Genomic DNA, 72,089 nt, shown 5'->3' with positions numbered 1-72,089 from the left:
ATGATTATAGAAAGGCATGAAGGAAATGCAAAATGCTATCTGCTAGCATCTCAAATTATGTTCTTGCTTGCTCTTCTCCAATTAACTGGACTCCTCACAGTTCTTTGAATATCTCAGGCTATATACAGCAGGGCTTTAAGCACTTGTTTTTCTCCTGCTTCAAATAAAAACTCCTCCAGATATTTACTCCAGAGTCATTTTCTCAATGTTGCAATTTTTGGTCACGCTACCTAAGATTGCAACCCATGTGTGTGACACCCTACCCTCCCTCATACATATTCCCTGTCCACATTTCATATTTCAATTTCACTTTCAGCATTCGTTATTCTTTCATATACTAAATATTCTATTTATTCATCTTCACTCTCCCCAGTTGGAATGTAAGCATCATGAAAGTAGTAAATTTTGTGTGCTTATTGATGATCACATCCCACTGTCTACAGCAGTGCCATTTAGGTGGTAAAATCTGGGTATTTTATTCAGAAATGAATGAATGTTATAAGGGTGGTAAATTTTCCTGTTATTAGAAGTGGGGAAAAAATAAATTCAAATATGTAAAATACGGATCTACTCCTTTTTGTTTTCATATGTTTATAAGGAAAAAGTGGAGGACATTAATTAAGGAAGGAAAGCAGAGATAATTTTAGTAGCCAAGTGAGAATGACAATTTTTATTTTTGTCATGCTGTCCTCACTATTGGTGGCAGCTTCCTAGAGCACTCAACTGAAGAAATTCATCATGCTGGTTCAGACAAAATGACTTTATTCAATTAAAATACCTGCCTTAGGTCTGGGGATCAAATAAGTGAGAACCTTGTGGCACACATTTGGCATTCCCACAGTAAAGAATTTCAGAAAATTTTAGCAGTAGACATTTGGCAGTATCTTGACAGTGATCACTCAATTTAACATAATCCATCCAGGTCATTCAAGAGCTAGTCTCTTAGGGTCTTTAACCCAGTGTCAATTCCAATACCCCTTTGGAGAAAGATCTCTACTAACCCACTGCTCATATCAAAGCCTTTTAGGGCCCCTACAGTTTCCACAGGACAAAGTGAAATAAATATTTAGTCAATAACACACTTAGTAAACAAAAAGTAGTTCATCCAATGGAGATTGTGTATTCTCAGAATGCACATAGAGTTTGGGAACACTTAAGGAGTTTATGCAGTTAGATGCTGTGAAATAGAGACAATACCCAGGGCAAGAATGAGCTTTCTATAGAGTTAGACATTTGTTTATGGAATTTTGTTTATTTTAAAAATGAAGGCTTGACAAACTGAGAGAAACTATTTGCAAAAGATATATCTGATAAAGGTCTGTTATCCAAAGTATACAAAAACTCTTAAAACTCAGTGAGAAGAAAGGAACAACCTGATATAAAAAAATGGACAAAAGATCTAAACAGGTATCTCACCAAAGAAAATACAAGTTGGCAAATAAACATACAAAATATGTTTCACATATACATCATTAGGGAAATGCAAATTAAAACAATCATAAGATATCACCACACACCTGTTATAATGACCCAAATTTCAAACTCTGACAACACCAAATGATGGCAAGTAGGTGAAATAATAGGAACTCTCATTCATCGCTGGTGGGAACAAAAAGTGGTACAGCCATTTTGGAAGACTTTCTGGTAATTTCTTGCAAAACTAAACATACTTTTACCATGCAATCCAGCAATCATGCTACTTGATATTTACTCGTATGACTTGAAATTGTATGTCCACACAAACACTGCACAATGGTGTTTATAGCAGCTTTTTCCAAATTGTCAAAACTTGTAAGCAACTAAGATGTCCTTCAAAGAGAGAATGGATAAATAAGCTGCAGTACATCCAGACAATTTAATATGCAGGGCTAAAAAGACATGATCTATGAAGCCATGAAAAGACATGGAGGAACCTTTGTAAAATGTGCTATACAAAATGGCGTTACTCAGGTTCCAATTTCTAAAGTAGATTTCAGAAGCCATTCTAAGAAGGATTACCTGCATAGCTTGTAACCTTGCAAAAAAGAAAAACAAAACAAACAAACAAACAAACAAACAAACAAAAAGCAGCAATTTGCCTTGAAACTTTGAACTGGGCCAAACTGCAATGACCATAGCATCCTGAAAAACAATTGAATTTTACCAACACTGGAACTCCTGAACAGCAACAATCAAGGAACTATGGACTTGTGTACTAAGCCAGGTTCTCCCACCAATGACAATTCTTTCAAAACAAGTTGTGTAATTACGCTCAGTGTGCTTTTAAAATTTCCTATTCCCCTCCGTCTCTTCAGAACACAATTTGATCTTTGGACAAATATGTGCCTCCAGAATTGCAATTTCAAAGACCCCAATAAATGCCTGCCTTACTGCATTGCAGTCTGGTTTTCCACCTCTTCTTAGGTGACACCTTAAATGCGTGTTAGTAATTGAAAACAGCCAATCTGAAATGGCTATACACTGCAGTATATCATCCAAAGAATACAACAATTAATAAAAGGCGAAACTACAGAGACAGTAAAAACACTCAGTGGTTGCCAGTGCTTATGGGGCAGAGATGGTTAAATCAGTGGAGCAGAGAGGATTTTCAGATCATTGAAACTACCCTATATGATGCTGTCTATAATGGTGAATACACGTCAATATACATTTGTCTAAGCCTATGGAATGTACAACACCATAAGTTAACCCTATTGTAAACTATGGACTTTGGGTGATAATGATTTGTCAATATAGGTTAATTTATTCCAACAAATATGCCACTTTGGTGCAGGATGTTGACAGTGGGGCAGACTGTGTGTATGTGGGAATAGGAGATGTATGGAAACTATACCCTCTGCCTCATTTGTCTGTGAACCTAAAACTGCTCTTAAAAATGAAGTCTGTTTTTAAAAAACCATCTATGCCCAGTTTTAAGTACCTTTGCCAGAGTTATTATGTCAAGAGGAAAAATTGGCCTAGCAACTGTTTTTCATCCAGTTTTAAATTCACAGAGAGGCTTGTATATTTCATTTAGACCTCACGACCTCATTAATTCAGATCTGCTCATTTCAAATGCATGGTATTCAAGCTAGACTAAAGAATACTTTTGTAGTCTTACCCATCCCCTGCCCAAAGTAAGGGTTTTCTAGGGAAGAAAAATTTGAATAGAGAACACTTATTATGCTCAAAATATTCATCTGTTTTCAATTATTTTAAGCACTTTAAGCAATTCATTTACACATGAATGGCTGAAATGGTAGAATACAAAACTCTTATCTATATAAAAATGTCAGGCTGCATTTTTTTATTTGAAATTTTTTTTTTGGTTGTCATAAAGCAATATACATGCTTGGCTTGTAAAAATCATCTCTAAATTCAACTAACTTCTTAAATGTTTCTGATTCCTCTCTCTTACAATTTTTCAAAATATATTTTGATATTGAGTTTATTTGTATAGAATGCTCATTGCGGAGATGATTACTTTTTATTTATAAAGTACTCCTAACTTTTGTCTTAATTAGTTTTGAATTATATATAGTCAACAAATAAGAAAAAAGTTTAATAAATTAGATTTTCAGATCTGTAAATGCATTCTATAATGCTAAAATTCAACTTTTGTTCATAAAAATCAGGGAGAAGGTAAAACCAAAATAGATATTTCTTAAACAATAAACAAGTCTAAGCATGATATGAATAATGTATCCTGTGTGTTTATTTTGGGTGGTTTCTTTGCGTGAAATATCTTAAAGTACAAATCCAGTGAGCTTGGAATTATAACTTTTATTTTTCTGTTTAGTTGTACCTTAAATAAGTATTTATGTTATTGACTGCATTGGATTCTTTTTAAAGACTTGTATAAAAACTCAAAAATTGTCTCATCTGAGCCAATATAAATTTTTGTTCAAAATTAACTGAAATATCTTTAAATGGTTAATACTGTAGGATAAACAGATTATTTCTCTTCAGTGAGTTTTTAATCCTTATTTCACCTAAGTCAAATATTTATTACAAATCTGCCTCTTCCAACTTTTCAGCTAACTTTTCTGAAAAACAGCTTAATATTTTCTCCATTGTAGTTTCTCTCTGTATATATATGTCAGTCCCTTTTTCTGGAACATATTGTTTTAGTTTCACTTATCTCATGTTACATTTTAATTAAAAGTTTTTATTTTTAGTAACAGGAATTTAATTGACCTCTACTGACTACATTTTATGTAGGTATCAGCTCATAATTAAAAGTTTGAATATATGAGTTTGGATATTTTTATCCAGATACAGTTAAAGTGACAAAAACGAAGTCAGTTAGCATTCATCAAAGTTCTAAGAAATAAATTAATTTGTTTTGTTAAATAAAATATTCTTTGTTAAGGCAATTGTTTTCACTTATGACATACATGATTACTAGCAAAGAAAATGATTATGTGGGTGCCCCTTGATGAAACATGATTAAGTCTATAGTCAGCAAACATTCAAATTTCAATTTTCCACATCCTAGTTGCCTGACATTGGCAGGATACTTAGCCTTTTTAAAAAATTTGTTTTAAAGGTTTAGAATATTGCGGATTGCATGTGATGATATGCATAGCTGCCTTTGCACACTATCTTTGCACACTATAAAATATATGCTCAATAAATTTTCTAAGATTCAAGTCAAGGCAAATGATACAGTAGATAAGCAAGAAATTCTTTTTACCAAATTTGTTCAGTTATTTTCAACCATCTGAAACACAGTTTGACCTGTGTTTAGACATAGTCTATATTCTAAAATATGTCATTACCTTTCTGGAACTCATTAATGTGGATATTGTATATTCTGACACTATCTAAAAATAAATAATAAAGGAAAAATATTACTAAACCCTGAAATACCCTTGATGAGAGTCCACATTGGACTTTAGGGATTTTATTCATGAAGGAATATTTTAAACTCACATAAGCTCCTGATTTTCCATTAGATACAATGACCGTAAGCATGTAAGAAGAGAATGCCTGTATATAAAGTGTTTTAGGAAATTGTTGTAAAAAAATAGAAGTAATATTAAAACAAAACAAAACAGAACAAGTGGAACATTAACTTATGAAAAACAAGCAATATTCTGTGACCAAGGTATGCAGGGAAAATTTAATGCAGGACTATTGAAAGTTTGTATAGAAGAATGGACTCTGACAGCACCACCAAATAATTACACAGCACCTCAAGTCATAAAAATAGAAGAACAACTACCTTACTTACAGACATAAGAACATTTATGAAACCATCCATTCAAATTGTAGTCAAAATTTTTAAGAAATACACTGTATGTGGTTGTTCATGTATTTTATCAGAGAGGTAACCTCTGTTAAGAAAATTTGAATGTGTAGAAATTCTCAATCTGTTTAGAGTATCAAATGTTTAATATTTTCGTGTGTTTACAAATGTGTTTACAAATATATTTTATATTTGTCTGATGTTTTAAATGATGTTTTTTGATAAAACTTCAGTGCTGCTATATGTGTGAAAATACGAAATTTCTCTCTCTCATCTGTAAGAGAAAAATGAATATGTGATCCTCCTTAGAACAGGATCCATAAAATGCCTGCTGGCAAAAGAAACTCAGAAAGATAAACATAAACCTTAACTTAAGACAAACAGTTGAAGGTCTCTCAGTCTGCTTTGTTTTGTCAGCAACTTCTAGCAGTCATGTTAAGAATTAAAAACATGCATGTTACTCAGCAAAATCCACATGAATATTAGATGTGTGTGTGTGTGTGTGTGTGTATGTATGTGAGTATGAGTAATGGAATTGTAAGAGTACAGCATTCTGGAAAGTATGTAGCAGATATAAACTGAGGCCAAATTATTTTATATATATATATATATATGGCATACATTGTGTATTAATCTGTTCTCATACTGCTATAAAGAACTGCCGAAGACTAGGTAAGTTAGAAAGGAAAGAGGTTTGACTCACAGTTCTGCATGACTAGGGAGGCCTCAGGAAACTTGCAATCATAGTAAAAGGCAAAGAGGAAGCAAGGAACCTTTGTCACAAGATGGCAGAAGGGAGAATTGCTAGGCAAAGGGGGAAGAGATCCCCCTTAAGCCATCAGATCTTCTGAGAACTCACTCACTACCTCGAGAACAGCATTTGGGAAACCGCCCCCATGATTCAATTACCTTCACCTTGTCTCCCCCTTGACACATGGAGATGATTATAGGGATTATGGGTATTACAATTCAAGATGAGATTTGGGTGGAGACACAAAGCCTAACCATATCACATTGGTACTCAATCTTTCAATTAATTAAAAAACCAAATAAAGCAAATTTAAAGTTATTACACGTATTTTTGATGTCTAAATACATAATATCAGATTTTTTGTTTTTATTCCTAAATGTGTAAGGATTTAAGAATCAAGCTGACTTAGTGAGATCATGCTAATTCTTTTAATGTTATTACACTAAGGTGGAATTTCAAAGTGATGCCTGTCCTGATTCTCCTAGGCAAACTCTTTAATTACTAATCTATGTAATTACAGCGGTCCTTATAATCTTTCATTATAGCATTTACCATGTTGCACTGCAGCTATTGACTAGTCTGTGCTTCCCCTCATTATTCGCATTATTATTATTTTGTCTGTGAGCAAGCGAACTCTGTCTCTTTGTTTGCATAGTTCTAGAGTGTAAAAAAAAATAATCATTAACAATTATTGAATATTTACATTGAGCCTACTAGTCTGTCCATTTATATGTATATAAATTAACAGTCTCTTCTTCTGGTCATTGCTAGATTACACAAATTCTGTCCATCTTCTCCATAATAAAAGGATTAACACCTTACAATTATCCCTTGGGACTCTCTAGTATAAACATTAAAAATAATTTAAAAAATAGAAATTTCCCTGATTCTTTTACCTCCAAGTATCTTTCTGTTAGTCTATGTATATAAATACATATAAATAATTCTCCGAATGCTTTTTCTTTTTCAGGAAACATTTCTGTTTAGATTCTCAGAGTGAATCATACTACCCTCTCAAAGATTTAAGTACAGGTTGAATATCCATCATCTGAAAATCCAAAATTGAAATGCTCCAAAATCCAAAACTTTTTAAGCACTGACATGATGCCACAGATGGACAATTGTGCATTTGATGTCATGGGAGGGGTTACAGTCAAATGCAGTTAAACTTTGTTTCATGATAAAATTATTTAAAATATCACATAAAATTACCTTTAGGCTATGTGTGTAAGGCATATATGAAACATAATTTCATGTTTAGATTTGGTGCCATCTCCAAGAGATCTCACTATGTGTCTGCAAATATTTCAAAATCTAAAAACTCCCAAAATCCAAAACACTTCTGTTCCCAAGCATTTTGGATTAGGTGTATTCAACCCATGTATGGAAAATTTAGGAAAAGAATCCTCAGATTGAAACATTGTTGCTGAAGTTGATTAAATCAAGTAACATGCTAATTATTTAAAAATTTCAATTCAGAGACAGAAAAGAAGGCCTAAAGTATCCTTTATATTGTTTCTGGCAATTTTTCAGAATGGTGTAAGGTCATGAAAGTTCAGGCTAGTTTCTTATAAACACAGAGACAGCTAACATTGCTGGGAGACATCACCATGGGTGGTAGATATTTCGTGAAAACAGTTTTATGTTAAATGAGTTGTGATGTTCAAATAAAGGTTCTGGCTTAATTTCATTCTTTCTCTCTCTCTCTCTTTAAAATATAAAAAGACAATACTTGTGTTGATTGCCTGCTCTTTCTAGTAATTACAAGCCAATTTCCTCTGAACAGTGTCTGTCTCTTAATCACAAGTAACAGCAGGTACTGAGAAATTGATATGCCACACATTTTACTTTGAACAACACCCACAAAAGGAGCTACATTAAGTAAAATACTAAAGAGTTCTGAATTAAATAATTCTGGATTTTCCACTGATTTAAAAATATAACAAAAGTGTTGAAAATGCATTCTAAACTTATATTTTCCCATAAATATAGGTTTTCCTTTAGTTGTGGGTTTTCCCTTGCTTTTGTTAATTATATTTTCAGAAATGTGGAATATGGGAGAAAAAATTCCTATTCATCATGAAGGGATGCTCTCCCTTTCCTAGGCTAAATGATAGCAAAAATTTAAGTGTTAATCAAGAAGCTATGACAAAAAAAAAATAACGGCTTGACTTAATGAAATTAAAAAATAAGACAAAGGAACAAAATACATGTATATATCAAGAGACATGGTGAATATTTTTGCAGTGTAAATGATAGACTTTTGTTTATTAACATGCAGAATAATTTTTAAAATTTGATAATAGAAATCCAATAAGAAATTGAGAGGGAAAAAAGATGCAGTTTAATGACAGAGCAGGAGAATCACCATCTTGAACAAGCCCCTCATTCTAAAAAGTTCACCTTAATAAAAAACCACCTAAATCCAAAGGGCATCAGCCTAATAGCTAAGGTCAGCATGACAATAAACCACAAATAACATCTCCAATCACAGACATTCCAAACTCCTCCCAGACCAGAGACATGCTAGCCCTGAGATAATCCCCTTCCAGCCAGGAGGATGCCAGACCCGAGATTACCCCACTCTTGCCAGAAAGATGTCAGCCCCAAGATAACCTCTCCTCTGCCCAGAGACCTTCCAACCCTGTCGTAAAATTCTCCCACACACATAAACATTCCACGCTTGTGATAAGCCCCTTCACCCTAAAACCAATATATACTCTTAGTCTGTAAGAGAAAGCACTCCTGACAGAAATCAGCCAGAAGCCCCTGTCAGGTTTTATCTAAAGTAAATCTGTCTTCAACTGTTGAGCTACATTTTGTGTTTCTTTCCTCTTTCTTTAACTCTTGCATTTAACTTAACTCATCATTATGAATATTCAAATGTAAGTTTGGATAATACTAGATAATATTTTTATTCAACTAAGGAGAAAATATTGAAAAGATTAATCTAATGTATCGGAGGTAATCACATTCAAGCATCTCAAGGGGATTTTTTGAAAATTGTAGAAAAAGTAATTTGTTAACATCAATTGCAATTTTGAAAGCACATACTTCTCGAATCAGCATTCCTAATTTCATCTCATAGAAAATAAATTTCCTGTCAGATTACATTTTCAAATATAGTTTCTAATATTATGTAGAAAAACAAAACAAATCAAACTGAAAACCAAACAAATACACGTAAAATTTGGCCACTGTGTTTCTAATAATAAGGTAATGGTTGAGTAAATTATAACCAAATGGCAGGGTGCAGTGGCTCATGCCTGTAATCTCAGCATTTGGGAGGCTGAGACAGGCAGATCCCCTGAGGTTGGAAGTTTGAGACCAGCCTGGCCAAAATGAAGAAACCCTGTCGCTACTAAAAATACAAAATTAGCCAGGTGTGGTGGCACATACCTGTAATCCCAGCTACTCGGACAGCTAAGGCAGGAGAATCACTTGAACTCAGGAGGCAGAGGTTGCGGTGAGCCAAGATAACACCATTGCACTCCAGCCTGGGCAACAAGAGTGAAACTCTGTCTCAAAAAAAAAAAAAAAAAAAAAAAAACATGTATACACCCAAACAGGCAAAGAAAAATCGCACAGGACAGAGTTAAACAGGAAAGGAAAACTTTATTCAGGACTATTGCAATAGATGTCAAAGCTATTGCAGTCAGGGAGAGAGATTCAACTCAACTCTACTGAAACAAAATGTGGGCAAGCATTTGATGCTGGTCTGACCTAGTGGAAAAGTACTGGGGACATTATAATTGGTCAGTGTGACTAGGCCAACTCTGTTTGCTAACTGCTATTTGTTAAAGTTAGACTTCCATCCTCCCACAGAGAATGGAAGATAGGGGCTCTATCTTTCCTAATGATAACATTTTAAAATGATGGCTCCCAGGTCCTTAAGAAAGACAGTCTTGAGTTGTAAAACTGCTAAGAGGATAACAGGAGAATCATACCTCAAAGGTACACATCAAAAATTTGTAATTGCAAATTTTCTAAAGTACTTAAATGATCTAAGAAAAGGGAGGTCAGTGGCCTAAGAAAAAGGAGCCTTCCCAGTCAGAAGGAAGCTTATTTACAGTTGAGTCAAGCTGAGAAGAACATTAAGACCATCTTGATCAACCACACAATAGAATATGGTAATTATTAAAACAAATGAGGAAATGGCAGAAGGCATAATTGTGATACCTTTTGAATCTGTCCTAATCTCCTCAGAGGTAAAGGAGAAACAAAGGTTGAAAAAGAAAAAAAAAAAAAAAGTGACCTTAATTAGGTGTGGTAATGTCACACACCTCAAAAACGAATGCAGGTGGGGTCTAGCCACCAATGGCAGGAAAGAAGTCCATATAAAAGTTAAAGGAATAGTAACTACAGGAGGGAAGACAAGAGAGGCTTCTGTTAGTCCTAAGAAACACACAGCTTAAAAATCACCAACTAGTTCATACACTGAAAGGAGGTTTGTCACATAGGAAAAAAAGCCTCAATTGCACTTCTGTAATCTGAAGATAAAACTGGAAAGGGTAATTGCAAGGAAACAATGGAATATTCTAAGGCTCTGTGAGGTTATTTAAACCCACAGACCTCTCAAAAAAATATGCAGGAAAAGAAAAAAACAAAAACAAAAAAACTAAGTCCCTTGATGAGGAAATATTCCAGGGAACAGAACGTAAATATATATAGGCAAACAATCTGTGGACAAAGGACATGAGGACTAAACCAATTTTTTTTTTTTATCTTGCCCAAATTCCTATCTAAGGATTCTGGGGAGTTAGGCCCTACAAACAATAAATTATCCTCAGATGAGTTTTATTTAACCCTGTATATTGTGACTTGCTTTCCAATCTGACTCTGGAAAGTTGAATTAATTCACTATCTAAGCAGGGATCAGTAAAGTAGGTCTTGTGACAAATATGGCCTATTACCTATCTTTGTAATCAAAGTTTTCTTTGAACAGAGTCATGTTCTTTCTTTTTCTTTTACACGTTATCTATAATTTCTTCAGTGCTACAAAGGCAGTTTTGAGCAAGTGTGGTTGATTGTACAGCCCACAAAGGCTAAAATGTTTATGGACCTTAAAAGAAAAATTCTAGAGGAATTGATTGAGAATAAGAAAATTACATACACATACACACTTACACAAACACACAAGTGACAATTTGGTGAGGCACTCAATGCCTTTTTAACAAATACTTTTTGTGATTATATACTCAGATTTATTTACTTTTGCTTGCAACTAGGTTCTCAAACTGGTAGATACCCTTCAAGGATCCCTTGTCTTATTTGTATCGATAGTACACCATAGTATAAACACCTTAGAAGAGTGATTATTCATCCACTTAAGGTCAAGGGTCTTTTACTCAGTCTGTTTCTGGCTAGGAAAAAGTCATAATAAACAGAGCAATGTCCACTGTCAAACAACCCACTTTGTTTTTTATTTGAGATTTCAATTTAAGTTTACACTGTACAGTTGAACAAAAATTGAGAAAAAAATCTACTAAATCCCAAAAGACAAGTTATTCATTAATTATGTAAGTAGAAATACAGAATAAATGACAAATAATTTAGCATCAGTCTTGAAACAGAGGATAAAATGGCTGATACTTTTTCCTTATAAAAATACTTTGATGAAGAAAATACTATAGTAGCAACTAACTGCAATGAGTATAAACAAGGAGATTTCAGAATGAAAACTAAATAATAGAACAAACTTATTTTTTTTTTCTGCAGTTGCAATATTTAATAGAGTGAAGACAGAGCTCCCATCCAAAGGGAGGTGACCCAAAGAGGGTAGCCGTTACTGGCTCAAATGCCTGGATTTATATCCCAATCATTGTTCTTCCCACTGTGTTCTCAGGCGATACATGATTGGCTATTTTTTTAACCTCCTGTTTTTGCCTAATTAGCATTTTAGTGAGCTCTCTTTACTCCCTGATTGGTCGGATGTGAGCTAAGTTGCAAGCCCCGTGTTTAAAGGTGGATGCAGTCACCTTCCCAGCTAGGCTTACGATTCTTAGTCGGCCTAGGAAATCCAACTAGTCCTGTCTCTCAGTACCCCCTCTCAACAGGAAAACCCAAGTGCTGTTGGGGAGGTTGGCTGATAACCGCTCTAACTGCTTCCTGCTGAATTGGGGCATAGTAGGCGTTGTGCAGTTGAGATTTCCTCAGGTGGGGCACCTTCAATGTCATTAACATCAGAGCATGGGCTAGCAGGCTGGTCCAGGGGTCCATGGTAGATCTTAGTCATGGACTGCATCTGGGGCTCCATTTGAAGAACCATTTGTAGTTTTACAGGTTTGATTCTGGAAGAGACAAACTTAACAAGGAGATTAAAGATACAGGGATTGAAATATATGGCCTGTAGTGTAGGGGATTATTTCTTTGGCACAGTTTACAGGCCCTGACTATCTGCTTGATAGTTGTGAAAAGGCCTGGTCCAGTAAATAATAATTTGGCCATCTGATGGGTGTTAACAATGCCTTAGTGAAAGATTTAGTGAAGGGTTTTAAGTAATTTCCATTGGTTAGCTGCAGGCAAAAGTATTTTTCCTTCTTCGGTGGCTAGCCATCCTGAGGGGAGGATACTATGTCCTCTTGAGGTTCCCCATTCTATTTCTTCTTCTGACTACAGGGGCTTGGTTTCCTGGAGGGGTTTACCCAAACTAGAGGTCCTTCTATAAGCATTTCTAATGGAAGGTCCTGCCTTGCGGCTCTTTTGGCTTCAATATCCGCTTGGCGGTTCCCTTCTATTTCCCTTTCCTTTCCTTTCTGATGACCCCAGCAGTGTGAGACTGCCACCTCTTTAGGTTTCTGTATAGCCAATAATAATCTCCTAATGGCTTCCTGATGTTTGATAGGTGTTCCCTCAGAAGTTAGGAATTTCCTTTCTCTCCATATTGCTGCGTGGGCATGGGGGACTACGTAAGCATACTTAGAATCAGTATATATATTTACCCTTTTTCCTTCTCCTAATTCTAGTGCCCGAGTGAGGGTTATTAGTTCCACCAGCTGAGCACTAGTTCTGGAGTGAGGGGGTTACTTTCCGGTATTCCATTATCACTGACCACTGCATACCCTGCTTTTCAAAGTCCTTATTCTACAAAGGAACTTCCATCAGTGTACAAGTTGAGGTTGGGATTAGTCAAGGGAACCTCTAAAAGGTCCCCTCGAGCAGCGCAGATTTGAACAATTACTTGTTGACAGTTATGTTCTATCTTTTCTTCATTGTCTGGAATAAATGTGGCTGGGTTAAGAGTTGCACAAATGAGCAGTCGCAGCACTGGCCCTTCAAGTAATAGAGCCCAATATTTAAGTAAATTGTTGTTTGACAGCCACAAGTCTCCTTTAGCAGTGAGTATGCTGTTCACATCATGAGATGTCCACACAGTAAGATCTCTTCCTTATATTATTATTATTATTATTATTATTATTATTATTATTATTATTATTATTATTGAGATGGAGTCTCGCTCTGTCACCCATGCTGGAGTGCAGTGGCGCTATCTCGGCTCACTGCAACCTCTGCCTCCCGGGTTCACACAATCCTCCTGCCTCAGCCTCCCAAGTAGCTGGGACTACAGGTGCCTGCCACCACACCTGGCTAATTTTTTTTTGTATTTTTAGTAGAGATGCGGTTTCACTATGTTAGCCAGGATGGTCTCGATCTCCTGACCTTGTGATCCGCCCGCCTCAGCCTCCCAAAGTGCTGGGATTACAGGCGTGAGCCACCACGCCCAATTCCTTATATTATTTTAACTGCTTCAGATACTAAGCCTGCTACTGCCACTACTGCCCGTAAACAATGAGACCAACCCTTTGCCACTACATCAATTTCCTTACTCAGGTATGCCACGGGTTGCAAATTCATCCCTTGGACCTGTGGAAGGACTCCTAGAGCTAGTCCTGTTTTTTCTGTGACATATAAAGAAAAGTCTTGCCCTGTCGGCAAGTTTAACACGGGGGCTTGAGTTAGGGCCTTCTTTAGGGCCTGGAAAGCCGTGTCTGCTTCAGGTGTCCATCTTACTAAAAGGGTATTGGCTTTCTGAGTTTCCTTATTTAGTGTATATAATGGTCTGGCTATTTCACCATACCGGGGAATTCATATTCAGCAGAAACTTGTAATGCCAAGGAGCCCACTTAGCTGTTTTAGGGTTTTGGGATGAGGATAAGCCAGTATAGGCTGGATACATTCCTTATTGAGGGCCCTGGTGCCTTTGGATAATCTTAGCCCTCAGTATTTAACCTGCTGTGAGCAGAGCTGAGCCTTTGGTTTGGAAACCTTGTAGCCACAGGTAGCGAGAAAATTTAAGAGCACTTGGGTGACTTGATGGCACAAGGTTTCTGAACGGGTGGCTAAAAGTAAATTATCCACATACCAAAGGACAAGAGTGTCCAGGTATGAGAACTGGCTCAAGTCTTGGGCTAATGCCTGACTAAATAGATATGGGCTATCCCTGAACCCTTGGGGTAAAACAGTGCAGGTGAGTTGAGACGTTGGGTTCGAAGGATCTTCAAAGGCAAGCAAGAATTGAGAGTCAGGATGTACAGGGCTGCAGAAAAAGGCACACCTTAAGGTCCAGGACTATAAGCCACTCTTCTTCCTCTGGTATTTGGGAAAGCAGAGTATAAGGGCTAGGTATAGCTGAGTATAGAGGGACGACGGCCTCATTGATAATCCTGAGCTCTTGCACTAACCTCCACTGTCCGTTGGGTTTCTGTACTTCTAAAATAGGAGTATTGCAGGGGCTACTGCATGGTTTTACTCAGACTTCGGTTTTTGGTCCTTAACAATCTTTTTGAGTCCTTGTTGGGCCTCAGGTCTAAGGGGGTACTGCCTTTGATAGGGAAAGGAGGCGGAATCATTTAGTTTATCTTGAACAGGATGGGCATTCTTTTCTCATCCATATTGTCCTTCTGTCACGCAGACTTCAGGATTAATTCCTTCCTCAAGCCGGGGACAACAAACGGGTGTTCCATCTCCCATGTTCAGGTGTATAATGGCCCCTACTTTTGCTAGAATGTCTCTCCCTAACAAGGGAGTGGGGCTTTCAGGCATAATTAGAAAAGTATGTGAAAAGAGTAAAGTTCCCCAGTTACAACTTAGTGGCTGGGAGAAGTATCTAGTGACTGGCTGTCCTAGGACCCCTCGGATAGTGACACGTCTGGAGGACAGTTGTCTGGGACAGGAGAGTAAGACTGATAAGGCCACACCAGTGCCCAGGAGACAGTTAACCTCCTGGCCCTCAATGGTCAAGCATACCTGAGGCTCTGTGAGGGTGATGGCATGGGCTGGCGCTTGCCCCGGGCACCCTCAGTCCTGCGACTGGATCATCTGGTTAGTTGTTTCTGACTCAGAGGACCTTCGTACCCTGGGGCAGTGGGCCTTCCAGTGTTTCCCTTAACATAAGGGGCATGGATGAGGGGGCGGCTTATTTCTACTTGGACAATCTTTTTTAAAGTGTCCTGGTAGATCGCACTGGAAGCAAGCCCTATCAGGCATTAAATATGCCCAGCTTTTCACTTTTCCAGAGACTCCAAAGTCCACTTGCCTGAGGGCCATGACTAAAGCAGTGGCCTTTTTATTTTTTTAATCCCGTTAGAACAAACTTAACCCTATAGACAATTTGTTATCTTAAATCAATGTCTCTAGAAACAGACTCTGAGAGGGATGTTTGTATGCAGGCAGTTCATTGGAGAGTGAAAGATGTAGGATTGCTCAGACAGTGGATTTGAACTGTAGTTCAGTGACCACGGAAGCTTCGTCAGTCAGTCCCACAACAGAAGCTTTATCAGTCAGTCCCACAGAGAGCTCTGGAATCGAGATGGCCCTTCAAAATGGCCCTGCCTGGAGGAAAAGTATCCAGCCTCTGAATTGGACTGTTTCAAAGAGATAAGGTAAACTTGAATAAGGAGACTATCTTTAGTCAAAGGTAATTCCTCAACATTATCTCAGCTGAGCCCTCAGCTGCCAAAACTCCCAGCAGCTGGAGGAAGTAGTGCCTAAGTCTTCAGGAAGGGACCTGAATAATAGGCCATGACTTGCACTATATAGTAGTTCATGCTTTGTACTGCTTTATTCTGTATTCTTTATGTGAGTACTTCTAGGAAGAGCTGCGGAATTGTTGCTCTCCTTTCCTGGGAAACATGTGAGGAAAGGTAGCGGAAACAAACTAGAGGCTGCCAATGATGCTCATTTTCTCTTTCTTCCATAAAGCATTCCAGACTTCTGCCACCATCTAAGGGGTTCGTCTGGTGGGGAGATTCAGACCATCAGCCTTGGTGGATCTGAATATCTGATCATCATGACTTTCTCCATCTATGAATGCTACCCACATCCATTTATTATCAAAACTGAACCAAGTAATACCAAGAGCACCTCTGTAAGTCATCTAAATGCCGAAGATATTCCTCTCTACCCTCACTGCTGTTTTCTATTTTACTCTTTGCCTATACTTTTTGTTGCAGTAATAATATTTTTCATAAGATCTGCCTTTTTACAAATTTGTATGTGTACAATTTGGTATTGTTATATATAGGCACAAGGTATAGCAAATATCTTAAACTTAATTATCTTGAACAACTGAAACTTTATACCTGTTGCATAGCAACTCCCTCCTTCCACCTCTCCTCAGTACCTGGCAACCACCATTCTATTCTCTGCTTCTGTATGTTTGGCTATTTTGGATATCTCCTGTTAGTGAAATCATGCAGGATTCATCCTTCTGTGACTGGCTTATTTCCCTCAGTATAACGAAGTTACTATGGAAAACAGTATGGTAGTTCCTCAAAAATTAAAAAAATAGAAATGTCATATGATCCCAAAATCACGCTTATGAGTATTTAACCAAAACAAAATCATAATCTCGGCCCAGTGTGGTGGCTCACACCTGTAATCCCAGCACTTTCGGAGGCCGAGGAGGACAGCTCACGAGGTCAGGAGATCGAGACCATCCTGGCCAATATAGTGAAACCCCATCTCAACTAAAAATACAAAAATTAGCCAGACATGGTGGCACATGCCTGTAATCCCAGCTACTCAAGAGGCAGCAGAATCCCTTGAACCAGGGAGTTGGAGGTTGCAGAGAGCGAAGATTGCTCCACAGCACTCTAGCCTGGCGACAGAGCAAGACTCCGAATCAAAAAAATAAATAAATCAAATCAAATCAAATCATAATCTCAGAGAGATATTTGCACATCTATGTTCATTAAAGCATCGATCACAATAGCAAGACATGGAAACAATTAAATGTTCATCAATGGCTACATGGATAAGAAAATATGGTATATACATATAATGGAACACTAGCCAGCTTTTACAAAGAAGGAAATCTTGACATGTAACAACATGGATTAACCTGGGAAACATGATGCTAAATAAAACAAATTTGCCCCCATTTTCAACACCCTGCACCCTTCAAATTAGCATGGTCGATTGCACTACCAGGATCATGACTCCTTTCCTTGCAAACTGATCTTTTCACCTAAGGAGCACAAAGTTATTCAATGGCACCCAGAGCTTGAGGTTTAATTTAATTTAATTTTATTTATTTATTTATTTTTGAGATGGAGTCTTGCTCTGTTGCCCAGGCTGGAGTGCAGTGGCCGGATCTCAGCTCACTGCAAGCTCCGCCTCCCGGGTTCACGCCATTCTCCTGCCTCAGCCTCCCGAGTAGCTGGGACTACAGGCTAATTTTATTTTTAATGTATCCTCTTACACAGAACATTTCTCTCTGGAAACCAAGACGTCAAACTTTTAAAGTCCAAACTTAAGAGAAAGGAAATCACAAATCACCTGAAGTCAAGTGGGAGACAGATAGTAGGCTACTCTTTCTACTTTTTGGTTCCCAGATTGACGCTTTTCATCTATTGAAGATGTAGTGCTATATAACCATATTTGACGTACAGCTTATAGTGCATTCTGAAGAATGGCACTACATCATTGGGAACTGTCTCCAAACTGGCACTAAATATGTAGCTTCAAAAGTCTACTTAATTACTCTTTCATGATGGCAGCTTCTGCAGGGGGCAATATGAGACAATATGGAAATGTCAGAAGAGAAAGCAAAGCCGTATTCCAATATGTGTCATTTTAAGTCAAGATATATCACTCTCCTTGCAGAATGCAAGAAGGACAACATAATCAATTGTGACCAAGTTGTTGCTATTAGATCTTTTCACGTGGTGATGCTGTACTAGGATATAGCATGGATCTCATTCTGGCAGGTTGTACTTCCAACAGCAGCAGTAACTGGGTCAGTCTATATGAGTAGAGTATGTGATGTTGGGCCAACTCACACCCCACATCCTCCACACCTGTATTATGGATACATTATAACTGCCCATCATACCAGCAGGGGGCTGGCCAACATTAGTTGGTGAAGTCATTCTGCCTACTTGTTTGTGTATTGCCTCTTTCCTAACGCATGGTTTTTCAAGTGGAGTTATCCAAACATTGTCATCCCAAGTCTCAGGATCCCACTTTTCTCCAATTAAAGCCTTATGTCTGTATAGGCTAGCTAAGGAAGAGAATCCAAACTTCTTTAGTACTCTACTACTCTTAAAATTAAGTGTTAGACTTTATCATCAGCACTTTCTGCTGCGGCAAATGAGTCTTTTTATATACTGCAAAAGAGACCCTCTGACTTTCACAGTTGGCTCTCATTTGATCAACTAATCGCCATCATCATTTTATTGCTTTTCTCCAAGGCATTCATGTTTATTGTCTTTGTCATTACCACTACACTTTAACCTCTCTAGGTTCAACCATCACCTATCTCCCATCACCCAGTAATACATTCTCTTTCATTGGTATCTCATCTAACTTCACCACTGGAGGGAGAGGTGGGGGGGAAGCAAAGCAAAAACAAAACAAAACAAAAAAAGCTTAACAAATTGTAGCACATGGTATGTCAAGGACAGTGGGACACCTGCCACCAATGATGGGATAATTAGCTTAGCTCTCCAGTAGATGACTCAGCACCAAAACTCTATTTTACAGTCTGTTTCCTTGGATGGTTTCATGCATCAACTCTCTTAGGCAGGGTTTTCTATGGCACAGACTCTGAGACTGATATTTGCCTGCAAGGTATAATTGGAGAGTGCTCTTGGAATCAACTATGATGAGAAAATAAAATGAAAAAAAAACATAATCAGAAGCACTGATTGCAGTGCCATCATAACGAAGGTCTTACTCAGTTCCACAAAATCTTGGAGCTGACATGACCTTGTAGAATTCTCTCAAATTAAGGCAAGGGACTAGGAATCTATGCATTTAATAATAATTAAACCAAACATTTCTCTAAATAAGCTGATTCAGAGAAAGATATAGAAGAATAGTGTCCGCAGCTGTTGTGAAATTGTTCTGCATATAGCTGAAATCATAATACAGATTGGTCATTTCTCTCTTCTCTATAAGCCCTTTCCCTAATATAAATTAAGTAGGAAGACATGATAATTCATATTTACATGCTTGTTTTCATTAGAACGTAAGTACACTGACATCCTTTTTAAAAATGTTTTTACTTCTTGAAGGACATGAAAAGTTGAACCTAGGAAGCCCATTGTCAGGTTCTACAGTTTAGCCCAAAGGAAAGCCTAGATGCTGTCACAAGAGCTGAATTAGGAGAAAGGAAAAATAGATCCACATTTTTCTTTCAATCTTAACATTAAACTTTCTTGAACAATGAATTTTGGTGAAGAAGAATATTTCAGAGGGGCTCTATACTGCTTATTTTTGTCCTCCTTTCCTCAAGCAAAGAGAAATACTTTGTTGATTAATCAAATACTATGATTAAGTTTATATGTATGTGTCCTAAACATAACTTGCATAAAGTCTGACATAGTTTTCATATTGGCAACTAGATGGACATGGAAACATAAAAATGCAAAAAAATTGTCTTTATACAAACTTTTATAAAGATTTCTATTTTTCAAAAATTATTACTTAGAATGATTTAGAATATTATAACTAATTTTTATTACTTAGATTTTTTATATGAAGTTTATTAGATACCTTAACATATTTAGGGAAGCTGATATTTGCCAAGAAATATGGAAATAATTGAAGATTTTAATTTTTGATTTTTATATTTACTTTACATGTTTGATAATGCAGTTATTACATAATATGTTTACCATATTATTTCACACTTTAGATGATTACCAATAATTATATATTATGTAACAAATACTGATTAACCCGCCGGGTGCGGTGGCTCATGCCTGTAACCCCAGCACTTTGGGAGGCCGAGGTGGGCGAATCACCTGAGGTCAGGAGCTTAAGACTAGCCTGACCAACATGATGAAACCCCTTCTCTACCAAAAATACAAAATTAGCCAGGCGTGGTGGTGGGTGCCTGTAATCCCAGCTACTCCGGAGGCTGAGACAGGAGAATCGCTTGAACCCGGGAGGCGGAGGTTGCAGTGAGCCGAGATCATGCCACTGCACTCCAGCCTGGGCAACTATATATATATATATGTGTGTGTGTGTGTGTGTGTGTGTGTGTGTGTGTGTGTGTGTATGGAGAGAGAGAGAGAGAGAGAGATTATACATCGTAATAATTATTTTAAAATGAAGCCTAATACATTTACATTTTATATTATTTAAGAATTTAGAATATATTTTACATGTTACTATTTGATCTTTAGATCATTGCCTCATGCCTCTGAAGGCTGAGAGATTATATGCTATTTACCAGCTAATTTGCTAGAAGACTCCTAGGTCACAGGCCAAGACATTTTATAACTCATAGCAATGGTGGTAGCTAAAATGTCAGCATTTTTGTGGTAATTCCCCAACCCCCACATCCCACAAGGCAACTCAGAACAGTGCACTGCCTTAGAGGAAAAGAATTCCAAACTTAACAAACACAAATTATTAATAATGACAGTGAGCAACAGTTTTCCCAGGCTGTTCGATATACAAACATTCTTGGAAAAAGTTCTCAAACCAATCAGTGATTCTGCTTACAAAAACATACAGAAACATGAGAGACCTGTAACAAGTTGTCTCCCAACAATTATTACTGCCAATAAAATAAAAATTATGTAAAAATTTTGATTTTTAACAAATGCATTTTCTTCTTGAGTAAGACAAAATCGTTATAGAATAGATATTTTTAAAATAATTATAATTTTTTTTAAGTTTTCTAACTAAATGTTGCCCTCTAATCAACGGAATATACAGATATTTGCAGTAAGAATTAAATTCAGTCATCTTTGATATTTTGCATACTTTCACTTATAGAAAAGCTATAGTTGTATATATATCCTTTTAAAAAAACGTTTCTCCTTTAAGATATATTTGACATGGTAGGACAACAGGATGTATTTTCATTATCAATTTGTATCTTGATTTATAATTTAAAAATACCTGTATATATTGTTTGTGGGTCTCCATTTGTACTTTTATGCCATCAATAGCATTTTTTGTGTGTGTCAGTTCACCTCATTTCTCTACAATATCCCTTTGTGCAATCTAGTTAAAAATAGTAAGGTTTTAGCCACCTTATTTGAAATCTAATTGGAATATATCGACTGAGCTAAGCAGCTTTTCACCACTGCCCAAGTCACTGTGACATTTTTATTTGTTAGATGAACATTTAGCATCACTAAACTGAAAACACTTTTTATACAGCATATCTTAACTTAAAATTTTAACTTAACATATGTCATGTGAATACATCCTCATATCACTGTGCAGAATAACAGAAGAATATTCATGTTGGAGAACATTAAAAACAAATTTAACATGTCACAAATATGTCACTAAATGTACACAAGAACAGAAGTTCCAAGTCTCAGCGTCAAACACAGAAGATGAATTAGGAATGTATTCCCTAGTAATTTAAATGTCATTTTTAACTTTAAGTTTCCCATTTGACAGACCGTTATAGACTATATATGGAAATAGAAATGGCCAAAATTTCAGCAGCCCTGTGTTCTTAAGAATTAAAATGAGCATACAAATATATGATAGATTTTATACCAAACCACGATACTGCTGGCCTTTGTCCATATAAATCTTACTAGTGAATATCTCAGGCCATACATAAGCCATGAGAGTTAATTTATAATTGTAGGTTCTCAGGTGGAATTGAATATTGAATTAAAATTACAGTGACTTGCACAAAATTGAATTTATAATTATAAAGAGTCTTTTTTTAAAGAACAGAAATTTCTTCCAGAGAGATAATTTTAAAAACAAGGCACTTGAGTGCTTATATTTATTGCAGTTTTCAGCACCACTATTTCCCTACACATATACACTAATGGACCACGAAATATGTATGTCTTTTTTAAAAATAACTTATCTGTGTGCAGTTATTTTTATCTTAGCAATTTGAGAAAGGAGTTAATGTGCCTCTGTAGAAAATTTGGATTTTGAACAGTGTGTTTCATGGGATATTTGTTAAAGAAAGCGTGTATATTAAAAATTTTAATGGCATAAGCAGCTCCTCTAGCTTTACTCTAGAAAAAAATAATACTAATACCATCAGTCATTGGTGTACTAAACTTTCCCTACACCATTTTTGGGGTACTAAGTTATTTTTATATAATCACACATCATGTAGGTTTTCCTCTAGTTTTTCCAATAGTTTCATAGTTTAGCTATTGTATGTACTGCTATGAGCTCTTGCATATATATATTTTTTGAGACAGTCTTAAATATATATATATATTTTTTTTTTTCTTTTTTTTCCTTTTTCATTTTTGAAGATAGTTTCACTCTGTCACCCAGGGTGGAGTGCTGTGGTGCAATCTCATTTTGCTGCAACTTCTGCCTCCTGAGTTCAAGTGATTCTCCTGCCTCAGCCTCCCAAGTAGCTAGGATTACAGGCTCCTCCTAACACACCTGGCTAATTTTTGTATTTTTAGTTGAGACGAGGTTTCACAATGTTGGCCAGGCTGGTCTTGAACTCCTGACCTCAGGTAATCCACCTACCTTGGCCTCCCAAAGTGCTGAGATTACAGGTGTAATCCACCATGCCTGGCCACACGCTATTTTTTATATTGCAGAAGTCTTGGTTTGAGGTAAGTTTTTATATATATATATAGAGAGAGAGATGCAATTGATTCAGTACCATCTTTTTAAAAGAATATTTAGTTGTGTTAGTTCATTTTTTTTTTTTTTTGACATTTGTTTCTCCCAAAATACGTAGGGGTATATCTTGATTTTCTATTCAAATGATCTATATTTTCATCCTTTTGCTAATACCACAATGTTTTATTTGTGTAAACTTTACAGTAAGTTTTTATATCAGATAGTACAAATCTTCCCTTTTCTTTTTCATTTTCAAAATTCTATTGATGACAATAGAAGGTTTTCTGTTTTTCCATGTGTATTTTATAATCAGATTGTAGATTTTTAAAAATAAAAAAGCTAAAATTTTGATTAAGATTGCATTCAATCTATAGATCAATTGACAATAATATTATGTCTTCTGATCTATGTGCTTGATTTATCTATTTCCTTAGGGCTCCTTTAATTTTTTTCATAATAAATGTTTAGTTTTCGGCATACAAGTTGTATAAATATTTTGTTAGATTCATTTCTAAGTATTGCATTTTATTGATGACATTTTAATTATATGTGTTTATATGTGTGTATATTTCTTATTGCATTTTCCAAATTTTTGCTGCTCAAAAATAGAAATGCAATTTAATTTTCAGCTGGGCACAGTGGCTCACGTCAGTCATACCATCACTTTAGGAGGCCAAGGCGGGTAGATCACTTGCCATCAGGAGTTCAAGACCACCCTGGCCAACGACCTTTGTATTTTTGGCCAAAAATACAAAAATTAGTTGGGCTTGTTGAAGGGCACTTGTAATCCCAACTACTTGGGAGACTGAGGCAGAAGAATAGCTTGAACCAGGAGGCAGAGGTTGCAGTCAGCCGAGATTATGCCACTGCACTCCAGCCTGGGCCACAGAGTGAGACTCAGTCTCAAACAAACAAACAAAAAAGATATACAATTTAATTTTCAATATTGAGTCATATTCTTGAACTATGCTAAATTCACTTATTAATTCTATTAGGGATTTAGGGAAATTCTTCAGAATTTTCTTTATAAGCAATCATGCCATCTGCAAATAAAACCATTTTTTTTTCTTTTAAATCTATATGCCTTCCAGTAAAGAATACAATGTTTTTGCCTTATTCTTGAGCATATTGGACAAGCATACAATCCTTTATCATGAAATAAGAAATCATCTGTAAGGTTTTATAGTGTGACAACAACATTTATTGCAGCTTTCTACATCCTAAGTGGAAGTGGAAGTTCTGAGGGACCATTTCAACTTTGAGAATTCTTTGGAAGGGCCAGTGCTACTTATTGGGGTCAGAAATTCTTAAAAATAACTGTAACGTCCCTACTGAACCAGAGCTGTGGCCTAGCAAAAACAAAAATGGAATTTTTCTAGGAAATAATTAAAAATAGGTTTTCGGTAGAAACCTGGGACTTTTTAAGAATTTTTTAACTTCAAATAAATGAATTTTTCCGAATATCCTCAACATTTTATATTTTTATGGAGTAAATTCCCTTGTGTTTATTTTCAAATAATACAAATTGATTTTGAATCTGTGTTTTGGTAAGGTTTTGATAATATGTTTCCTTGAGTGATTGGATTACCAATGATTATGTCTGTCCTCCCAACATTTCATCCTACAAATTAAGAGGGTGTATTGGAACTAAAATATATATAAACCAGGCATATAGATAAAAAGACCTATAATGTAATTTTCATAAATTTACTATGTTAAATAGAAAAATGGAGGAATGCACTAAGTTCTAGCATTGTAGGACCCAAAATATTTTCAATTTTTATAGCTTTATTTTGGATTAATGATAAATGTGGGCAGATGTAATGAGAAATTTAATTATTCCAAAATTGTTTCCTCCTCAAATATAATATAGCAAGTATTATATAGAAGGAACTAAAGTAAATGGGAATATGTTCAGGGTGTCTTGTGAAAGAAAATCACAATAAATAGAACATTAATTTTGTAAGTATTTTAAAGAAACAGAAAATAAATTGTTTATATACACTGAAGGGCACGCTTTGCGAAACGAGAAGAAAGAAATATGAGTTGAATATTAAAAGGTAACGTACTCTACAGAGTTGGGATAAGTCATTATATAAGAGGAAATCGAAAAAGCCTTTAGCAAAATGTATGCTTGCATTCAAAGGGCAAACAGGAATTGAAACTAAACTGCTGAAGAAGTTAACAATAAAATTTAAAAAGACAAGAAAATTGCTGTTTTAGGAAGTGGGTGATATACAGCAAAATTGCTGAAACCAGTATTGGTCATCCTAACTTTAGAATAAGCTATTTTCAATAGATTGTTCATGGACTATCAAAAATGAAGGCTAAAATACCAATTCATTTTGTTAAGGAACAACTAAGCATATTTAGTTAAAAAAGGAGCCGAGTAGGGGGAGGGAGGAAACATATTTCATGGGAACTGTTTATTTATTTCACTGAAAATAGCCTGTTCTTATTCACTTCATTCATCAAGGCTCCAATTCTCTCTCTCTCTCTCTGTATATGCTGTGCCATATTGAAGTAGTTAGCGATGTCAGCCAAAACGGGGACTAGAAAATATGTAGCAATGAATGGCATCTGGACAGCATTGTGGCTCACTTATCACCAGATGTGGGTTAGAAAGCAACTACTAATTTCCCATTTCATATCAGATTAAATAGCCACAGAATATTCTGTAAAACTCCCAGTAAATGGCAGAAAGGAAAACATCCTTTGACCAGTTTTGATTTGTATTCTCTATTGCTTCTGAGAGCTTCACAAACCACTGGCATTCAGCCCTAACAGATGTCTTAACACCCAGGGAATTTCAAGAACCTACTAAACTATTATGCCCCCTGTGAAACTTCAAATACTTTGTGTTGCTAATTGGCTTCCTTTCTGTTTATTGATACCTGCTGAATACTTTTCAGAACAGAGGAAGTGGCCTTCATAGAGATAAGATAGATATAGGTAGATAGATGATAGATACATAGATAGATAATAAATAGATAAACTATACACCACCATTACCAATATACACATATAAAGACACATAAATATGTTTACATGTCAGTTCTCTTAAAACTACTAAAGTGAATTATTACTAAAATGAAGTTAATTAGCTTCAAGTAAAAATAAATAACTTAATTTTGAAATTTTGCCTTAATTGCCTTTGAATCATCCACATCTAGCACAATACTGAGCACTGAAAATGTTCAAAAGTCAAAACCCAAACAAAAAATTAAGTTAAATTAAAAAGTGAAGAAAGAGTTTTAAGTGATGATATCTATCATAGACATTTTGAAAGATGGCCTCACCATTCCACTGATGAATCAATCAATGATTTCTAAATGAAGTATTGGGTGTTTTATTAGTAAATAAGCCAGGTATAGACATTCTTCAGCTCTCATTGCACTGTAGGAAACCTATACTGCCTAATAACCACAAGCACGTAGATTCCTATAAAAATCCCATTTGGGCCTCTTTTTTCCATGGCATGAGGAACCATTTTAATGTAATCATCTATTTATTTTTCAGATGCCTGAGCCAGGTATACTTTTATATAAATCAACAAGAATCAACAAGTAACATAAGCAAACATATAGACAGTATAATTAAGCACAAAAATATTTATTAGAGCCAAACATAAGAATTTGACAGTTGTAAAGAGAGTATTTTTAAGAAAAATTTTATTTAAAGAAAGAAACTTTAGGTAATTAAGAATGTCCTTGCTTTTACATTCAAAGCTGACAGAGGAGCTTGATATCCACGTTATTGATGTTGAATGCCTATAATAGTTATTATCCAAAAGTTTTTTATGGTAGTTAGAAAAAAAAGACAATTCAATGACAATCTTTTCTTAAAATATACAGTAAAATTTTAATGGGGCTTGGAGCTTAAAGAACAGTACATGTTAGGTAATATTTTATTTAACTTTTTTAAAAAGAAAAAGGAACAGAAAATTTATTCAAGAATATCTTAGCTTGACAACACTGAGGCACACCCTTCCATAAATATTAACACAGAGATTTTGAGGCTACAAAATTAGAACTGATGACTCAAATATCCCAGTTAAATATATGCATTTCAGAACTGCTAGAACTTAGAATTTACTATTTGTGCCGAGTAATAAAATTCCTATTGATCTAAACCCGCACCCTTGTGGAGGGTTTTTTGTCACTCACCAGGCAAATGAGTTTAAATGCATGATACTGGATAAAAGGGTGGAGGCAATTATAATAAATAAAAGAGAAAGAAAATGCCATGTGAAGACCGGCACAGAAGGAAGACGGAGGCAGAGATCGTAGTTATGTTGCCACAAGCCAAGGGATGCCTGGCACACCTCAACATTTAGAGATGCTGCTGCTGAAGAAATGCTTCTCCTGACTCCAGCCTCTAAATTCTCTTTCCCAGAGAATTTGCTTTCAAAAACTTGTAAATTCTTTCTTTGTCAACTTAAGATGTTTAACATTTTTTAAAAGCTTCTTGCCAGTTTTATAACCCAGAAATGTTTTCCTCAAGGACATGGGAGGCATTATTTCAAAAGGCCAAAGCACACTCAAGGAAGATAGTGTCCCTGTCTCCCAGAATCTGTGGGAGGATGAGAACCTAACTTAACTGGGCATCTTGTTCTAAGTTGTAAACTACTTCTTTTCCTGAAGATTTGAGAAAGTTTCCTTTTTCTTTGAGTGAGGCCCTTTAGCAAACACAGGTTATCCATGACGCCTGCCCCCAACTCCATTTATAAACACTCCAAGACCCTGTGGTTCAGTGGAGTTGCACTCAGACCTAGCTATGGACTCTTTTCTATTGCAATAGCCTTGGGCAAAGTCATCCTTGACTGTTTTGCTTTTTCCAATTCGATTTTTATTTTGACAGAAGTGGTAAGCGAAATTTGGCCAGTCTCTGCTTTGTAAGGCAATGTGAGAACTTTTATATAAAATAGATTTGTACAATTATAATAAATATTTCTTACTGGGCAAGGAAGATTATGTAAACAACAACAAAAACATTGAATATTCCAACTTAGAGATAATTGATGACTTTTGGTGGGATGGTGGCAAGACAATTTTGTTAAAGTGGGTTAATGAAGATGGGAAGAGTTTAAGTAAAACATGAAATTACAGGCAAAGCTGCAGATAAATGATGCATAAGCTAGAAAAGGGGGTCTGGATCAAAAGAAAGCCCTACTCTCCTTTTAGAAGGGAAAAGAAGTTTGGGTGAAATAATCCTATATTGAGGGGAGATCAATGACGAAGACAAGAACAAATTATTTTGGAGTGAAGAAAATTAAAATAGTCTAAGCCAAATGATTTCTTCAACATATTTTGATATGGCTTCCATGGGGCCAGTAGAATGCAATGGACCTGCAAAGTCATCCTTTGTGGTGGAAATTTGCATCTGTAAAGTATCTTCATTCCTGCAGCCAGGCCTTCCCTTTCTAGGCATTTCCCAGGTCCAGAAGAGATTAACTGAAAGCCTGACACCTTTAAAAGTCTGAAAGGAAACATTTACCATCTATTCTCTGCATGCTGCTACCTATGAAGTTTCCCCTTTTGCTAGACAAGTCTCTTCCTTCCTGTCTCCCACAAAGTGTCTTTCCTCTAAAACCTGATTTACCAGCATAACCTATTTGTGGCCATGTGCTGATCCTGAATTCCCTTCATAGCCTCAGGATGGTATTTAAGCTTCTGTACCACATTGAGGGGTTGAGTCTTCATTCTGAAGGCTCCCATGTATATAGGTTAAATACATGTGTGTGCATATTCTCCTATTATTCACTCTTCCTCATGTCGTTAGCAGTGGAAGTTATCCGAATTACCTAGCACCAAAATATGTTATCAGTGGCGAGTCCATGTGGGTCTGTAGCAACTTCTATTCTTGCCTCCTCAGAAGAAAGAATTCGATTAAGGAGCATAAGGCAGAAAAAGACCCAGGCAAGTTTTAGAGCAGGAGTAAACATTTATTAAAAAGTTTTAGAGTGGCTGGGCGCAGTGCCTCATGCCTGTAATCCCAGCACTTCGGGAGGCCGAGAGGGATGGATCACCTGGGGTCAGGAGGTCAAGACCAGCCTGGTCAACATGGCAAAACCCCATCTCTACTAAAACTACAACAATTTGCTGGGCGTGGTGGCATGTATGTGTAATCCCAGCTACTCAAGAGGCTGAGGCAAGAGAATTGTTTGAACCTAGGAGGCGGAGGTTGCAGTGAGCTGAGATCGCTCCACTGCACTGTAGCCTGGGCAACAAAGTGAGACTCTGTCTCAAAAAAAAAAAAAAAAAAAAAAAAAATGCTTTAGAGCAGAAAGTAAAGTACACTTGGTAGAGGGTCAAACAGATATCTTGGAGGTCACATGCCCCATTTGACCTTAGACTTAGGGTTTTATATGCTGGTCTACTTCCAGCCTCTTCAGTCTCTTTTCTGATAAAATGTTCATGGAAGGTCATACAACCTGTTAAACTCTGCCATTTTGCCTCTTAATGCACATGCTAAAGCTCACTCACCCAACTCCTGAAATCTTATCAGGAAGCTGCTGATCAACAGTTTCTGGTGTTTCCTACCTATCGGGAGACTGCCTTTCCTGGGTGCTGGTCACAACTAATTATTATTTTGGAGAGAAAGCTAACAACCTGACTTTCCTGGTGGGGTGTTGGGGAGCTCACTGCTGCCCTGCTCATGCTTAACTAGCTACCTACTGTAACAATGTCAGTGATTTTTCAGCAAATCTGTAGGGAGCCAAGGGCAGTGGGCCCCACAGTATCAATTCAATTTAGTAAATAATGTGGGATGTGTAGGAGGGATGGGATCTCTACTTAATTTCATCAGTTTTCTCAGTGTTGAAAGAATTACAGCTGCTATTTGAAGGTGAGGAATAGGAAAGAAGTGCGGAAGTCTTGTAAACAGACACGGAGGGTCTGCAGGGAATATAGAGTTTAATCAATTTGAACAATCAGCCATATTTACAGCCTCTTGCCCTGCAGCCTGTGTGGAATGTAGTCAGCTTGCTGGTTGGAGCCAGCTTCTGGAAGACCCCAGCAACTTATAGATGAACCCAAGTAAATTTTCTCGCTGAAGTCTCCACACCAGAGGAGCTGAACCTTCATTTCCATAAAATGTGACCCATGTGTTGGTATAATGACTCATTGCATCTGCCCAACCTGCTCACATGTAGAGGACCCCTCCTCTACAAGTGATGATGTACCCTGCCCCTCTCAATTTCTCCATTGCCCACAAAACCCTCCTGTCACTTTGCCTTAGAAGGGTACACTGCTTTGGAGAACACTTCTTTTGTCCTCCTTACTTGCACCCAGTAATGAAACTCCTGTTGAGCAAAACCTGAGTCCTTGTGGAGAGTTGTTTGTTACTCACCAGGCAAATGAACTCTGTTTTTTGTTGTTTCTTTTACTGGATAACAATCTTAGGTGAAAAAAAAAATGAGATAGTTATCTATGCAAGCTGGAGAGCTTGGGTTAGGGGATATCAACATCACTGCTCAAGAGTAGTTAGGTCTCATTTAAGGTAATCCTACATTTCAAGTATGTCTTCAGTCAAATTCAGCAGCTCTGTTGGCAGGCATGGATTAGGGGAAAAATAGATTTTAAAAAGACAGTGGTCTTACGACACATGTATGAAGAACTAACATGAAGCAAAGGGATTCATGTATATGTAATAGTATGATTACAATGATTTACCATGGAATTTGTGAGTACTCATCATGGGTTAATAAACAGTGAAAATATAGGATAAAATGGATTGAAGAACTTAGTGGAAGTCAAAAGATCGATGAAGTTGAGATATTAAAAGGAGGAGATGGTAAATGGAGAGTGAGAAGTGTATAATTTAAAACTATGGAGGGGAGGCCAGGCGTGATGGCCTCACTTTGGGAGGCTGAGGTGGGCGGATCATGAGGACAGGAGATCGAGACCAACCTGACTAACAAGGTGAAACCCTGTCTGTACTAAAAATACAAAAATTAGCCAGGTGTGGTGGCGGGCGCCTGTATCCCCAGCTACTTGGGAGGCTGAGGCAGGAGAATCAGTTGAACCCTGGAGGAGGAAGTTGCAGTGAGCTGAGATTGCACCACTGCACTCCAGCCTGGGAGACAGAGTGAGATTCTGTCTCCAAAACAAGCAAGCAAACAAAAAACGAACAGAAAATCTAGAAAGTCAAGTTAAATAGCATCAACATGCACAAACATCCACACAGATGTGCATGCATATACTCATTTAACTCTATTGTACCTGGTAGTCATAACTGAAATCTGATTTTTAGCTTTATGACAATAAACAATTAATAACCACTATTATATCCAAAGTTTTCAAAACTAGTAAAAACTATCATTAAGATGGTTTCTGGATGATTTTTTTTTTACTATAATAAAATTTGAAGCAAAACTCTTTAAGCCATGTCAACATTTCCTAGCATATACTCTGCAACCATTATCTATAGTATCTGAGGTTATATAATGTTACCACAAAAACGACATTGCATAAAAGAATACTGTAAGATAATGAAATAATGTAAGACTACTTCACTCTGTTTCATTATATATAGTAACTTAGGTTCAACATTGCATTAAAAACACACATTAGACATTAAATTTCCAGCTTTATTGAATTTTGACAAATTTAATTAAAAAGACTTATTGGACCTCACACATTTTAGAAATTACTGGGAAATTAGAGCCTTCATTTTTGTAGTTTTATGATGCAAATTGGCAAATTGCTTACCCTGATAACTCTTTTCCTTCATGCTTCATATATTCATAGATTTAACCATCATGGACCATATATTAAACAAGTATTACAGTAATTTTGCATGAGCACTTTGTCTCTTATCATCCTTTGTCCTTTAGTTTATTTTGGATACAATGATTAAATTATCCAAATCTTCTGCCTATTTCAAATTGATTACACTATTACTCAAAATAATGTGGTTCTCTCCAAATTTAGAATGCAGAAGAATATTGACAACTACGCAGTCATTTTGCGAGTGATCATTTTGAGACTGGCTATGATCTTAAATTCTGATAGCTTTCACTAAATGACAAAGGAGTTAATCCTATTAGATGAATTTAAATCAAGAACAAGTTTCTTCTGACATTGCCATTTTAGACAAGTAAAATCCCCATTTAATGAAATGTATCTCTAATTTAAAATGTGGACATATATTTTACTTAAATAAAAAATGTCTTATTGACATTAGGATCAAACCACAGGAAACCAGAGCTAAATATCCAAGTCTATTACTTAATGGAAAGTCGTATCATCACTTAGAATATTGTAGATTTAGGAATATGGCAACCAAGGAGTAACAATGACAACAACAAAACAAAACACAACAAAGCAACAACAAAAAAACTCTTGTGCACGTATTTGTATGATTCTGTTGAAATGTGACACAAAGAAATATACCAAAAGATTAATTGTTGGCATCAGTGCAGTGAGAATGAAAAGTATATATATATATTTTTTCTCAATGCCACTTTGCTTATTTCACCAAAACCAAATATGTCTAAAAATGGATTTTAAAAATAAAACAAATACCCTGCCTTTTTCGGTAAGGCAAATATTCAGGTATTACAGCATACCATTATTTTAACTACAGTATTGACTCTTCCACTTCTGTGTTCATTGATGGATACGTGGATAAAGAAAATATAACACACACACACACACACACATACATACACAATGGATAGTATTTAGTCTTAAAAAGAAGAAAATCCTGCCATTTGTGATAATAACATGGATGATCCGGGAGAACATTATGCTCTGTGAAATAAGTCATACATAGACAAACCCTGAATGATCTCACTTACATGTGAAATCTAAAAAACCCAAACTCACAGAAACTAAGAGGCGAATGGTGATTATCAGGAGTAGAGGAGTGGAGAAAATTGGAAGATATAGGTCAAATGTGCAAACTTACGGTTACAAGATGAATAAGTTCTGAATATCTCATGTACAGTGTGGAGACTATAGTTCATAGTATGGCAACTAAAGGGTAACAATGACAAGATCAAAACAAAGCACAACAAAGCTGGCTGGGTGGCTCACACCTGTAATCCCAGCACTTTGGGAGGCTGAGGCAGGCAGACTACGAGGTCAGGAGTTCAAGACCAGCCTTGACAACATGGTGAAACCCCCTCTCTATTAAAAGTACAAAAATTAGCCAGGCATGGTGTGGGTGCCTGTAATCCCACCTACTCAGGAGGCTGAGGCAGGAGAATTGCTTGAACCCAGGAGGTGGAGATTGCAGTGAGCCGAGATCGCGCCACTGCGGTCTAGCCTGGATAACACAGCAAGACTGTCTCGGAGAAAAATAAAACAAAACAAAAACACAACAAAGCAACAACAACAACAACAAAACTTTTTGTGTATATATTTGTATGATTCTGTTGAAATGTGACAAAAATAAGTATACCAAAAGATTAATTGGTCTTGATTAATTAATTGATTAATTAATTGTTTAAAGACATTTTATTGGGTGGGCCTTGAAACAAACATCTATAATCAAGTTTTATAACTTGGTATGGGGGCTTTGGAATGAAGACCTAACTCTTTCTTTTCTTTCTTTTTTCCTTCCTTCCTTCCTTCCTTCCTTCCTTCCTTCCTTCCTTCTTTCTTTTCTTCTTTTCTTTTCTTTCTTTCTTTCTTTTTTTGTTTTTTTTTAGGTGGAGTTTCATGCTTGTTGCCCAGGCTGGAGTTCAATGACACGATCTTGGCTCATCACAAACTCCACCTCCTGGGTTCAAGCAATTCTTCTGCCTCAGCCTCCCAAGTAGCTGGGATTGCATGCAATTTGCCACCACACCAGACTAATTTTGTCTTTTCAGTAGAGATGGGATTTCTCCATGTTGGTCGGGCTGGTCTTGAACTCCAGACCTCAGGTGATCCACCTGCCTCGGCCTCCCACAATGCTGGGATTACAAGTGTTAGCCACCACACCTGGCCCTAACTCTTTCATAATCAAAATTTATAGCTATTACAGAAAGAATCAATATTTTGATATCTACAAATACAATACAAAAGTCTTACTTTTGTCAAAAAGGGAGAACAGAATAATTTCCATTTTTATTGTGAAAATTACTCTCTTGCTAAAGAGTAGATCTTACTACACAAACAGACACACACACAGGTAACTGGGTGAGGCAATGGTTACATTAATTACCTTAATTGCAGTAGTCATTTCACAATGTATACATATATCAAAACATCATGTTGTACACTTGGAATATATAATACAATTTTTATTTGTCAATTATACCTCAATAAAACTGAATAAAAGAAAATAAATGTGGTAATGACATTAATGGAGGTGTAAGTTATTACTACCTCATTCCTCTTTTGAAGGTAAAAAAAAAAATAATACCTTGGAACTCCAAGCACATCATAACCTTTAGATTGATCTTATTCTTTATTTAGGGTAATACCAATAAATATTCCCTTCCATTAATATTGCATTCTTAATATAAAGAGTGTCCTCTTGATGGACAGTTAATTTGCTTTCAAATACTTGAGTATTATATGCAATGCTGCAATGAACATCTCCACACTTTCAGATGAGAATGCCTTTGTAATAATATTCTTATAGTAAATTCAGCAAAAAATGTGCATTGTAAAAATTAATCCATGTCAAATTGCCCTCCAAAATATTGCCTTAATTATACTCCCTTACAGAACATAGGCAAGTCTGTCTCTAATTCTTGCCATACTGCTACAGTGTTTTGTTTTTTCATATTTTTAATTACCAATGAATTCAGCATATTTTTAGATGCTTTTTTAAATATATTTTATATTTTTCATAAAATTCCTCTTCATAGCTTTTACCTACTCTTTAAAAACTGAGTTATCAGTCCTCTCTTATTGAGTATTAGAATAACTATATACATTATTTGTTCTTCTCTCATATTTATCTGCAATTTTTGTTTTTATTTCACAGATGAATTTTAAATTATTTTGCACAGTAATATTAATCATTTACTTATAGCTTCTGCATTTTGACCACATTTTGAAATCATTAAACATTTTTGTTTTCCAGAGTTTAAATACAAAATACATTTATGTAGTACATAATGAAACTAAAAATTGTTTTTAAATCAAAAGTAATACTTCTGTATTGTATTTGTAGATATCAAAGTATGTTGATTCCTTCTATAATAGTTATAATAGGTTATAAAGAGTTAGCTTTTCATTCCAAGGACCCCATACCAAGGTAAAGTTGCCTTCAGCCTCTCTCTCTCTAACTATCTATATGTACATAGAGCCAGTAATATAACATGTCCCATATTATTTTAATTGTTTTCCCATACAGGGTACAGAGAAGAATTACATACTTACATGTTTCTTTATCAATCTCACAATTATTACCAATGCAACCTTTACTGTTCCTCCCATTTCACAATAAATAGATCTTACATTTTAAGTGAAAATATCCTGTAGACTTTAAATAGTATAGAGGCTTCTAACTGTATTTGTCTTTTGCTAAAATTAACATATAAAACAGGCATTGAAAATTTACAGATTTTATTGTAAGAACTTCTGAATCTTTTTTTTTTTTTTTTTTTTGCCTTTATTCCATACTAATATAGGAAGAATGGGCTTTAAAATTGGTATACTAATATGCCCAGGCCTGGTAGCTCACACCTGCAATCCTGGCGCTTTGGGAGGCTGAGGTGGGCAGCTCACTTGAGGACTTGAGGTCAGGAGTTTGAGGCTAGCCTGGGCAACATGGTGAAACCCTGTCTCTACTAAAAATACAAAAATTAGGCAGGCGTGGTGGTGCGGGCTTGTAGTCCTAACTACTTGGGAGGCTGAGGGAGGAGAATCACTTGAACCCGGGAGGCAGAGGTTGCAGTGAGACCAGATCGTGCCACCACACTACAGCCTGGGCAACAGAGCAAGACTCTGTCTCAAAAAAAGAAAAATTGTTGTACTAATTTTGTTTTATATAATTGTAATGCTTAAGTACATCTTGTCTAATTTTATCCACATGAAATTATGTAAATTAGTTTTTGGCACTTTAAGCAGATCTGTTTTACATGTTATACATTTGAGTTAAGATTCATGTAAACAATGACCTTACTTTTAGTCTTCTCACTTCCTAATCCACATCATAACCAACTTTATACCTCCATAGCATTCATCATGTCCTTACCTGCACATTCATGGGTTTTTACTCATAATTTTCTTTTAATATGATTGATTAAAAGCCCTCCAGCTTTCTCTGAACAAGTGAATGATGCTGGAGAAAATTAGACCTACATTTTATCAATAAATTTTAAAAATATCATTTGTTTTCTAATGATGCTTCATTTTCTTTTCTTTCTTTTTCTTTTCTTTTCTTTTTTTTTTTTTTTTTTTGAGATGGAGTCTTGCTCTGTCTCCCAGGCTGGAGTGCAGTGGAGTGATTTCGGCTCACTGACTGCAAGCTCTGCCTCCCGGGTTCTCGCCATTCTCCTGCCTCAGCCTCCGGAGTAGCTGGAACTACCCGCGCCCACCACCACGCCCGGCTAATTTGTTGTGTTTTTGGTAGAGACAGGGTTTCACCGTCTTAGCCAGGATGGTATCGATCTCCTGCCCTCGTGATCTGCCCGCTTTGGCCTCCCAAAGTGCTGGGATTACAGGCGTGAGCCACAACGCCCGGCCAATGCCTCAATTTCTTTAATTTTTCTACATTTTACTTTTTTAAAAGTTGTATCTCCCATTCTTCACATCGGTGTTATTTTGTATCATATAACATAACCTGAGTTGAACTCTCAACTCTTATATCATTTATTGTTTTTGAACTTCCCTCCTCCACTAATTTAGACACCAAGTTACTCAAGGATAAAAATCAGAACATACTTAAATTGGAATGTAATAAACTTTTGTCAAATAAAAGTTCTGCTATTTAAATTTCCTTTGGCTTTAAGGAAAAATTTCAAAAATAAAACAAGTGAATAAATAAAACTGAAACAATGAGAAAGGCATCAATAACTATAATGAGAAAATCCTGGAATAGCTAAAAGATCCTCAGGTTGTATTGAAGAACCAAATATTAAAACAAACAAAAAAAAAGGACATGTTTTAAGATCTCAGATAAGTTTACAAAGACTTCCTTCTGCATCTTGTCATTCATACCTACATTGATAATGATTTTAGTGATAAAATGAGAGAAAATAATCTTAGACTTCATCAGAATCGATATATCACTATTTGTATCTATACATATATTTACACTTATATCTATATCTATGCCCGTGCTTATACCTGTACAGTCATGTGCCACTTGAAGACATTTCAGTCAACCGTAGACGTCATATATGATGGCGGTCCCATAAGATTATGATGAAACTGAAAAATCCCTATCACTTAATGATGTCATAGCTTTTGCAACGTCAGAGCTTGACACATTACTCACGTACTTGTGATGTTGGTGTAAACAAACTACTATCCTACATATAAAAGTATAGCACATACAATTATGTACAGTAGCAAATAACTTTGTTATGAGATTCTGTATTGACTATACTACACTTTTTAATTATTTTCAAGTGTACTTTTCTACTTATAAAAAAAAGTTAACTGTAAAAGAGCCTCAGGCAGGTCCTTCAAGAGGTATTCCCAAAGAAGCGCTGTAATCATAGAAGATGACAGCTTCATACCTGTTGTTTCTCCTGATGACCTTCTAGGGTTACAAGATGTGGAGGTGGAAGATGATGATATTGAAGATCCTGACCCTGTGTAGACCTAGGCTAATGTATGTGATTTTTGTCTTGATTTTTAATAAAAATGTTTAAAAAAATTTTTTAAATAGAAAAATAGAATAACAAAATAAATACAATAGTTTTGTGTAGTTGTATCCAAATATCAGATAAAACATTATTTCTCACTCTATAACGTGAGAGTGTTTCCAGAACGTATTAGCATTTGAATATGTACACTGAGTAAGCAAGGTCCCTGTGATGGTTAATACTGAGTGTCAACTTGATTGGATTGAAGGATACGAAGTATTAATCCTGGGTGTGTCTGTGAGGGTATTGCCAAAGGAGATTAACATTTAAGTCAGTGGGCTTGGGACGGTAGAGCCCCCCTCTCCCCTTAATCTGGTGCACACAATCTAATCAGCTTCCAGCTAATATAAAGCAGGCAGAAAAACATGACAAAGACAGATGGGCCTAGCCTCCCAGCCTACATGTTTCTCCTATGCTGGATGCTTTCTGCCCTGAAACATCAGACTCGAAGTTCTTCAGTTTTGGGACTTGGTCTGGCTCTCCTTGCTCCTCAGCTTGCAACCTATTGTGAGAACTCATGACCATGTAAGTTAATACTTAATAAACTGGCCTATATATATGTGTGTGTGTGTGTATATATATGTGTGTGCATATATATATATGTGTGATATATATATACACTTAAAAAGCTCCCCTATATATGTGTATATATAAATACATATAATACTTAAACTTCCATATTAATGTGTATATATGTATACATATACACACATGATATATATGTATATATGTGTGTATATATACATATATATTTAATACTTAAACTCGCTTATATATTCATGTGTATAAATATATATTAATACTTAATAAACTTTCCATATATGTGTATATATATGTGTGTGTATATACATATATGATATATATATGTGCATAAATATATCCTGTTAGTTCTGTCCCTCTAAGAGAACCCTGACTAATACAGATTTTGGTACCAGGAGTGGGGCATGCACATCAGCATTCCATCATAAAATGGAAATGGTATATATGTGATTGGACTCAAGTAGGTCTTGAAGGCACAAGTAAGTTATATGAGGAAGTGGCTCAAATGCCCATGGTCTCCATTCCTGCCACCCTGCTTTCTCTCCCTGAGCCTGTACTGATGGCTTCATGAGGAGTTCCCTATGATCAGTTGACAGAGGAAGAGAAGACCTGCTTCTCAGATGGTTCTGCACAATATGCAGGCACTAACCGAAAGTGGACAGCAGCATCACTGCAGCCCCTTTCTAGGACATCCCTGAAGGACAGCAGTGAAGGGAAATCTTCCCAGTTGGCAGAACTTTGAGCAGTGCATCTGGTTGTGCACTTTGCATGGAAGGAGAAATGGTCAGATGTGTGATTATATACGGATTCATGGACTGTTGCCAATGGTTTGGCTGGATGATCAGGGACTTGGAAGAAGAATGATTGGAAAATTGGTGACACAGGAATTTGGGGAAGAGGTCTGCAGATGGACCTCTCTGGGTGGTCAAAAACCGTGAAGATATTTGTATTTCATGAGTGTTCACCAACGGGTGATCTCAGCAGAGGGGAATTTTAATAATCAAGTGGATAGGGTAACCCATTCTGTGGACATCACTCAGCCTCTTTCCCCAGCATCCCCTGTCATCACCCAATGGACTCATGAACAAAGTGATCATGGCAGCAGGGATGGAGATTACGCATGGGGTCAGCAAGATGGACTCTCCACTCACCAAGACTGACCTGGCTACAGCCACTGCTGAGTGCCCAATTTGCCAGCAGCAGAGACCAACACTGAACCCTCAATATGTCACCATTCCTCAGGGTGATCAACCTGATGACAGGTTGATTATATTGAACCTTTTCCCTCATGGAAAGGGCAAAGGTTTGTCCTCACTGGATTAGACACTTACTCTGGATATGGGTTTGTCTATTCTGCTTGTAATGCCTTATCCACCATCATGGTATTCCACGTAGCATTGCCTCTGACCAAGGCACTCACTTTCTGACTAAAGAAGTGCAGCAGTAGGCTCAGGCTCATGGAATTCAATGATCTTGCCGTGTTCCCCATCATCCTGAAGCAGCTGGATTGATAGAATGGTGGAATGGTTTTTTGAAGTCACAATTACAACTCCAACTAGGTGACAATACTTTACAGGGCTGTGGCAAAGTTCTCTAGGAGTCCATGTATGCTGCAGCTGCCAGTATATGATACTGTTTCTCCCGTAGCCAGGATTCATGGGTCCAGGAGTCAAGGGATGGAAGTGGAGGTAGCGCCACTCACTATCACCCTTAGTAATCCACCAGCAAATGTCTTGCTTCCTTTTCCTGCAACATTACGTTCTGCTGACAGAGGTCTTTCTTCCCGAGGGAGGAACGCTGCCACCAGGAGACACAACAATGATTCCATTAAACAGGAAATTAAGATTGCTACCTGGACGCTTTGGGCTCACTCCTACATTTAAGTCAAAAGGCTAAGAAGGGAATTACAATGTTAGCGGAGGTGATTGACCTGGACTATCAAGATGAAATCAGTCTACTACTCCACAATGGCGGTAACGAAGAGTATGCATGGAATACAGGAGATCCATTAGGGCGTTTCTTAGTATTATCATGCCTTGTGATTAAAGTCAATGGGAAACTACAACAGCCCAATCCAGGCAGTAATATTAATGATCCAGATCCTTCAGGAATGAAGGTTTGTGTCACTCCACCAGCTAAAAAAAAAAAAAAAAAAAAAAAAACCATGACCTGCTGAGATGCTTGCTTACGGCAAAGGTAATACAGAATGGGTAGTAGAAGAAGATAGTCATCAATACCACGTGACCACCTGCAGAAACGAGGAATCTCTCATGAGTATTTCCTCCATCTCTGTCATGAGTATTTCCTCCTTCTTTTGTTAAAAACATGTTTGTGCATGTATATGTTTGTACTAAGAAAATATCTGCATTTTATTTCCTTTTTCTTTGTCATGTAACATAAGATTTAGTGACTTCGTATCAGCGTTTAAGATTGTTAACTATATGTAATAGTATTTGGGTTGGGGATTGGTGTATTTCCAGTTGTACGGATAGTTGTATTATGTTAGGCATAATTATGACCTCATTATCGTCCTTCTTTGAAGATTATGTATGATCTCAGGAGATGTGTTTGGGTTCAGGTTGACAAGGGGTGGACTGGGATGGTGAGTTTCAACTTGATTGGATTGAAGGATACAAAGTATTGATCCCTGGTGTGTCTGTGAGGGTGTTGCCAAAAGAGATTAACATTTGAGTCAGTGGGCTGGGGAAGGCAGATGCACCCTTAATCTGGTGAGAACAATCTAATCACCTTCCAGCTAATATAAAGCATGCAGAAAAACATGAAACAGAGAGATGGGCCTGGCCTCCTAGCCTACATCTTTCTCCCATGCTGGATGCTTCCTGCCCTGGAACATCAGACACAGAGTTCTTCAGTTTTAGGACTCAGTCTGGCTCTCCTCACTCCTCAGCTTGCAGACAGCCTATTGTGGGACCTCGTGATCATGTAAGTTAATACTTAATAAGCTCCCATATATATATACACATATATATACATATATACATATATATACAAGTATATATATGTCTGTGTGTGTGTGTATATATATATATATACACACACAGAACTGTTAGTTCTGTCCCTCTAAGAGAACTCTGACTAATACAGTCTACCTCACCAATGCAGTTGGGCCTCAATCGAATGAAAGGCAGAGGAAAAGTGAATATGCTGTCATCCTAGCTGGGACATTTGTCTTCTGCTCTCAGAGGACACCGATGCTTCTTGTTTGCAGACCTTTAGCCAAGAATTGAGACTCAGAACATTGACTTCTTTTTGTCTTTTCTTTTTCTTTCTTTCTTTCTTTTTTTTTTTTTTTGAGATAGGGTCTTGCTTTGTTTGCCAGGCTGGAGTGCAGTGGTGTGATCATAGCTGACTGCAGACTTGACCTCTCTCCAGGGCTCAAGTGATCCTCCCATCCTCCCACCTTAGCCTCCCAAGTAGCTGAGACTACGGGCATACAGCAACATGCTTTGCTAATTATTTTATTGTTTGTATAGATGGGGTCTCCCTGTGTTGCCCAAGCATCTCAAATTCCTGGGCTCAGGCCATCCTCCTGCCTCAGATTCCCAATTTGCGGATGTTGGAGGCATGAACTGCTGCACCCAGTCAGGCTTTCTGTTTTGGACTAGAACTTCAACACAGACTTTCCTGGGCCTCTAACTCACAGACAGCAAATCATGGAACTATTTAGTCTTTTTAATTGCACGAGCCAGTCCCTTATAATAAATTTCTTTCTGTATATCAATATATATTGTATTGTTTCTGTTTCTGTCTTTTTGAGAATTCTTATAAATATATAAAATGTTTAAATCTGATAAGAGTCAGAGGTATAGATATGAAAATTCTATGAGTCAAATCAAAGTGTGGGATTTCTTTTAGTGGCATAAATCACTTACATAACAGACACTATATGTGACCCAATCTTACTTTCTCCCTTTTTGTCCTTTGTAATGGGGATTTAGGGAACACAACAGATAGATATTCAAAAACTATTAGGAAAAGGATAACTTGGTATTCTACATTTTAATTAATAAATTTGATGACCCAAAAATAATAGACATATTATGTTAAGGATAAAGAGATATGCTTTACTTTCTGGTTGAATATTTTTCTTCAATAAATTAAGATACATTTTAAAGACATAATTTTTATTTCTTATTTCAGTAGTATACTCTTTTATGCCATTTTTGTTTTATTAGCACAAATTAAAGTTTTCAACATGCAAATGCAACTGAAGATTAAATTGTCACCGGGCACAACAGAAAGTCATTTTGTTTACAGAAAAATCTCAGTATCCACAGAAATATAAGTGTTAGGGCTTTGGTTGGCTCCTGGCTGAACAAGAATGGTGGGGGTTTATAATGCACAATTTTTATTCAAAATGACATCAATGTCTTGCTAAGTTATCTCTACAGTCCTCAATTTTGATGAACCCTCTGCTCCTCCCATCCATGGCCACTCCACGTATACCCACATCACACTTCTTGACAACCGGTTTTAGTTCTCCTCCCAAGGGTATTATAGTCAACCTCGGGAAAGAAAAATAGAAGATAAAAGCATGATTTTTTTAAAAGCAAAGACATTAAGGAAATAGAAAATTTTAATAGTTATAGAGTAGAAACAAAACTTGTTCATTAGGTCAATAAACAGAACAGGTAAAAGCGGCATTAAAATCAAGTTGGCAGATTAAGTTTCATATAAAAATTAAATCTATGAAGACCTCAGAACGCAATTGTCAAAACTAGTATTTCCTTATGATTTCTCATTTTAGTAAATGGCAATACAATGTATGTAATTGCTAAAGAGAGAAATTTGGAATTATTTTTAACCTTCTTCTCCCTTACTTACATTCAATCCACCATCTAATCTTAGTACCTTGGCCAGGCACTGTGGCTCACGCCTGTAATACCAGCACTCTGGGAGGCTGAGGTGGGTGGAGCACCCGAGGTTAGGAGTTTCAGACCAACCTGGCCAAGATGGTGAAACCCCATCTCTACTAACAATACAAAAATTAACTGAGCATGGTGGTGAACACCTGTAATCCCAGCTATTCAAGAGGCTGAGAGAGGAAAAATCCCTTGAACCTGGGAGGCGGAGGTTGTAGGGAGCCAAGATCACACCACTGCACTCCAGCCTGGATGACAGTGTGAGGCCCTGTCTCAAAAAACAAACAACAAAATAAACAACAACAACAACAAAAACAGCTTCTACCCTAATTCTTAAAAACCTTCAAATTCCAACAACTTTCCTCTACCTTCCCTGACAACTGCTTCTCCAAGTTATTACCTTCCTATGTTACCTGGATTCAAATAGTAACCATCTAACGTGTCTCCACATCCAATCTTTCTACTCTTCTATCAACTTGTCATGCTGCACCCACGTTTACAATCATTGCTATTGTCTTTCTGTGGTTTAAATTCTGCCAATGTCTTCTCTCTGGGTATGTTATCCAGGGGGAAAAAAAAAAAAAACCTCTAATTGTATCAGTTAGTACCCTTTTTAGGAAAATTAACTGAAACTTAATTCAAATTAACATAGCCAAAAAAGAATACATGTTGACACCTAAAATTATAAGTTCATGGGCAACCCAAACAATATCACAAAAAAGATTTCTCCATGTGTTTTCCCTGCTCTCCTCTACGTTGTTTCTAATCTCTGAGAAACTCTCCTCTGTGGATGACTGTGAGCAGCTTTAGATTACATCTTTGCAGCTCCAAATTTATTGACAAGGTGGAAATGTCTTTCTCTCAATATATGGGGGTAAACTATTTGAGTTTGACTGGCATTTGGTGCAAATGTGTAATATAATGATTCTGAACCAAACTCAGAGTAGCAAAAGTACTAATTAAGCTAGAGTTAGGTCCCATGTTTAACTCTGCAGTTTGGGTTGGGTCAGCAGCAGCATCTAACCTATAGTGAATTGAGGAAAGCCTTGATGTATTGCCACATTATGATGGTGTAAACCCTATAGATTTATGGGTTGAGAGAACCTTGATGTTGAGCATGTAATAAATTTAAGAAAAGAATACAGCCCAAGTTTGCAACGACAGCTCTTCTGCAACATGAGTTACTCCTACGCCTTGCTACTTTTTAAAGTTATAGAAAAGGGGGAAAAAAAGACGAAATATCTTGACCTCATGTTATATTGCAAAGGGAGTGAGCAAATGGTTTGAGACAAATAATAGACTAGGTGTGGGCAACATAGTGAGACCTCATCTGCACAAAAGTTAAAAAACAAATAGCCAGGCATTGTGACCCATGCCTGTACTCCTAGCCACTCAGGGACCTGAGGCAGCCAGATCCCTTGAGCTAGGGAATCTGAGGTTATGAGCTGTCATTGCACTCCAGCCTGAGTGACAAAGACTCTGTCTCTAAAAAATAAAATATTATAAAATAAAACAGTAAAAAAAAAATAAATTAAATCAGCATTAATTTTAGAGTGAACGAAACCTGCAAACAGAGCTGCTGCTGTGTGAACAAGATAAGAAATAATAATGCAAGTTTGAAAATATCAAAGAGCAGGGTGGGGGTAAAGGAAACATTGTATGTAAAAAGGGGTAGTATGTTTCCTGAAAAGATAAATAACTCAGGGAAGAGAGAATATTCTTCCCAAATGTTTCAAGCTACAGAGTAATTTAATAATATTTAAAGAATCAATTACATAAGAACTATAGATAAGATGATACATCAAAAGAATGAATTTAAAAAGTAGACTGGAGAACTGTGTGAAACATGCAGAGCATCAGACTTATATAATATAAAACTATGAATAGATTATAAAAATGAAGCAGAATAGACACTAGTGACAATAACATTACTGACAAAGAGTAAAGGCATGTTTTAAATGACAGCGGTTATAGACAATAATTTTAATACTACAAACCCAAGCAATGTACAAGTAATAATAACATGAAAACCTGGAAGGTAGAAGTAAAGGAGATGAGACATGATGGGTGTCATCATTCAAATCACTTGAATATAAGATTCTAAAAAGAAATATTTAATTAGAAATATTGATTCTAACCTCTGAATGAGTTTCATTAAATGATTTTTAAGCTTTCCAGTATTATTTGGTATATATTTTGCAGTAAAAAATACATATTGATAAAGAAATACACATAAAACTATTTCCATTCATTTTATATTGAAATTGTCTACCACGACATTTTCAATTAAAATACAATTTAGTATTTATTAATTAAGCCTTACATTCATAAAATGGATGTCTTTTTAGTGATGATATGGCTGATATTTACTTTGGATATAATATTTATTCTATTTTATAAAGGGTTTATGTGTGCTGGAAAAGAATACGGTTCAGTGTTCAAATTAGTGTAATAAAATAAAATTTCTTTTCAAATTATTATTTATTTTTTGTAGGAGAGCTCTCTCTAGATCCAGCGCTGACTAAAGTCTGCCAAAACATTCTATTTGGATTTTCAGTTTCCCAATTACTATTTTTTAATCTTCACTTTTGTAGTTTTTATTTTGTTTTTTTTTTTACTCTCCATAATTTAAATTAGTATGTACTGTAAAAATCAGATCACAATCATTATACTTTCTTGTGGAGTTTCTCTTTTGTTGATGATCTGTGGACTGTCCCGATCCTATAAGTGCTTTTGCCTTAAGCTCTTATGTGATATTTGGTGGTATTTAGGTAGTATGTTAATATTGTCATTATCTCTAGCTTAGGCATTCTAGTTCTTTTAATTCATGTGGTCTACTACTTCTTGCCCGTCACACTCAGTACTCTGAACTGTGAGCTCAGGTTCAGAGTGCTTTTTCAAGTGGAATTACTGAGAGGCCGAGGCCGAGGACATGTCCCTGTAGAACCAGACTGTGTTTCCACAGTGTTCTGAGTTTTATTGCTCTGTAATCAGTTTGGCTGGGAGTGGAGGAAAGGTCTGAATTTGTTGTAGGTTATATCTGGAGCATATCATTTAGTTTAAATTCCAACTGCAAACCCATTCGATACTCAACATAGTAGCTATGAATTCTAAGAGGGAATTAGTTTTGTACTCATATTTCCTAAATCCATCCTTAGGTATAGTTTTATTGCAATCTTATTCCCAAATCTTCACTAAATGTTTTATCTATTTCCATAAAAGTGAATATATAGTAAATTATAATTGTTTGTTCTAGAACATTTTGTGGTTAAGTAAAAAGAAGCATGACATAAAATAGCATATGTAGTTTTTCCTACAAATATTTCAATTTCCATAGAAAGAAGTGACATATGAATATCAAAAATGCATATGTATGTATGAACGCATACGTGTATATAAAAAAACTCACTGTAATTCCATACTTAATGCTTATGAGAGCTCAGAGTTCTTCAAATGATTTATGAGTTCCATGACTTCCTTCATTGTGCATTTTCTGCTTCCATATTCAGTGTCGAGATAGCAATCCCAATGCAAATGCCACTCCTTCATCAGTTTCCACAGAGCATCCACTCACACTCAGCACTTCCTGAGTTTAACTTTACTGAATATTTGGCCTTTCTTGGCAAAGAGTCAAATGACTGAGCCTGTTGCCTACCACATCTTGCAAGTTTCACCATCTGTCTTCTTTCATTCTCTTTACACTTAGAACACATCCCCACCACCTGCCATAATTTCCCCTCAAAGGATTCTTCTCACATCCAGACCTCACACAGGATAAGTTTATATGCTGTATTAGTTAGGATTCTCTAAAGGGACAGAACCAATAAGACACATGTATATATGAAGGGGAGTTTATTAGGAGGATTGACTCACACGATCACTAGGTGAAGTCCCATGAGAGGCTGTCTGCAAGCTGAGGAGCAAAAAAGCCAATCGGTGTCCCAAACCCTCAGGAGCAGGGAAGCTGATAGTGCAAACATCAGTGTGTGGATAAGGCCAGAAATTGCACTAAGGCTTAACCTAAAAGCTATTACATAAAGTTAACAACACTGAAATTCTGATATAAAGTCAACAAATCTTATGTCCCATGATAAAAGAAAAAAAATATTTTCTTAGTGTAAGTATAAAATGCACAAACATGTTCTTAACAAAATGAGGAGAAAATACTCATGACAATTACAGTCTTTCTGTTTGTAACTGGTCACGTGGTCGTAGCTGGTATTGATGACTACCTTCTTCTACTACTCACTCTGTATTCCCTTTGCTTTCAGCAAGCACCTCAGTAGGTGGTGTTTTTTTTTTTTTTTTATCTGGTGGAGTGACTCAAACATTAATTCCGAAAAGGTCTGTGCCATTTATAGTTCTGCCTGGATTGGGTTGTTGTAGTTTCCCATTGACCTTAATCACAGGGTGTGCTAATACTAAGATACACTCTAATGGATCTCCTGTATTCCATGCGTACTCTTCCTTACCTCCATTGTGTAGTAGTAGAGTGATTTCATCATTATAGTCTAGATCAGTTACCCCAGCCAACACTGTAACTCCATTCTTAGCCTGGTGACTTAAAGGTAGGAGGAGCACAAAGTTACCAAGTGGTAATTTTAACTTCCAGGTTAATGAAATCATTGTAGTGTCTCCTGGTAGCAACATTCTTTCCTCTGGAACTAAGACCTCTAGGCCAGCAGAATGTAATGTCAGAGGAACAGGAAGAAAGAATTTTGCTAGTGGATCACTAGGGGTGATGGTGAGTGGTGCCACTTCCACTTCCACCCTTCGATTCCTGGACCCATAAATCCTGGCCATGGGAGAAACAGTACCATATATTGGATGCTGATTCAGAGCATAAACAGCCTTCTGGAGAACTTTGCCACAGCCCTGCAAAGTATTGTCACCTAGCTGACATTGTAATTGTGACTTGAAAAGGCCATTCCACTGTTTTATCAATCCAGCTGCTTCAGGATGATGGGGAACATGGTAAAACCAGTGAATTCCATAAGTGTGTACCCACCGCCACACTTCGTTAGCCATAAAGTGAGTACCTTCACTGGAGACAATGTTGTGTGGAATACCATGACACTGAATCAGACATTCCGGGAGTCCATGGATGATAGTCTTGGCAGAAGCATTGCCAAGGATAGGTAATGGCATATCCAGAGTAAGTATCTCTTCCAGTGAAGAGAAACCACTGCCCTTTCCATGATAGAAGAGATCCAGTATAATCGACCTACCACTAAGTAGGTGACTGACCACCCTGAGGAAAGGTGCTCTATCAAGGGCTCGATATTGGTCTTTTGTGCGTGTAAATTATGTTAGTTTGTTTCCACACAGCTATGAAAAAAATACCCGAGACTGGATAATTTATAAAGAAAAGAGGCTTAATTGACTCACATTTCCACAGGACTGAGGAGGCCTCAGAAAAGTTACAATCATGGTAGAAGGTGAAGCAAACATGTCCTTCTTCACATGGTGCCAGGAAACAGAAGGGTCGAGCGCAAGGGAAAACCCCTTTATTAAACCATCAGATCTCACGAGAATTCACTCACTATCACAAGAACAGCATAAGGATAATTGCCTCCATGACTCAATTACCTCCCACTGGGTCCCTCCCACAACACGTGGGGTTTATGGCAACTACAATTCAAGATGAGTTTTGAGTGGGGACACAGTCAACCATATCATTCCACCTCTGGCCCCTCCCAAATCTCATGTCCTCATATTTCAAAACACAATCACATCCTTCCAACAGTCCCTCAAAGTCTTAACTCATTCTAGCATTAACCCAAAAGTTCAAGTCCAAAGTCTCACCTGAGACAAGTCACTTCTACCTATGAGCCTGTAAATTAGAAGCAAGTTAGTTACTTCCTAGATACTATGTGAGTACAGGCATTGGGTAAATATACCCAATTAAAATGGGAGAAATTGGCCAAAACAAAGGAGTTACAGGCTCTGAAATCCAATAGGACAGTTATTAAACCTTGAGGCTCCAAAATGGCCTCCTTTTACTCCATGTCTCACATCCACATCATGCTGATCACCTTTTTTTCAGCATAGGAGCAAAAAGTGGGCTCCCATGGCCTTGATCAGCTCTGTCCCTGGGGCTTGGCATGGTAGAATCCACCTCCTGATGCTTCCACAGGCTAGTGTTGAGCGGTGCAGCTTTTCCAGGCACACAGTGTAAGCTGTTGGCACATCTACTATTCTGGGGTCTGGAGGATGGTAGCCCTCTTCTCACAGTTCCATTAGGCAGTGCCCCAGTGGGTATTCTGTGTGGGACTCTAACCACACCTTTCACTTTTGCACAGCCTTAGCAGAGCTCCATGAGGTCCCTGCCCCTGGAGCATGTTTCTGTACGACCTGTAAAATCTAGGTGGAATTTCCCAAACCTCAGTTCTTGACTTCTGTGCACCTGCAAGCCAAATGCCATGTGTAAGCCACCAAGGCTTGGGGTTTGTCTTCTCTGAAGCAACAGCCTGAATTCTATGTTGACTCCTTTTAGCCATGGTTGAGAGGCAGGGCATCAAGTCCTGAGACTACACAAAACAGAAAGGCCCTTGACCCAGTCCAGGAAGCCAATTTTTCCTCCTGGGCCTCCAGGCTTGTGATGGAGGGGCTACCATGAAGATCTCTGATATGTCCTAAAGACATTTTCACCATTGTCTTGGCAATTAACATTTTGCTCCTCATTACTTATGCAAATTTCTGCAGCCAGTGTGATTTTCTCCTCAGAAAATGGGTTTTTCTTTTCTATTGCATCATCAGGCAACAAATTTTCTAGAGTTTTAAGCTCTGTTTCCCTTATAAACATAAGTTCCAATTCCAAACAATATCCTAGCCAACATGGTGAAACCCCATCTCTACTAAAATACAAAAAATTAACCAGCCATGGTGGTGCACACCTGTAGTCCCAGCTACTTGGGAGAATGAGGCAGGGGAATTGCTTGAACATGGGAAGTGGAGGTTGCAGTGAGCAGAGATCACCCTACTGCACTCCAGCCTGGCAACAGAACAAGACTCTGTCTCAAAAAACAAACAAACAAAAATTCTTCCACAGGATACCCTAAATAATCTCTCTCGAGTTCTCTGGTTCAAAATTCCACAGATCTTTAAGGGAGGGGCAAAATGTTGCTAGTCTCTTTGCTAAAGTATAGCAAGAATCAACTTTATTTCAATTCCCAATAAGTTCATCATCTTGGAGACGACCTCAGCCTGAACTTCATTGTCCCTATCACTGCCAGCGTTTTGGTTAGAGCCATTCAACAAGTCTCTAGGAAGTTCCAAACTTTCCCACAACTTTCTGGCTTCTTATGAGTCCTCCAAACTATTCCAACCTCTGCCTGTTACCCTGTTCCAAAATTACTTCTACATTTCCTGGTATTTTTACAGCAGTGTCCCACTTTCCAGTACAAATTTACCATATTAGTTTGTTTTCACACTGCTATGAAGAAATACTGGAGACTGGGTAATTTATAAAGGAAAGAAGTTTAGTTGACTCACACTTCTGCAGGGCTGAGGAAGCCTCAATCATGGCAGAAGGGAAAGCAAACATGTCCTTCTTCACTTGGCCATGAGAAGGAAAAGTGCCAAGCAAAGGGAGAAAAGCCCCATATAAAACCATCAGATCTCATGAGAACTCACTCACTATCACAAGAACAACAAGAGGGTAATGGCCTCCATGATTCAATTGCCTTCCACTGGGTCCCTCTCACATTTGGGGATTATGGGAGCAACAGTTCAAGATGAAATTTGGTTGGGGAAACAGCCAGACAGTATCATATGTCCATACCCTTTTTAGAATATTTTACAAAAAAAAAAAAAAAAAAAAAAAATCACAGTTTCATGTGGGACTCCATAGCAAATGTTTGTAGGGCACTATTTTCCAACTTGTTGCAAACACCTATACAGCTACTTTTTCCAGTTATTCCGTTTTTCCTCTAGGACAAAACAAAGTGAAACTCAATAAGATTAAGGTCATTGTGGGTGCTGAATTTCACTTTAAATCAATACTGTATTTCATTAGGTGGTGGTGTTCTGAAGCTGATGTAATCCCTTACTTTCTTTGATGCCTGATCTATCTCATGTCACCCTGCTGATGATGCTAGTGATGTTTTTGGATAGAAAAAATGTTTGGGTTAGGAGAATATTACTCTCGGGCAGAGCAGTAGTCAAATGAGACAAATGAAGAAGGCCTTTCTTCATGAGCATATGGAGAGTAACTGTTAAAGCTGCTGCAAATATGCATATAATCAGGCAAGGAAATTTCCTACATCTGAATTTGTGTCGATAAAACAGCTGAGATTAAATATTTGCCCCACCTTTGTTGCCAGATGTGAAAGAAACCATAGGTGATCTGAGCCAACCTAAACCTCCTACAGTAAATTTGTAAATGAATGAAATGTACAATCAATTTGTATCTTCTCTATTTATGATAGCATTTTGATTTTGGTGGGGAAACCTATGTCCCTACATTCACTATATTAAACATATTCTGTTTTAAAAATACAGAAATTTCCTTCACCCTGGGGCAATTCCTTAAACACCAATGTTTAAAATAATACAAATTTGCTTCAGCTATTGTTTTATAGGCAAGTCTTTTTTAGAATGAAATCACTTTTGTAGAAGTTATATAACTAAATGTTTCAAATCTGAGACAGTAAGAAAATAAGAAATTAGAAATTGTAGTTATCCACAGTGTCACATATACTACCAAACATAAAAGAGAAATAAATATTCCCTAGATAATCTTGTAATATTTAATATAATAAGAAATGATTCTATTATATTTGTATTTTATATTCTGAGCAAAACATCACGGTTTATGGCCAGTAACTGTGCTTTGAAAGGTGTCATTGTCAGAGCAAATTAATTCACAGTTCACACTATGCAATGTCAGCATCTATTGTTATCCTTTTTTCTTCTTTCCTGTCATTCAGATTAATAACATAAGTGGTGCTATATGCTTACAGCTTTCTTCCCCTTGTCATTTGACTCAGAATCTCCTTTGTACAAGTAATTTTTCTTCAGCAAATTTAAATGTACTGCAGTATATCTATGTTTAGTTGAAAGTGCTATATGATCATTTGTCTTCTGACTACTCTTATTAAAACGACTTTAATAGACCTTTTCATGTTGTAGATTTTTATTTCCTAAACACTTTGTTGCAGTATGAATTTGAGGTTTTACATCCATTTTGGGCCATAGTCTGAGGTAAAAATTGTTATAACATTGTTTATGACTTCTAAAATTAGCTTTTTAATTAAAAATATTAAATCATGAACATATACAATATATTTGCTTTTCTCAAGTCTCATGTTTATGAAATTCTTGCCAACTGTTTATGAAAATCATCCACACAGTATGAATGTGTGTGTAAAACACTGTAAGTGGCAAATTATTCTATATTCAATCATAAGTAACATTAAATTTATGTAAAGTTTAACTGCATAGGTGTTAGGGTAAAAAGAAATTCAGTGCTTGTTCCATTGAACAATGAAAAGCCAGAAACACAATAGCCATTTTCACTCATACTAAGCCAGGTAGCTGGCAAAGCAATAAATAATTTGCAGATGACTTAAACAGGCTATACTTGCATTCTGAAGATGCTGATGCAAGTTTTAATGCAGGAAACAAAAACCACTACAGCTTTTCATACAGATTATAATTGTTGCAAGATTTAGGTTTGAAGCCAGTGTCCTCTCACTAGGCTTCAAGTTCATGACAATGTAGCAGTGAACTATCAGCTTTTGAAATCCCTGGGGACCCTGCAGGAAACCTTGGCTAATTTCATAGATGCCCTACACCAGTAAAGCTGGTTCTTACACATTGAAACATAGAGCCTAGCTGTTGCACAAGCGAACACCAGACTTGCAGCCTGGGAAGAATAATATTTGCCTCCCTTGGCCTTCCCACCTTGGGCTTACTTCTTTGAACAACCTAAATAACATCCCAAACCTTAGAGGAAAAGGAATCTGCAAATGTAGATTTTAGCCCTTCAGTCCTTGCAGTAGGGTGAGAATAGGATAAAATTGGGAGGTGGGGGTGAAGACTGAGTGTCAATAGACAGTAACTAGTGTAGAGAGTGTCACTGACACACAAACTGTTACATGAGGTGTTGAAAATGTCCACTCTCCAGGCCTAGGACTGAGATAGATGTGCTCTTTAGCCTTAGATTGTCTTATTTTTCACAATTGCCTTTTTTTCTCTTTACGAGAACTCTAATCATTCAAAGAGGGAAGTAAACTTTTAAACATCTAAACCATTTCATTAGGATCCTGTGTCAGTCAAGCCTTCAGATGAGAACACAGCCTGAACTGACATCTTTATTGTGACTTTGCAGAGGACCATATTCAAATTGGTAACCCACAAGCACTGTGAGTTAATAAAAGTGTGATGTTTATAAGATGCTAAGTTTATGGTGATTTATTGTTCAGCAATAGAAAATTAATACATGGAGATACAAAGAATTGCAAATATGCTAGAAAAAGAACCTTCTCCTTATTTTCCCTTCTCAGGGCAAGATAGGAGTCAGATATTTTGATAGCAGTGAAAAAGAACAATAATGTGTTTTTTACCCTTAAAGGATGAATATAGGATCATTTTTGAGAGAACCGATCTAAGTGTGAATATTATCACAAAGTATTAGTTTGCTGATATTGACCTCATAATTATTTTCCTTGTATATTTCAAATTAATTTACTGTCTAGTCTAATGAAGGATTTAATTTGCGGTTATAGAAAGTAAGTAAAGTTAAATGACAGTATTATAAAAACTCCGTGTTATAAAAGGTACAAATGAATCAGAAAATATTTGTAGCCTGTGGTCCCAGTCCTTGGAGGCTGAGAGGGGGAGAATTGCTTGATCCTAGCAGGTTGAAGCTGTAGCGAGCCATGACAGCACCACTGCACTCCAGCCTGGGTGACAGAGTGAGACTCTGTCTCTAAAAAAGAAGAAAGGAAAAAGAAAATATTTCCAGTTATTAAACATAATACCTACCCGGTGTTGAAACTATATTAAACCTATTTTAATAACTCAAATTCCAAAACAGTAAAAATGATAGAAATATCCCTATTTAAAAGATAAAGAAAGAGAGATTAAGAAAAGTTAAGTGGTGTGTCTAATGTTCAAAACTAGTAATTGATAGTGTTTTATTAAGTCCTAAAGCTGATTATCTACACTACAGAAACTGACTCTCTGATTAGGTATTAGGTACTCCATGATTTCTCTTGAGCATCTCACAGTTCTGAATATTTCTAAAGTTTGAAAGAATGATGAATAAGAAAAAGTACTTTATGATGTAATTCATATCTAAAACAAACTAAAACATATTTAGCCTGTGTTAAAGCAAATATACTTTAAAATATGACACACTAATAATAATTAAGAACCTAAATGATACCATGTATTCTTAATTTTATACATATATATTCAGCAATCTGACTAATGTAGTACTTTGCTCTGATACTGTTATTTTGTAGTATTTTCCTTTTTTCACTGTATCATGATATAGTCTTTCCCACAGACATTAAAGTCAGGTTTTCATTTTCTGCAACATAAAAGTTAATTTATTCAATAATCTTAATCGATTCTTATATTGTGTTTTCAAAAATGCAGTTGCATTGAGGGGGGAAATAAAACCTTTTTGACTAAATGTAACATTTGTTGGTGTGTTGTTGTCAAATTATGTATTTAATTGATTTATCTCCAGGCTTCTGCAACCCTTAATTTTGCCTCAAGAAGGATGACTTGTTGTGAAGACTAACCTCTCAAACTTATTTCACTAAAGTTGCCTTTACTACACAACACTTATTATTACACAAAGCTAGAGTTCAACAAAATACTTCTGGTGAGTCTTTTGTCTAGATATAGTATACAACAATTTCTTCCTTCCAGTATTTCTAAAAAATCTTAAAGGTTTAAAAATTTTATTGTATCCTATTTGCATAATTCAATACAGAAATGCAGAAAACAAGTTGTTTTACTACCACGTAAATTGAGACTACATAAAAACTGCACACATTTTTATTAGGTGGCATTTAAGGTCATTTATGTAGTGAAGGCATCAGATATGTTGTACATGGGTGAAAAGTTCTGAATATTGATGATTAAAATATGCACATTATTTTACAAATTATATATATATGTTGAAAATTAATTTAAACGTCCTGCAATATTCCTATAGTGCTGCAAAATATTTTAAGAGAGTTGCAAAGGAGAAATAGAATACTTCATCTATAAAATATAGAACACATTTTGTGTGTGTGAAGTATGTTTAAATGACATGATTCAGATCAGACTCTATGCAAATATTTTTGTTTATTTGTTTGTTTTTGGGACAGGGTTTCACTCTGTCTCCCAGGCTGGGGTGAAGGGGCGCCATTACAGCTTACTACAGCCTTGACCTCCTGGGTTCAGGTGATCTTCCTACCTCAGCCTCCAGAGTAAGGAGTAGCTGGGATCACAGGCATACCCCACCATGCTCAGCTAATGTTTGTAATTTTTATATGGACCTGGTTTTCCCATATTGTCTAAGCTGGTCTTCAGCTTCTACCTTAGACATTCTGCAAGCCTCTGCTTCCCAAAATGCTACTATTAAAGTGGTGAGCCATTGTGCCTGACCTATACAAGTATTTGATGTAACATTTCATCATGTTTTTATTTGCTTGATTAAATCATCTTATACATTTTCTGAGTTTTAATATACTAGAGATTTCTCCTTTCTTGATTCTTTAATCCCCTATATAATATTGTTTTCAAACAAGATTTAAAGAATTAAACATACATTACAATATGGTCGATTAGAATTGTATATTACACCACCTGATTTCTTTTGGAAAGAAAAGGACTCAATATTAAGAAAAAAAATCTAAAGAAAAACATATAACAGAACTGGAAGAGTAATGAGTGACCATTATATATACTTTTGTAAAATCAGATTAACTTTATAACTCTAATTATGCCCATTCAATGCAAAAATTGAAACACATATAATTTTTTAAAATTCTATGTATGATTTGTATCTTAAGTTTGATAATGTACTGATCACCATGAATTATTTTTAACAACAGTAAGAAGATGATCTCTACACAGGCCATTGATAATTCTTATTTAATTGTGTTTAAGTTGAAGTAATTTATCAATAACAGAATTTCCCTTTCAATGGAGCTGAGGAATCGACAGGTGGTTTTGTTTTTAATAATTAAACATTTACATTTTGTATAAAGTCTGTAGCTCCAGATTGGCATTGTAGGGAGTGCAGGCTATAAAGGGTGAGTTGTGCCATCTTAATGCAACATTATTTACTAGATTTTGGCCATAACTGTCTCCTAGTAAAGGCTAAAGGGGGAGGCTTTCAAGACACAGAGATCTTATCGAGTGAGAATTTCAAGGCACCATAATAGCTAGAAGACACAGTATTGTTTAGGAAAACCTGCTGAATTCCCCTGAGGTTGGCTCTTCCATTTTATATTAAATATCGGTCTCAGTGAGAATATTTTCACATCCTTCTGCAGTTGAAGATAACTTAATTCAAATTTGAGGCTCCTCTTTAATTAACCAGAAGAAAAATTCAGCTAAAATTCAATGAACATATAGTAATTCTCTCTTTAGTGAGTAGCTATTATTTTTATAAATACTATAATAATTCTTATTATAATGCACTAATGTATATTTCACCATATATAATGTAAGAATATCTCCAGGTAAATCAATACATTAGTGATTTTCCGACATAACTTTTTCTTTGGCCCATTAATTTAAATGGTTAAGGCTAATTTTGGTTCCAAATGATATACTGAGTGGCAGTTTAAATTATTACACCAATTAATTATTTGTATTATGTCAGTTATGATTTCTGTTGCATATTTGATTCTTCCTTATATAAACTTCATTCTTCATTATTCCTTATATCAAAGATGCAACATAAATCAAATATAATTAAGAATAATTGGTATCATTTAGGTTCTTTATTAGCATTAGTCTGTCATATATTATATTTTTAAGTATATTAGCTTTAACACAAGCTAATATATTTTAGTTTCTTTTAGATATAAATTACATCATAAAGCACATTTTCTTGTTCATCATTCTTTCAAACTTCAGAAATAATCAGAACTGCAGGATGCTCAAGAGAAATAATTGAGTACATAATATCTAAACAGAGAGGCAGATTCTGTAGTTTAGATAGTCAGCTTCAGAACTTAATAAAACACTACCAATTACTAACTTTTTAATGTTAGACAAAACACTTAACTTTTCTTAATCTTGTTTTTTTTTTTTTTTTCTTTAACTTTTTAAGTAGGGATACTTCTATCATTTTTACTGTTTTGGGGTTTTTATTAAAACAGGCTTTATATAGTTTCAACACAGGATAGGTATTATGTTTCATAACCACAAGTATTTTCTTTTTCTTTTCTCTGTTTTTTTTTTTTTTCTTTTTTCTTTTTTTTAGGTGTTTATTCCCAAAGCAGACAAGTCCCTCATTGGAGCTGAAGGACAAGTCAATGTGCATTTCCACTTGGCTTCATTCACTCTGAACCTGTGGATTGCAGCTCTTAGACTGGCCGGTAGCTTTTGAAAAAGATTGCTTAAAAACATCTCTATATAACCACAAAAAAGCTCTGTCTTGGAAATTTTTATTAAGACATAATGCAAAATTCTACTAAATGGCAATGGGTTATTAGGCCAGAGTAGCCAAACCAATTGAAGGCATGCACAAAATCACAAATGACCAGTAATTTCTAGAAGTGTCTTCTACGGTGCCCTGCACTCAGGCACAATCTTAGAAGCCCAGTGGAAAACCACAACCAATTGTCCTCAAACTCCAGTGAGGGACTTCTCTGCTTTTAGTAATAAATGTCTCTTTTTCTTTTTAATGTAGATATCATGACCCTTACAAAACAAGATAATCAAATTCCACCAAAAACAGCATTTTCAAATCTCACCGTACCCAATTACTTTGTGAATCTTGTCAACAATACACGCTCTGGTATTCTAGCTGACTACCAAACAGAATGTGATAATTTTTAAAAATTATTTTTTGTTGTTTTACTTTTTACTTTAACTTATTTTAAGTTCTAGGGTACATGTGCAGGATTTGCAGATTTGTTACATAGGTAAAGGTGTGCCATAGGGGTTTGCTGCACAGATCAACCCATCACCTAGGTATTAAGCGCAGCATCCATCAGTTATTTTTCCTGATGCTCTCCCTATCCCCACTGCCCCCAACAGGCCTGAGTGTGTACTGTTCCCCCAGTATGTGTCCATGTCTTCTCACTGTTCGGCTCCCACTTATAAGTGCGAACATGCAGTGTTTGGTTTTCTGTTCCTGTGTTAGTTTGCTGAGGATAACAACCTCCAGCTCCATCCATGTCCCTGCAAAGGACATGATCTCATTACTTTTTGGGGCTGCATAGTATTCCATGATGCATATGTACCACATTTTCTTTATACAGTCTATTTTTGATGGGCATTTGGAGTGATTCCATGTCTTTGCTATTGCTAATAGTGCTGAAGTGAACATACATATGCTTGTGTCTATATAAGGGAATGATTTATATTCCTTTGGGTATATACCCCGTAATGGGATTGTGGGGTCAAATGGTATTTCTGGTTCTAGATTTTTGAGGAATCACTACATTGTCTTCCAAAATGTTTGAACTAATTTACACTCCCACCAACAGTGTAAAAGTGTTCCTTTTTCTCTGCAACCTCATCAGTATCTATTGTTTCTTGACTTTTTAATAATTGTCATTTTGACTGTTGCATGATGGTGCCTCATTGTGGTTTTGATTTGCATTTCTCTAATGATTAGAGATGTTGAGCTTTTTTCGTATTTTCGCTGGCTGCATTAATGTCTTCTTTTCAGAATTGTCTATTAATGTCCTTTGCCTACTTTTCAATGGGGTTGTTTATTTTTTTCTTGTAAATTTGTTTAAGTTCCTTGTAGAAGCTGGATATTGGATTTTTGTCAGATGGATAGATTGCAAACATTTTCTCCCATTCTGTGGATTGTCTGTTCACCCTGATGATAGTTTCTTTTTGTTACAAAGATAATAAAATACCTGGGAATACAGCTAACAAGGGTTGTGAAGAACCTCTTCAAGGAGAACTACAAACCACTCCTCAAGGAAATCAGAGAGGACACAAAAATTCTTATCTCATATTTGCTTGAAAACTAAAATACATGGAAAACATATTGAGCAAAAACCTTCAGAATTGAATAGTAAACCCAAGTACCACAAGACCTGTTTATGTGACAAAGATTAATAGAAGTCTAATGCAGTTTACTTTGAAATGGTGCTTTGTTAGGTATGCATATCTATTAGTTCTCAGTACAGCAATGCCAAACAACAGGTATTTTGGTTGCTGTATTTCTGCAAAAGTAAAAACACTGAAATAACATTCCAAGGCAATGTTTTTATCACTCCCAAAAGCTATGACAAAAGTATGAGACTAAAAGTAAGTTTTCATGATATTTCTGTCAATTTATCTGTTTAAAGAGGGGAGAGAAATCACTGTATTGTCTATTAATTTGCTAATTTCAGTTTACTCTACTACTCATAGCCATGATAATTTACCATTCTGGTGAAGCTGATTAGGTTAGGTGACTCAAAGCCAGTGAGCTCTAGGAGTTCCAATGTCTTCTCATCTGATTCCTTGGAAATTAAGTAGTGAGTCCTGATGTACATACTCCCTAATGATGTGTTCAGAAAATGGTACTTTCCAGATCAACCAATCTCTGGCACTGCATTTTGGAATATAATTCTGTTAACCGTTCTGTGTAATAGTTAAGAATTAGACCCGTATAACACTGAACGCTTATTTGACAATTGGAACAGTAATTTTTCAGAAGCCTAACAATTCAATCTCATGGTGCTGTTCTTCAAGATATGTGTATATTGCAATTTAGGGAAGCTAACCGTATGTCAATAGAGCTCCAGCAGAATATAATACTTCCCCATTATGCATTAGCAGACATCTATCAGACAACATAGTTTAACCCTCAGAAAACTACCTATTTAGTCGGTATAAAATAAAAGTTAACTATTATTGTTAATTAATATTTTCCAGTGTTGAATGAAAACGAGCTTTCCACATAACCCATTTTTTGTATCTCCTCACTAAATACTGTACAGATCAAAGTCTGATCTCTCATGGGATTTGAATTCAGGCAAATTGCCATTGCACGCTGCTCTTGTACATGAAAACTGTATGACTTTGAAACAGTCATTTAATTCACTGAGCCTCGTGTACCTCGTATGTGGACTCAAATAGAAAAATAGTACTTACTAATAGGTAATGGGATTCTTATGAAGATTACATAAGTGAGAAACCACACCCAAGATACTGAGCACACTGCCTGTCCTAGTGAAGGCTTCATGAGAATCATCTTCACTTAGGTGTGCACATCGCTTGCTGTCTCATCTCACCCAGCACACTTCAGCACCCTTCCTTGCTTGGTTTTTCTCCATAGCTCTATCACTTTCTAACAAACTAGATACGTTCATTTTAATCGGGTTTGTTTGTCTGTCTCCTTTCAATAGTACATAATATTCTTAGGGCAAATTGTTGTATGGTGATCCCTACTATGTCCCTACCACCTAGAACAGTGTCTGAAACATAAGAGACAATGCATAAATTATTCTTAAATCAATGATTGACGTTCCTTCTCATGATTATTCAAATGATTGTTAGATTAATTTTATTTCTCTGTTTCCTATTAGCAAAGTCATCCAAAATGATTCATCATGTAATCCAAAGTAACAATTATCTTTTGAAAACAAAAATAACAAGCGCTCCCATTAATGCAAATGTTAATATCAGGTATGAGTTATGATTTTTGAACTCTTTATGGGTATAATAAATGTCCAAATTATTTTCTTACTTTTGTTTGAGTTTTGGGTAGACTAAAATATATTAATTACAATATACAACAGCAAGTGTTTATGGATACTAAATATTTGAGCCATTCTTGTAGGTAACGGATGTACAGTAAGGATAAGAAAATTTCCTGTTTTTCCAGAGTTCACATTTTATTGAGAGAGATGTAGGTACAATAAGGAAATTAAACACACACAAAAGTCAACATTAAAAGAAATGACACATAAAGCAGTGTAAATGGATAAACAGTGAGGAACCACATTTTTAATGTGGGTTGTTCAAGTTAGGCTTTTTGAAGAAGTCACATGTAGGCAGAAACCAGAGGAAAATAAGGGTGTCATGTCTGTGAAAATTTGGTAGAAATGCCTTCTCAGAACTGGAATCAACACATGTAGAGTTTCTAACAGAAGAACAAACTAGAGAAGTTGAGTACATAAATAAAATTATTTTGGTTAAAACTGAGTAGGAAAAATAAATTTGGAAAATTACCTATGAGATTAGTAAGCCTGATAAGCATTATATATGATTTTAATTTTATTTTGAGTATTGCAAGAAGTTAATACACATTTTAACTAAAGAGATAAAATTAGATTTATTGATTGTTGTTAGATGTATAGATTTTAGGAGACAAAAATAGACTAGCAGAAAAGCTTGTGCAGTAGTTTGGCAGAGCACTGGAACTTGCTAGTTTGGTTTATGTGTGATTGTGATGGAGGTGATAAGTCATTTGATTTGAGATAGATTTTGAAGTTAGACTTGAAAGAAGTTACAAATAAATTGGATATGAATATGATAAAAATAAAGAAATAGTGAGAATCCCCAAGGTTTTTAATGTAAGCAATTCAGTGAATTGTGTCAAAAACTAAGAAAAAGAATGATTAAAAAATGAACATTTGGTCAGGCGTGATGGCTCATGCCTGTAATCCCAGCAACTTGGGAGGCCGAGGCAGGTGGATCACGAGGTCAGGTGATCAAGACCAGCCTGGCCAAGATGGTGAAACCCCATCTCTACTAAAAATACAAAAAAAAAAAAAAAAAAAAATTAGCCAAGCAGAGTGGAGTACACCTGTAGTCCCAGCTACTTGGGAGGCTGAGGCAGGAGAATCGCTCACATCCGGGAGGCAGAGGTTGCAGTGAGCCGAGACCACACCACTGCACTCCAGCCTGATGACAGAGTGAGACTCCAGCTCAAAAGTAAAAAAGGAATATTTGGATGACAGGCAGTGTGCATGTGGGGTGGATGAAAATCTAAGCATTCCCTTAGATGTATTTAATTTGAAAAGCTTTTAAAATTTCCAAGTGGAGATGTCAGGTATTCAGGTGAAGATTAAAATCTGGGAGTCACTAGAGTAGAGACAATATTGAAACCATGTAAGTAAACAATATCATCTAGGAAGTGACTATAAATAGAAAAGACAAAAAGTTCCAAAGAGTATGTCTTTAGCAAAATTTATACTCTGGAGGAGACAGAGAATCCAGCAAAAGAGATTTTAAAAAATGACTAGAGTGATAGTGGTAAAACCGGGATATTTGCTCTTTAAACTCAGCACTGAAAGTATTTCATGAAAACTGGTGAGTGTTTAGTAAGTTCTATAATGGCTAAATATTAACACTTGACATTTAAAAATGAGGGTCAGAATAGTCATGATAGAAGTAATGAACAATTAATTGGAGTGAGTGTAGAAAAGTTTGTGTGTAGCTGTAGAGAATGATTATAGATTAATTTTTCTAACTATGATGAAGTGTAGCAACAGTGAGAAAAAGGTAGATGATGGAATAAGTGGATTTTTTATTTTGTTTTTTGAGATAGCAGATAATCTAGTATGTTTGAGTATTAATGAGAGTTTTAAGCAAATAGTAAATATTATAATACATAATACAGAACTAATTTTACAATCACTGTTTCTATTGTTTCAAACATAAGAGAATCCAGTTTGCCTGTTAAAGGTTAGACTTTGGCTAGAAACAATGACAGGTTGTCTTCTGTCCTCTGTGTAGAGTTCATGCATACATGCGTCAACATATATGTAAACAGATAGATAAAAGTTCAGGAAGTCTTGAAGATTTAGTGGTAGTGAAGATGACAATGATTAAGATGATGATGTATGTATATGTATGATGTATGTATATGATAATGACGATAAATGTACACAGATAGATAAAAGTTCAAGAAGTCTTGAAGTTTTGGTGGTGGTGATGATGATGATGATGATGAAGATGGTGATGGTAAATTACTACTCCATTTCTATACTCTCAGTGAAATCAGAAGCTATGTTATTCCTAAGAATGAAATTTTAATGGTGGTGCAGGAGTTAGATATATTTTTAATACATGACTAAAAGTATGAGAGTAAATATGTTTGTAATTTAAAAAAAGAAATGCATATCTATGTAGTTAATTTTTCACAGTCGTGTTTAGCTATTTGTAGACCAAAAGATGTGATCATAGCTGGGGCTTTACCAAGTAAACATATGAAAGGCAATAATAACAACTGAGCTTAGAATGCATGAACTGGAGTGATGACATTTTAAAGGCCTTCAGAATCTGCTATGGGTAAGGAGGATGAGAGAAGCAAGGCCATGGAGATTGGAAAGTCAACTGATGGATGTCCAGGTAGGGTTAAGGAATTGTTGTAGAAGAGATTATGGTGGCAGAAAGCTGAGTTTCAGAGAATGAGATGATTATAATCCAAGTGTCAGTGACAATGCAGTTATTGGTATTGACAAGGTATAATTTGGTGTAGGAGTAGATGGTTAGGGTGAGGAGGTTAAGGAACTAAGAACCAGGGTTTTGGATAAACTAATTATACAGATGCTGAAGTTAGAAAAAGTGATGACAGAAGCATGGGATATTCTGTGACCGAGGTAGAAAAATTTAACTTATTTATGGAGGGAGGCCTAATCTAAGTTTTTAAAATCATTCTAATTTTATTTGCTGTTTTATTCTATTTACTAAATAATTATTGTTTTCATAAAGCTTTATAATTTCCAAAATGCATTTTACATACATTGATTTATTCAATTTTTTTTACCACAAATCTTCTTAGTAAACAGATAACTAATATGACAATTTTACAGAAAAGGAAATCAAGATTCGATATTTGACCCTATCTTAATTAAAATGTAGCCTGTTTGTTTATTTGGTTGTTTTTAATGTTTGTAGGATACCTGTTGCTTAAAATGCTGTGGCTTAATATTTACATGGTGTTGAGGTGCTATCTTTCATTTAGATAATTATGTAATCTGGGAAGTGAAGGTATTTTTCAACATAGTGCTAATTGCAGTCATGTAATTAAATCTTCTCTGAACTCTGAACTCACCTTCCTGCTTCCTTTTAACACTACCACTTGCATGTATTCGAAATCTCAAACATAAGATGTCCAAAATGCAAGTTTCCTCCCTCCCATGTTTCTCCCATTTTAATAACTGGCAACTGGGCTGGAAGCGCTGCTGACACCTGTAATCACAGCACTTTGGGAGGCCAAGATGGGAGGATCACTTGAGACCAGGTGTTTGAAACCAATCTAGTCAACATAGGGAGACCCCATCTCTATCTAATTTGTTTTTAAAATATGTTTTTAAAAGAAAGAAAGAAAAGAAAGAAAGAAAGAGAGAGAGAAAGAAAGAAAGAAAGAAAGAAAGAAAGAAAGAAAGAAAGAAAGAAAGAAAGAAAGAAAGAAAAGGAAAGGAAAGGAAAAGAAATGAAGAGGCAGCTGTGTGACTGAGATCCCAGCTTTTTGCTGACCGTTGGCTGGAAGCTGGCCTCAGAACTTGAAATCTGCCCATTCTTCCTTGCCACATAGATCTCTCCAATATCATCACTTACTTTATCAAGCCCATGAGGACAGCCTCTCATTTCAAGTAGGGCCCAGTCCTTCTTGTAAAAGCATTCATCTGGTTAAAGTAGGCCCACCCATGGTAGATCAGGATAAATCACTTTGTTTAAAAAAAAATTACCTGATTTGGAGTCTTATTTGCATCCAAAAAATTCCCATTGTCCTTGACATATTCTATTGGTTGTAAGCAAGTCACAATTCTCACCCACATTCAAAATGACAGGATTATATTGGGCATGAATGCCAAGGGGTGGAGAGGATTGGGGCCACCCTAGGATCTATCTGGTGCAAACACTGTGTGGCTGTTAAAAACAAAAATGGCCACACAAACATCTCAGTGTGGATGACTGCAGGAGAACCCACACAGCAATGCAGTACGTCTGGTACTCTGTCATTTGTCCTTTTGTTCAAAACCTAAGCTCAGGAATTTTTTTTTTTTTTTTTGAGTTAGAGTCTCGCTCTGTTGCCCAGACCAGAGTGCAGTGGCTCAATGGCACAATCTCGACTCACTGTAACCTCTGCCTCCCAGATTCAAGCTAATCTCCTGTCTCAGTCTCCCAAGTAGCTGGGATTACATGTGCCCAGAAATGGGATTTTACCACGTTGGCCAGGCTGGTCTCAAACTCCTGACCTCAGGTGATCTGACCACCTCGGCCTCCCAAAGTGATGAGATTACAGGTGTGAGCCACCACACCCAGCCAGAATCATTCTTAATTTCTTCATTTTCTACCTTTCTATTCAAGGCCTGATTTGAAATATATCTTAAGTTTGTAAAATTCTATCTGGCTTCATATCATCCTAGGCTAGCTAGGCTCACATAATTTAGACCCTGCATTTTTACAACAGTGTTTAACTAGTCTCTTTTCTTTCTGTCCATTCACCCCTCCAAAGTCTAAATGAGCTTCTTAAAATGTAAATTAAATTATGTACTTCTCACACTTACACTTAGCAACAAACTCAAACTTGTAGCCATGGCTTTAATGCCTTCCATAATCTGACACTATTTCTGTAAACTTTACTTACAAAATTGTCCCTTGCTCATCAACCTCCCCATAAGTAGAATTTTAGTTAGTTGCTCCAACATATCTGGGTTTGTGCCATTTTAATGCTTATTACATTGTCTTCTTTCTACCTAAAATTATTTACTTTAAGTCAATTTTCCTCATCCTTGAAGTATGCTCTTAAACATAATTCTTTCAGAAAACTCTTCTTAATACCATATTTAAGGATGTCACCTCATAAATACTAATCACAAACTAAAACAATAATAACATAAAAATCTACAAAGAAGAAAGGAAAGGTTATCCATGGGCCATTATAAAAATAAATATTCCCAGTGAATATCACTTCTATGTACACTATTTTTAAGAGGAGTAAACCACAGAAAATATACATGAACTTAATGAAGATGTAGTATTATGCTGTATGGGCATACTATCATCTATCTACATAATTCTATATTTTTCAACATATGTTTTTTCTTCAAAATATTCAAATATTCATCGTTACAGAGATAAGAATAAAAATTCTCAAAAACATATTTAGAATCTAAAATTTAAGAGTACTTTATTTTTTTCAAGAGACATAAACATCTATAGGGAGGTGAAATTTTACCTCTACCCTCTTAGGTTTGTTTGTTTGACTGAACCTGAGAATTAAATTGACATAGATCAACAGGAAAAAAGCATACACATTTATTTAATCCAAGTATTATATAGCATAGGCACCTTCATAAAAAAAATGAGACCCAAAGTTGTGGACAAAAGTCAAATATTTGTATGCTTAATTAAATGAGTAGTTAATTGCAAAAATGTCATAAAGCAAAGGGGCTTAAACTAAGGTAATCAGGTGGAGAAGTGGATTGTATGCTCAGCATTAGCCAACCATGTTTGTACAGATTGCCTTCAGCCTCAACTTTCAGTTCTTAATTATGAAAATGATAATTTCCTTCTAGTTTAAGGAGGCATCTTTTATGTGGGAATTTTATCTCTCATGCTTTTAAGAAACAGAGAAGGAAGGTCAAACTGATCTTCTTGCACTTGCTGTTTTTCAAATGCCTTTAAATCAAATAGTCTCTATGCAAGAGTAGCATATTTGGGGGAGGCGTATCCTTAAATCCTTCAAATCTTTGTTCTCATTTTTAAATTTCCTTTAAGAATGGTTGTTGCAGTTCATAATATGAGCTATTTTTGAAAGTTGCCGTTTTCCAAATCCTCACTATCAATACATATTAATGCCTAATATAAGAAATTAATAGTATTATATTTTGCCCAATTTAAATAAATTTGCAATGTAATTTTTACCCATTGTTAACTTTGCATTTGGGACTAATTGTACATCTGAACATTTTTCTATGACTAATTATTATTTCTATTTCTTTTTCAATTAATTACTTTTATTATCATTTTTCTCCTACTCTTGTGTACTTTGAAGCATACGTTATAATAAATCTAAATCTCAAGTTGGGAGGCTCTTAAAAATTATCTTATATAATAATCTCCAATGCACATTTACCCCACTAGAAAGTAATCATTCGAGCCTTATATAAGCATCCTGAGGGAAGAGGATGAGGCATATAACTTCCAAGGGCTGAACATTGCATTAAGAGAGATAGAGAAATATGTGTTTATTTGTTTAATTAAAATTAGAGGTTTTTTTTTTTTTTTTTTTTTGAGAGGAGTCTCGCTCTTGTAGCCCAGGCTGTAGTGCCTTGGAGCGATCTCGGATCACTTCAAGCTCCGCCTCCCGGGTTCAAGCCATTCTCCTGCCTCAGCATCTTGAGTAGCTGGGACTACAGGCGCCCGCCACCACGCCTGGCTAATTTTTTGTATTTTCAGTAGAGACGGGGTTTCACCGTGTTAGCCAGGATAGTCTCAATCTCCTGATCTTGTGATCCGCCAGCCTCAGCCTCCCAAAGTGTTGGGATTGCAGGCGTGAGCCACCACGCCCGGCCAAAACTAGATGTTCTTATTTCACTGATGGTAGTTTTGCTTTTTAGAATGTTATTCAATAAATCTAAACTCACTTTCATTGGAGAGCACTTTATTTTAAGATATAGCATGGATCTGTATGCATAAGTCTTTCTCCCTATTATACATCATCAACACTTTCAACTCTTGTTCATATATCTTGTTATAGAGATGTCTCATTATTCTGATTTCTTTTCTACAAATTCAGATTTTAAATTTAAAATGAATTATTTTATTTCAAAGTGAATTTGAACTGGTAAAAATAAAATACAATTATGAAAGACTTTAGGAATTTTAATGTAATTTGGGCCATTCAAGATATGACATTTATTTGAGGACATTAGCTGTATAAATACATTCATTAGCTGTAAAAGCAATGTGAAAGAAAAATTTTAAATTTTTCCTAGATTGAAGAATCCTGCAATAAACTGTGAGACAGAAAAGTGGAAAAGCACATGTATCAAGTACAAATAAATTTTTCCCCTGGGTACTTATTTTTGATTAAGGGTTGGAGTGCATATAATGTTTAATAGCAAGTTAAAATGACATCAGAAACATATATGTTTAAGTTCCTTAAAAGATTCAAATTAAATTAAAAGTCAATTTATGTTTCTCTGAATCTCAATTTTTCAGGAATAAAATAGAGACAATAATAGAATCTAGTAAGATTATTGTGAGCATGAGATTACTTATTGTTTTCAATAGAGTGTTGAGTATTTTTTATGATTGTAATATATTCAATGTAGCCATAATACTACATATTAAAGATTTATGAAATATTATGAAATAAATATTTACTACTCTATGCTACATGACATAAATGTGCTGAACACCGAGGCTGCAATAGTGAGGTAGAGGGACACTGTCTTTTTGAAAATTTTGTTTCACCAATTTAGCCATTTTCTTATTCTGGAATATTCATTTAGTATATCATCTACATTTCTTAACTTACTTTTATTATTTTCAATGTGTATTTTCTCTTTGTGCCTCGTTCTGATTTTATATTTTGATAGACAAATTTAGTCTCTTCATTTACTCTGTTCATTGAACATGCAGTCACATGTCTATAATCCTCATTAGTTCTTTGCTAATTATTAATTTTTGTGGGTAGAAAGTAGGTATACATATATTTATATATTGTATGTACTCATATATAAATTATATATATATTATATATAAATGCTATATGTACATATGAATAATGGGGTACATGAGATATTTTGATACATATACTATGTAATAATACATCAGTGTAAATGGCTGTCCATCACCTCAAGCATTTGGTCAAGCAATAGATACTATTCATTTTTTTCTTTTTTTCTTTGTACCCATTAAGCAACCTCACTTCCCCCACACACACCCTACACAATCCCTACTTCCCTTCACAGACTCTGATAACTAGTATTCTACTCTCTATCAACATGAGTTCAATTGTTTTAATTTTTAGCTCCCACAAATAAGTGAGAACATGTGGATTTTTTCTTTCTATATCTGGCTTATTTCATTTAACATAATGACCACAACTAATTTCATCCCTGTTGTTGCAAATGACAGGATCTCATTCTGTTTTTATGGCTGAAGAGTGCTGTATTGTGTATACTTGTGTATATGTACCACATTTTCTTCTTGTCCTTTGCTTCTCTTGTTAGGAAACCATATCATATTTTTTATTCGTTCTTTTCTCATTGAACAATTAATTCAAATTTAATTTAAATCTCTTTAGATTTCTTCATAAATTCCTCTTTCTATTCCAAAATGATGACACAAGACATTTAATTCTAGTTGAATAAGGATACAAAAGTATGAAAGCAATTCATGACGGTGACCCCAATAGGCAGTTACTGTCTAATACTCTGATGTTTCCAAGGCACTGTAACTGTGATCTTAGGTTCAGACACTCTTGATCATTTTATTTCTGTATGCCAAGCATCCTTGTGTTCTTTCCTTATTCACGAGATCCTTGTGGTTACACTAGGCAGTGATAAATCTAGGTCCATGCTAAGAATTAACTTGTGCCAAAGAAGTGAAGAGCAGACTTGTGGCATCCTTAAGATATCAGATTTTCTTTCTCAAAATAATCATGGAGACATTCCTATGAGAAATCAGGGCATATGCCAACTTTAATTATTGCACAGCTATATAGGACAGAGGTCCTTCTGGAATCTGTGAGGGTTTAGTATGAGAAATCTGGCTGTATTGTGTAAGATTGTATTTTATTTACACAGCATAATTTATTCTGTCTGGATTAAACAGACAGATGCAAAGTAATTATTCTGCTCTCACTTGTTGCTTGTTGGAGAAAATTTCCTCTCTTTATAGAAGGTGGAAAGGTAAGATGTTCATTTTGTGAATTTCTACTGCAGCTATAGTGATCACATAGCCTAGTGGTGATCAAGGAAATATTTTAAAAAGTATTTTGGGGGTTTGGGGAAGACTTGTGGAAATTTTTTTTCCAGTTAAAAAAAAAAAAAAAAACCTGATACATAATAGATGAACATATTTTCAGGGAAAATATGATAATTTGTTCTGATATTAAACTCTCATCATATATATGATTTTCAAATATGTCCTCCCATTCTGTAGGTTGCTTTTCACTTCTCAACAGTGTCCTTTGGTATACAAGTTTTAATTTTGATGATGTCATTTTTCTATTGTTATTTTGTTGTTGTTGCTCATGCTTTTGGTGTCATATCTAAGGATCCATTTCAAAATCCAAATTCATAAATACTTACCCATATGTTTGCTTTTTTCTAAGAGTTTTATGGTTTTGGTTGTTATATTTAGAGTCATTGATTTGGTTTAATTTTTATATATGGAGTAAGATGGGGTCCAAATTCCAGTGTTTTGCAGGTGGAAATTCAGTTGTTTTGGCATCATTTGTTAAAAAACCTATTCTAACAATGATTAAGTTTTATAATTCATGAACATGGGATGTCCTCTTATTTACTTAGGTCCTTAATTTCCATCAGCAATACTTTGCATTATTTTGTGCAATGACTTTCATCTCCTTGGTTAAATTTATTTCTCTTTTATTTTTTTAATTCCATTGTGAATGAAATTGCTTTCTTAATTTCTTTTTCAGTTTGTTCATTGGGGATGTATAGAAACATAATTCATTTTTGTTTATCTTATATTCTGCAATTTTGCTTAATTGATTCATTAATCGTAGTAGCTTTCCTGTAGATTCTTTTCAATTTTGTGTATGTATGATTATTCCATCAGTAAATGGAGTTTTAAAAAATTTCTTCCACTAAAATTGAATGGTTTTTATTTTATTTTTCTTGTCTAATTGCTCCACTTAGAACTTTCACTCCTGATATATCAAATATCAGGGGTGGAAGGGGAAATTTTTGTCATGTTCTTGGTCTTAGGGGGAAAGATTTCAGTTTTTCACCACTGAATATGATAATATCTCTGTATTTTTATAAATGCTATTGATCATGTTGAGGAAATTTATAATTTTGGGGAATTTTTAAATAATGAAATGTTGGATTTTATAAAATGAATTTTCTGAATTGAGATCATATTTCATTCACTTTGATCTATTAATGTAATATTTTAAATTAATTAAATTGGTTGCCTTATTTTGAATCATTCTTTTTTTTTTTTTTTTGTGAGATCGAGTCTCGCTCTGTCACCAGGCTGGAGTGCAGTGGCGCAGTCTCAGCTCACTGCAACCTGTGCCTCCCAGGTTCAAGCGATTCTCCTGCCTCAGCCTCCCCAGTATGAATCACTCTTACATTACTGGGATAAGTACCACTTGGTCATGGTGTATAATCATTTTCTTATCTTGTGGGATTTAATTAGCTAGTATTTTATTGAGATTCTTTTTTCCTCTATATATGAAAGGGCGGAAGATCCCTAATTGTCTGTTCTTATATTGTCTCTATGTATCAGAGCGACACTTGACTTCTAGTATGACTTCTAATATTTTTGGAAAAATTTGAAATGGATTGTTGTTAATTTCTCTTTAAATATTCAGCAGAATTCACAGGTTTCATCTAATAGTTTTAAATGTCTTGATGACAGAATTGTTGGATAATTGACTCTGCCTCTCCAGCTCAGTCTCCTATCCACAAGTGTCGTTGGAGCACTCAGTGAAGTCCCCAGTGATGAGAAGGTCAGAAAGGAAGTGAGTAGTATGTTCTAAAGTGGCCACACAGTCAGTAAAAGCTTTCCCAGTTTTACTCCCCTGAACAGAGTCTTTTCACCTGTTTCAGT

Source organism: Piliocolobus tephrosceles, chromosome X (assembly GCF_002776525.5).
Source record: "Piliocolobus tephrosceles isolate RC106 chromosome X, ASM277652v3, whole genome shotgun sequence".
NCBI lineage: Eukaryota > Metazoa > Chordata > Mammalia > Primates > Cercopithecidae > Piliocolobus > Piliocolobus tephrosceles.
The sequence above is the reverse complement of the archived record's forward strand: the minus strand, read 5'-3'. Positions refer to the sequence as shown.